The sequence below is a fragment of the Aedes aegypti genome, chromosome 3 (genome assembly GCF_002204515.2).
Source record: "Aedes aegypti strain LVP_AGWG chromosome 3, AaegL5.0 Primary Assembly, whole genome shotgun sequence".
In the NCBI taxonomy this organism is placed as follows: domain Eukaryota; kingdom Metazoa; phylum Arthropoda; class Insecta; order Diptera; family Culicidae; genus Aedes; species Aedes aegypti.
Window position 1 is genome coordinate 357,551,075 of NC_035109.1, and position 72,089 is coordinate 357,623,163.

Genomic DNA, 72,089 nt, shown 5'->3' on the forward strand with positions numbered 1-72,089 from the left:
AGCTAGTCCATATTGGTACAGCATACAACATGGCTGGCCTGAAAATTTGTTTGAATATCAAAAGCTTGTTCTTAAGACAAAGTTTTGATTTTCTATTAATAAGGGGATAGAGACATTTTACATATTTATTACATTTGGCTTGAATGCCCTCAATGTGATTTTTGAAAGTTAAATTCTTATCTAGCATGAGCCCTAGATACTTAACTTCATCTGACCAATTTATTGGAACCCCTCTCATCGTGACAACATGTCTACTTGAAGGTTTCAAATAAAGAGCTTTTGGTTTATGTGGGAATATTATTAGTTGAGTTTTGGAAGCATTAGGAGAAATCTTCCATTTTTGCAAGTATGAAGAAAAAATATCCAAACTTTTTTGCAATCGACTACAGATGACACGCAGGCTTCGTCCTTTGGCGGAGAGGCCTGTGTCATCCGCAAACAAACATTTTTGACATCCCTGAGGTAGCAAAGGTAAGTCAGATGTGAAAATATTGTATAATATTGGTCCCAAAATGCTGCCTTGAGGAACACCAGCTCTTACAGGAAGTCTTTCAGAGTTCTGATAATTATCCTGAAGTGTACGATTTGACAGATAACTTTGAATTATTCTAACAATGTATGTTGGAAAATTAAAGTTTTTTAATTTTACAATCAAACCTTCATGCCAAACACTGTCGAATGCTTTTTCTATGTCTAGAAGAGCAAGACCAGTAGAATAGCCTTCAGATTTGTTGGAACGGATCAAATTTGTTACACGTAAAAGTTGATGAGTGGTCGAATGTCCATGGCGGAATCCGAACTGTTCATTGGCAAAAATTGAATTTTCGTTGATGTGGGCCATCATTCTGTTCAAAATAACCTTTTCAAAAAGTTTACTGATGGAGGAAAGCAAACTGATTGGACGATAGCTAGAAGCTTCTGCAGGATTTTTGTCTGGTTTTAAAATTGGAACAACCTTAGCATTTTTCCATTTGTCAGGAAAATATGCTAATTGAAAACATTTGTTAAATATATCAACTAAAAATGATAAGCTACTTTCTGGAAGTTTCTTGATGAGGATGTAGAAAATTCCATCATCGCCAGGAGTTTTCATGTTTTTGAATTTTTTAATAATAGTTCTCACTTCTTCCAAATCAGTCTCCCAGGCATTTTCGAAAACGATCTCTTGATTGAGAATATTTTCGAACTCCTGAGTAACTTAATTTTCATTTGGACTAGTAAGTCCTAAATTAAAATTGTGCGCACTTTCAAACTGCATAGCAAGTTTTTGAGCTTTTTCGCAATTAGTTAGTAATAATTTGTTTTCCTCTTTCAATGCCGGTATTGGCTTCTGAGGTTTTTTCAAGATTTTAGATAATTTCCAAAAGGGCTTAGAGCCAGGGTCCAATTGAGAAATTTTATTTTCAAAATTTTTGTTTCTTAATTGAGCAAAACGTTTCTTGATTTCTTTCTGCAAATCCTGCCATATAATTTTCATAACAGGATCGCGAGTGCGTTGAAATTGCCTTCTCCTCACGTTTTTAAGACGGATCAAGAGTTTAAGATCATCGTCTATAATCACGGATTCAAATTTTACTTCACATTTTGGAATTGCAATGCTCCGGGCTTCAACAATGGAATTTGTTAAAGTTTCAAGAGCATTGTCAATATCAAGTTTAGTTTCTAAAGAAATGTTAACATCAAGATTGGAGTCAACATACGTTTTATATATATTCCAGTCGGCTCGTAAATAATTGAAAGTGGAGCTGATAGGATTGAGAATCGCTTCTTGGGATATTTGAAATGTAACAGGGACATGATCAGAATCAAAATCAGCATGAGTAATCAGTTGGCTACAAAGATGACTAGAGTCGGTTAAGACCAAATCAATCGTAGATGGATTTCTAGAAGAGGAAAAACATGTGGGGCTATCAGGGTATTGAATTGAGAAATATCCTGAAGAGCACTCATCAAATAAAATTCTGCCGTTGGAATTACTTTGAGAATTATTCCATGACCGATGTTTGGCATTAAAGTCACCAATGACAAAAAGTAAGAGGTTGTTTCTAAGATACGACCGCCAAGTTGACGTTGGATAACGTTAGCCTCTTCTATTTCCTGGCTTGGGACCGTCACGAACTTATGAAAGATTTCTACTGCTAAAAATCCAATTAATTTTCACACTATTTGTTGCATGTCGATTCTGATTTATTATAGACATTTGTGTTATTATTTTGTGTTTATACAAAATAATCACTTTCAGAAGCTTAGTCCGTTATATTGAAGAATTGATTTTTAAGTGTATACTTAATCATTGTTAATTTGGAGCAATTAATTCAAAATATTTGAATCATTCCTTAACAATAGAAAATATACTGCATTCCGACAGCACTGCAGCAGCGTCTTCGGAAACATTCTCAAATTGTCGTTTTGTCAATTATTCATAACTAATTAGAGATGAATTATAGCAAGAATGTGGTAAACACATTAGCAAATATAACACAAACAACTCTTTAGTACACATTTGTTAGCCCTGAAAAGGGCCGATTGAACTGTGAGAATCGAGTAACTATTATTTAGTTCACCGACAGTTCTGTTGCTGTGAGAATTGCCAATACTGTTGCGCTTCATGGTAGAAATATTTTCAAAACTCTTTCAAAATTGAATTATCGTCCTGAAAAGGACGGTTGGGTTTGGATATCGTCGATCGCCATTCCATGCACAGGTTTGATGGATTCAGTGCTAGTTTTGAATTCTGGTCTCGGTGATGGAGGTGATTTAACCTCAAAATCTGTACAGCGTATGGCCCTGCCACTTCAGAGCGTAGCCGACAGAATTCTGGATGACTTCAGCACACCGCGGGTTTTCTCGTAGATGAGACCGAAGGTACGCTTGACGTCACCACGGCGAGCCAGACGGCGGTGGTTTGGTGATGATGCAATTGATGTTGTCACGCAAAACCTTGCGATGACGCTTGGCGCTTCCTTTTCCGAGTCCGGTTTATCTTCGGCAACGATTGTAACAAAACTGATGCTTGGCCGCCGGCTCAGCTCCTTTTATGCGGTACGCAATGGATGAATTCTTCTTGCTCGCTCGCTGTTCACTGTTCGTCTCGCTCGCTCGCAAGAGAAGATCATAAAAGGGACCGGCAGCCGCGCACATTCAATCATTCATTTGTTTCAATCCGTCCAGAGAACACTACGACGATGGCTCTACCAAGCCGACTGCCCGTAAATCCACTGGTGGAAGCGGCCCCACGAAAGTCTCTCGCTAGAGCGCCTCAGCCACCGGAGGAGTCAAGAAGCCGTATCGCTATCAGCCAGGAACGGTCTCTCTGCGTGAGATCCGTCGCTACCAGAATTCGACGGAGCTGCTGATCCACAAATTGTTTTTCCAGCGCCTGGTCCGTGAAATCGCTCAGGACTTCAAGACCGATCTGCGATTACAGCGCTTGGCCGTCATGGCCCTGCAGGAAGCGAGCTAGGCCTATCTTTGAGGCTACCAACATGTGCGCGATCCACGCCAAGCGTGTGACCATCATGCCGAAAGCCTTCTAGCTGGTTCGTCGTATCCGTGACGAACGAGTTTAAATTTAAATTGAATGACACAAGCAAAACGGCCCTTTTCAGAGCCACAACAATGCATTCCACGTAAAAGAGTTACGGCTAGAGATATTTCACATATTATTATTAATTTATTTATTTAATTGCCAATTGAAATTTCGGATGATTAGTTTTACAACGGAGTGAAATGGCAAACAAAGTTTTACATAGGTTCCCGTCGGGCGGCGGTAGCATTTTTGCAGTCTACTCTGTGCGATTATTTGGTTTCGACCGACAATTTCTTACCAAATCAAATCATCAACGAAGCTGTTGCTGATAAGTTTTAGCTTTCAAATCGACAAGTTTATACTGATCGTTTTGTCATGCATGTGGTTAGCGACGACGACGACAACGGCATTATCCAATCATCGCATAATGCGAGGCAAACCGGGATCCTCATTCTAGTGCCGTCCCCAATTTATCTCTCATGCACACAATGTCGAAGATTGCCCTGCAAGAGTGCGATGGGAAATTGATTTCTTGGCCCTGTGATTCTCGTAAAGCACTAATGTTGACGCTTATGAAAGATTGCATGCAAATGACTGACCGAAATATGAATCCATCACATCCATTCACCAGTAATGTCGCTCTTCACGGTGTAAAATTCTCATAAATCTCTTTCAAAATGAAATTGTCGTCCTGAAAAGGACGGTTGAGGGTAGTCACAATCGATCGAACTGGGTTTTCATTCCATTCTTAGACAGAAACACACCAAAAGATTACCGAAGACGATTTAATTAAAATGCGGTCGTGCGCGTGCGCGTGAAGTGGAATTTGATTGGCTTCGACTGAACACGAGATAATGGAGAGAAGTAAGAAGAAGACCGTTTCCCTTTGAATGACGAAAGTGGCTAAGATATCGCGCAATGATGTCTGTGTCAGGAATACACAAGAAAAATGTGCTTTTCTATGAAAAATAAGACATGCTTCGATATTTCTCAATTTTTCAATAGTTTAGTCATGAGAATCAATAGTTTTCATTGTTGGAGTAGATTCGTAGAAAGATTTCCAATCGATTGGTGAAAGAATCTTGAAAATCTATCCGGGCATTAGAAAGTTATTAACAGTCAAAATCTAACCACTTCTCGTGACGCGAGCGATTTTTCGTTTTTCGAAATTGTACCCCAGTATGTTGCCGTAAGACGTTATCCAACGTCAAAAAGAAGATAACTTTTGCGTCTGCTAAGAAGAAATTGCATCTGGCGGTACTGAGGAAAATTTTATCTTGGCTTTGGCAATGACGGCGCATCACAACGGAGATTGGAAAACATGCGAACGCAGTGACGACATCAGGCCTTATCGTTCAAATATATCGTTCCGTCACAGGGGGAGGGAGAGGGTCTTCCATAGTGTTACAGCCCTTATACACAATTTAAATCTTCCATACAAAAGTTGTTACGTGGGGAAGGAGGGGGTCTAGAACTGGCACATTTTGGGTTATGTAATATTTGAATCATTCCTTAACAATAGAAAATATATTTATTGCATTCCGACAGCACGACTCGGAAACATTCTCGATTTGTCGTTTTGTCAATTATTCATAACTAATCAGATATTGTATGATGCTACGAGATGAATAAATGTAAGAATATGGTAAACACATTAGCAAATATTACACAAATAACTCTTTAGGACACATTTGTTGGCACTGAAAAGGGCCGATTGAACTGTGAGAATCGAGTAACGCGGACACATTTTGCCAGCGAACAGGTTGAAATCCTCCTCGCCCGATAAGATTTGCGGTGGCGATGATGATGGGCGCTTGAACAAGCGGCTTGAGCTGATTTTCTTCAGCCATCTCGTAGCCAGCGATTTCACAAACCGGACACTGGATTTGCAGCAGCTTAAGGTGAAGATGAATCGAAGCCAAACCTCAAATTTTCAAGAGCACGGATCTGGAGAACCAAACATACGTTTAAGCTGAAAACTTTTTCGATTGGTCACTCGCTGGTGGTGACCAATCGATTAAGTTTTCAGCTCAAACGGGTTTTCGGTTCTCCAGATCCGAGCTCTTGAAAATTTGAGGTTTGGCTTCGATTCTTCTTCACCTTAATGATTGTTAATTATTGATGCTGGTTTTCTTGTCCACACACTAAGGGTGAGTTACGAATTTTGATAATAACTCAGCAGCGGAACATTCGGTAAACAAAATTTGTAGATATTGTTGGAATTTTACTGATTTTGGTAAAATGTTACCGCAAATCACTAAAAATTTCACCAAAACTATTATTTTTGATTCACCGACAGTTCTGTTGCTGTGACTATTGCCAATAATGTTGCGTGAAATATTTTCGAAACTCTTTCAAAATTAAATTGTCGTCCTGAAAAGGACGGTTGGGTGAGGATATCGTCGATCGCCATTTCATGCTCAGGTTTTGTGAATTCAGTGGTAGTTTTGCTGTCGGTGATGGGGACGATTTAGCTTCCAAATCTGTACAGCGTATGGCCCTGCCACTTCAGAGCGTAGCCGACAGAATTCTGGATGACTTCAGCACACCGCGGGTTTCCTCGTAGATGAGACCGGAGGTACGATTGACGTCGCCACGGCGAGCCAGACGGCGGATGGCGGGCTTGGTGATGATGCAATGAATGTTGTCACGCTTGGCGCTTCCTTTTCCGAGGCCGGTCTAATTTCGGCAACGATTGTAACAAAACTGATGCTCGGCCGCCGGCTCGGCTGGTTTTATGCGGTACGCGATGGATGAATTCTTCTTGCTCGCTCGCTGTTCACTGTTCGTCTCGCTCGCTCGCAAGAGAAGGTCATAAAAGGGACCGGCAGCCGCGCAAATTCAATCATTCGTTTGTTTCAATCCGTCCAGAGAACACTACTACGACGATGGCTGGAGAGCAGCCCCTCGCAAGCAGCCGGTCACGAAAGTCGCTCGCAAGAGCGCCCCAGCCACCGGAGGAGTCAAGAAGCCGTATCGCTATCGGCCAGGAACGGTCGCTCTGCGTGAGATCCGTCGCTACCAGAATTCTACGGAGCTGCTGATCGACAAGTTGTATTTCCAGCGCCTGGTCCGTGAAATCGCTCAGGACTTCAAGACCGATTTGCGATTACACAGCTTGGCGTCATGGCCCAGCAGGAAGCGAGCGAGGCCTATCTTTGAGGGTACTAACATGTGCGCGATCCACGCCAAGCGTGTCACCATCATGCCGAAGGCCTTCTAGCTGGCTCGTCGTATCCGTGGCGAACGAGTTTAAATTGAATTAGGACGCAATTTCAAGCAAAACGGCCCTTTTCAGAGCCACAAAAATGTATTCCACGTAAAAGAGTTACGGCTTAAGATATATCACCTATTATTAATTAATTAATTTATTTAATTGCCAATTTAAATTTCGGATGATTAGTTTTTCAACGGCAAACAAAGTTTTAGCTAGGTTCCCGTCGGGCGGCGGTAGCATTTTTGCAGTTTTCTCTATGCGCTTATTTGGTTTCGATCGACAATTTCTTACCAAATCAAATCATCAACAAAGCTGTTGCTGATAAGTTTTAGCTTTCAATTCGACAAGTTTATACTGATCGCTTTGGCATGCATGTGGCAAATGACTGACCGAAATATGAATCCATCACATCCATTCACCAGTAATGTCGCTCTCCACGGTGCAAAATTCTCATAACTCTCTTTCAAAATTAAATTGTCGTCCTGATAAGGACGGTTGGTGGTAGTCACAATCCATCGAACTGGGTTTTCATTCCATTCTTAGACAGAAACACACCAAAAGATTACCGAAGACGATTGAATTAAAATGCGGTCGTGCGCGTGCGCGTGAAGTGGAATTTGATTGGCTTTGACTGAACACGAGATAATAAAGAGAAGTAAGAAGAAGACCGAAAGGGGCGTTTCCCTTCGAATGACGAAAGTGGCTAAGATATCTCTCAATGATGTCTGTGTCAGGAATACACAGGAAAAATGTGCTTTTCTTCGAAAAATAAGACATGCCTCGATATTTCTCAATTTTTCAATAGTTTAGCCATGAGAATCAATAGTTTTCATTGTTGGAGTAGATTCGTAGAAAGATTTCCAATCGATTGGTGCAAGAATCTAGAAAATCTATCCGGGCATTAGTAAGTTATTAACAGTCAAAATCTAACCACTTTTCGTGACGCGAGCGATTTTTCGTTTTTCGAAATTGTACCCCAGTATGTTGCCGTAAGACGTTATCCAACGTCAAAAATTTTGACTTATTGCGAGTCAATTTACGCAAGTCAGTTTGGAGCAAATTAACTTGCTGCCCAGAGCATTGAAAAGGCAAATAGGCAGCTATGAAAGTATATTTACCAAACTGTGTTTCAACAGAAACACCTAAAGTTTCAAAAACTTTAGTTTCAAATGATGAAAACAGTTGATGTTTTATACGCCTATGAATGATGATTGCAACTCCCCCACATGCCCCATCAAGTCGATCGTTACGATAAACAAAAAAGTTAGGATCTCTTTTGAGTTTAGATCCAGGTTTTAAATACGTTGCGGTAATAACTGCTATATGCACGTTATTAACCGTAAGAAAATTAAACAGCTCGTCCTCTTTACCATTCAGAGAACGAGCATTCCAATTTAAATTATTATTTGGATCCATTAGAAAAACGTAATCCAATAACAATTTGATTTGTAAATTTTACACCTACTTGGACTGCTTCAGTCATAGTGGTGGCTTTGAACATTGCATCAATCATTAGATTCAATTGTTCAGTTAGAAAATTAAAATCAGAGGCAGACATGTCATGTGATTTCCCATTGGAATTTCCGGTAGACGAAGAAGCGGAGTTACTTGTGGCGGTAGGGTTTTTGACGTTGGATAACGTCTTACGGCAACATATGGGGGTACAATTCAGAAAAACGAAAAATTGAGCATGTAACGAAAAATGGTCAGGTTTTGACCGCTAATAACTCAGTCATTTATCGATAGATTTTCAATATTTATCCATGAATCGATTGGAAATTTATCTACGCGTCGATCCAAATGGAGGACACTATTGATTATTAGCAACAAACTATTGAAATATCGTAAAACGTTGACCCCTTTCTTATCTAACCAATCACGTTCAAGCACATTTTTCGGTTCTGCTTCCCACTATAAAAGCGCACCGCACCCTGCTTCTTCCCTCATTCTTCTTTTTGCCGTCAGACTGTGAACACGGTCGGCGAGCAAATTTCGAGAGTCATTCGCGTCCTCAGTTCAGTTTTCAATAGGACGCGAATACAACACGCATTAGAACCGAAGAACCACGCATTTCGGAGCCGCAGCAACTGAAGCCGCTCATTTGAGTGCACCAGCCAGCATAATCGTTTTCGGCCAGAAATCGTCGCTACCAGCCAGTGCTGTCATTGCCATGCGGGAGGCTAGCGCGGTCATTCTGGTTCATTAGATCGAGCGGCACAGCCGTCACCGTCCGTGTAATATTCCCTAATTTGTACGAGATGGCTGAAGAAAATCGACCAAAGCCGCTTGTTGAAGCGCACATCGTCATCCGCACCGCAAATCTCATCGGGCGATGCAAATTGAAACCAGTGCGCCGTCAAAATGTGTCCGTGTTACGCAAATTCAACAACTCAATCGGCCCTTTTGAGAGCCAACAAATGTGTTTTAAAGAGTTATTTGTATAATATTCCCTAATGTGTTTACCGCATACTTGCTATAATCTCTTAATTCATCTCATTGCATCATACAATAATTGATTTATTACGAATAATTGACAATACGGCAAGTTGAAGCTGTTTCCGAGGATGCTGCTGCAGTGCCGTCGGGTTGCAATAACAGCATAATGCTAATCTGTACATCCCTTACCCAGACATCAGTTTCATATAGCCTATTTCCCAGATAAGAAAACGAAGAATATGAAAGGAGGAGCATCATCTGCTATTCTAAGGGTATAAAGCATCCCTCCTTCGTTGAATCTGGTTTCATTCTGTTTTCGCTTTCGAGCTGGTAAGAGCTTCTCCGAACCTGCTCAGCTCCTCGCCACCAGAGGCAAGCTGTTGTACGAGATGGCTGAAGAAAATCGACCAAAGCCGCTTGTTGAAGCGCACATCGTCATCCGCACCGCAAATCTCATCGGGCGAGGAGGATTGAAACCAGTGCGCCGTCAAAATGTGTCCGTGTTACGCAAATTCAACAACTCAATCAGCCCTTTTCAGAGCCAACAAATTTGTTTTAAAGAGTTGATTGTGTAATATTCCCTTATTTGTTCGAGATGGCTGAAGAAAATCGACCAAAGCCGCTTGTTGAAGCGCACATCGTCATCCGCACCGCTAATCTCATCGGTCGAGGAGGATTGAAACCAGTGCACCGTCAAAATGTGTCCGTGTTACGCAAATTCAACAACTCAATCGGCCCTTATGAGAGCCAACAAATGTGTTTTAAAGGGTTATTTGTATAATATTCCCTAATGTGTTTACCACATACTTGCTATAATCTCTTAATTTATCTCATAGCATCATACAATAATTGATTTATTACGAATAATTGACAATACGGCAAGTTGAAGCTGTTTCCGAGGATGCTGCTGCAGTGCCGTCGGGTTGCAATAACAGCATAATGCTAATCTGTACATCCCTTACCCAGACATCAGTTTCATATAGCCTATTTCCCAGATAAGAAAACGAAGAATATGAAAGGAGGAGCATCATCTGCTATTCTAAGGGTATAAAGCATCCCTCCTTCGTTGAATCTGGTTTCATTCTGTTTTCGCTTTCGAGCTGGTAAGAGCTTCTCCGAACCTGCTCAGCTCCTCGCCACCAGAGGCAAGCTGTTGTACGAGATGGCTGAAGAAAATCGACCAAAGCCGCTTGTTGAAGCGCACATCGTCATCCGCACCGCAAATCTCATCGGGCGAGGAGGATTGAAACCAGTGCGCCGTCAAAATGTGTCCGTGTTACGCAAATTCAACAACTCAATCAGCCCTTTTCAGAGCCAACAAATTTGTTTTAAAGAGTTGATTGTGTAATATTCCCTTATTTGTTCGAGATGGCTGAAGAAAATCGACCAAAGCCGCTTGTTGAAGCGCACATCGTCATCCGCACCGCTAATCTCATCGGTCGAGGAGGATTGAAACCAGTGCACCGTCAAAATGTGTCCGTGTTACGCAAATTCAACAACTCAATCGGCCCTTATGAGAGCCAACAAATGTGTTTTAAAGGGTTATTTGTATAATATTCCCTAATGTGTTTACCACATACTTGCTATAATCTCTTAATTTATCTCATAGCATCATACAATAATTGATTTATTACGAATAATTGACAATACGGCAAGTTGAAGCTGTTTCCGAGGATGCTGCTGCAGTGCCGTCGGGTTGCAATAACAGCATAATGCTAATCTGTACATCCCTTACCCAGACATCAGTTTCATATAGCCTATTTCCCAGATAAGAAAACGAAGAATATGAAAGGAGGAGCATCATCTGCTATTCTAAGGGTATAAAGCATCCCTCCTTCGTTGAATTCGGTTTCATTCTGTTTTCGCTTTCGAGCTGGTAAGAGCTCCTCCAAACCTGCTCAGCTCCTCGCTACCAGAGGCAAGCTGTTGTACGAGATGGCTGAAGAAAATCGACCAAAGCCGCTTGTTGAAGCGCACATCGTCATCCGCACCGCAAATCTCATCGGGCGAGGAGGATTGAAACCAGTGCGCCGTCAAAATGTGTCCGTGTTACGCAAATTCAACAACTCAATCGGCCCTTTTGAGAGCCAACAAATGTGTTTTAAAGAGTTGATTGTGTAATATTCCCTGATTTCCATTTTTCAGGGCCACAAAATCAATGAAAAAGAGTTATTTTGAATTAATACATTTGAAAAACAATTCTTCAATATAATCGCCTAAGCTTCTGAATACATGTAAAGTGATTGTATTAACACAAAATAATAACACACAATGTCTATAATAAATCAGAATTGACATGCAACAAATAGTGTGAAAATTAATTGGATTTTTAGCAAAAGAAATGTTTCATAAGTTTGTGACTGTCTCAAGCCAGCAAATAGAAGAAGCTAACGTTATCCAACGTCAACTTGGCGGTCGTATCTCGGAAACAACCTCTTACTTTTTCCATTTGATTTGAAACAAGTGGAATGGGTACCCATGGATCGAACAGGGGAGGAGTTCGAATTTCCTGCTACGATATCGGCAAAGGATTTACCGTGGGTAGATACATTCGAAATAGAAAGATTCGAACGGCTACCCGACGGATTAAAATTTGTTTGTGAATGAGCATGATTATGATCTTCCTGATGGGTATGATTCATGATCAAGCGATCGTTAACTGAAAAATGAGCATTGTTCGATACTCTACCAGGCAAATTCCGGAAACGACCGTTATCGTAACGGATATTATCTTTCATCTGCCTGGCACGAGCCTCAATGACCTTTTTGCGTGAAGGACAATTCCAAAAATTGGACTTATGGTTAGCCCCGCAATTACAACATATGAATTTGGTGGTATCTTCCTTCACTGGACAGACGTCTTTGGCGTGAGAAGAACCTCCGCAAATCATGCATTTAGCATCCATGCGACAATTTTTTGTACCATGACCCCACTTTTGGCACCGACGGCACTGAGTGGGGTTCTGGTAATTTCCTCCAGGTTTCTGGAAATGTTCCCATGTCACACGGACATCAAACAAAAGTTTTGCTTTTTCTAAAGCTTTAATATTATTTAGTTCTTTTTTGTTAAAGTGAACTAAATAAAATTCTTGAGAAAGCCCTTTTCGAACAATGCCAGATTGGGTTCTCTTTTTCATAATGATTACTTGGACTGGGGAAAATCCAAGTAAATCATTTATTCCATTTTTGATCTCTTCAGGTGATTTATAGTCACTTGAGAGACCTTTCAAGACAACTTTGAACAAACGTTCAGTTTTGTCGTCATAAGTAAAAAATTTGTGCTTCTTCTCTTCAAGATGTTTGAGAAGAAGCTCACGATCTTTAAGAGTTTCCGGCAAAACGCGACAGTCTCCTTTCTTTGCGATTTGGAAGGAGACCTTGATTCCCCTAATGGAGTTCAAGATCTCCTGCCTAAATCCCCCAAATTCGGAACAACTGACCACGATAGGCGGCACTCTTTGCTTCCTCACTTGAATCAAAGAGCCTGGGCTAGAGGTTGCTTCGATTTGGTGTTCGGAAAATTTGTCTAGAGCATCGAACTGATTGCTCATTTCGATACAATTATTCATTTCACCCTTGGAAGAAAGCTCGCATTCCGGGGAAACGTCCTTTCTTCCATTCTTGCCACGTGTAGTGACAGTTTTAAAACCCACTTTTTTGGAAGGAAGTAGTGAATTCAGAGATTCACCCTTCCTTTTGTTTGTTGTTGATACCATGTTTAATTAATAAACGAAAGAAGACGTGACCTTCGAAAGGTTTTTTCCCAAGACGGTGTCCAAGAAGGATTACCACCGCTAGCTTTCGCCAACGGGTCCAACGAAAAATCGAAGGCACGGGTCCAAACAAGGATCGTAAAGGGATCAATAGTAGAAAAATAGTACTGAAAAGTACTGTTTTAGTAGCACTGAAAAGTACCGTTTTTAATTTTAGCACTGAAAAGTACTGTTTTTGTAGCACTGAAAAGTACTGTTTTATTGCTTTAGGTAGTTTTTAAGAAAACTTCCAAGAGCAGAGAGAATTCGTGTACGCACAGCACGAAGGTACGATGCGCACTGTATACCAACGCATAACAAACATCACCGACTCGGGAACTGGCTAGGTGTGAGTAAGTCCGCACCCGTCTGCTCGGGAGAACATGTCAAAATAAGTAGCAACAAGCTCCGAGTAACCGAGCAAGGTGTGATTTATTATGGTTTTGACAGACAAATTAATTGTATAACCATCATATCGACAGTAAACTACTAGTTTGTGGTCAAATGCCCTTGAAAACCATAAATCTCGGAGGGGAAGAAGCTTTTTTCCCAAAAGCACAATATGACTCTGAACAGCTCCGAACACGTTCGTGAATCACTTTTAGCTTCAGTTACTCGGGAGCCGACAGATGCGAGTAAACCAGCGCTCTGACGCTCGGGAGCGTTTGGTTTTGTTTTTGTTCCAGTTCAGAAGAAGTGTTCGCCACTTTCCTTCACTGTTTACGAGCCTACTGAAATACATATGAAACATACAGCGATAGTAATCTTGATGTTAACATTTCTTTGTAAACAAAAAAGTGATATCGTGCTCTCGAAAATTTCGTCGAAATTCAGTTGTTGAAGCAAGGGGAAATGCAATTCCAAGATGTGGAGCAAAATTCAAAGATCCTCAATGCACTATGCACACCATTTTTTTTGTAACTCCATGAATAAGGTTACAGTTTCTTCAATGTGCCGATGGCCTGAAATATAGAAGAAATGTACGAGTATTTCCTGTCTTATCTTACTGAGATTGAGAACCTCTCGCTGCTGGAAAAAGGTGCCATAGGTAAGGTAATATCATCTCTTCGTAAGAAACTAATTTCTATGTTATATCTGCCCTCGGTGTGTCTCGTGAAACTCGAAGATCACCACTGTGGAGCTCGCGATCCCCGGTTTGTAAAAGGCAATGCCCCAGAGCTAGCGGACTTACCGTTCGTTCGTTTGAGAAAGAAACAACTCTCATTCGTAGAGGCCACAAACGACATTATAGAGCCCATCTACGCGATGATGACGATGACGACAGCGGCAGCAGCGCGAAGTGCAAGATGCAACGTTGGAAAGCTAACGATGATCATTTAAACGACCATTAGATCACGACTTGGATCGAAAATGTCCGGGGAACCAGCAACTGGACTGCTTCGGTCGAATCGAAAGCATATCTGATCTTTGCCAATCTAGCTACTCCACTGCACAGTGGTTCAAAGAATAATTCTCTGAACGAATCGTTCTATAGATGCTTTTTGCAAAAACGGATTTGTGAACAGACTGGAGTAATAAGAATAATTCTGATGCTGATAATGATGAAATGGGTGACATGTTCTTGTATTGAGGCAGATTATGAAGATCATTAAAAAATAGTTGTGTTTGTTTCTCCAACAATTGTTTATAAGTATAAAGCAGGAAATATACTGAATACATAAGTTAAACTGAAATAAAACTAAATACACTATTTAGTTGGGAGATCGAGGGTTTTGTACGACATTTCTCCTAGTCTGAAGCACTGTACACAGTGAGGTGCATTCTGCAGCAGTGCAGTGTGTCTCCTCTATGGGCTGCCCTGCACCGTAGAAGCTACTTTCAAATGTTGCATGCGGTGGACACGATTAACATGTTCTCCATCCTGATAACCTCTGCCCGTGTACCGTAAAATTGTTGGGAAAAAGCAGACCAACGTCATGCAAATTGTGTCCAGCCTGTGCCGACAGAGGCCTATAATGCATTAATTACTGACTTTTGCGATCGATAGCAGGATAGACATCTGAACATGCATGTGGGGTGCCTACAATTATGTTACACCGTGAATGATGGCCCTAATTAGATATCGCAGCGGGGAGTGTCGATCGAACCGAGAGATGAGACAGATCAATTTGTATATCAACAGGGGACTTGTTTGCTGATAATAGTAACAAATTTTCGAAGATAATAAATCTTAGAGATTGTTAGTGGAGTCCCAGACAACAAGAAATTGCATGCAGCTACGTCAAAAACGTTTATTTGTGTGACATCACACTTCCACACCACTATATATGAAATTCCTAAACAGAACGATATTTTCTGAGTCAATGTACTCAGAAAATATCGTTTTATACGAGGAATCTCGTAAATAAAACGATTTCATACATAGTAAGTCAAATAAATAGGTAGCAGCTGTCAAATGAACATTGTTATCATAAATTAAATCGTATTTGATTTAAGATAGCAATAAAATATATACATTCGTATTGAATGCCATTTTTCATCGGATATAATATTCTCGTATATCTTCTCCATTTGTGTACGCATAAATCCTTGCTACGATATCTTATATGAAATCTTTGCACTTATAAGCATCGCATAACGCAAAAATTGATTTCGTTATTCGTACAATTAAATTATGGGGCCTTCCTTAGCCGAGTGGTTAGAGTCTGCGGCTACAAAGCAAAACCATGCTAAAGATGTCTGGGTTCAATTTCAGATCGGTCCAGGATCTTTTTGTAATGAAAATTTCCATGACTTTCCTGAGCATAGAATATCATCGTACCTGCCTCACGATATACGAATGCGAAAATGGCAACACTGGCAAAATAAGCTCTCAGTCAATCACTGTGGAAGTGTTCATTGAACACAAAGCTGAGAAGCAAGCTTTGTCTCAGTGAGGACGTAATACCAAGAAGAAGAAGAAGAGTACAATTTAGTTATCTGGGATACCTTATACACTACTGAAGATTATTCTGGGCAATCAGAATATAGAAATTAAATTTTCATTTAGTAAAAAAGGTTATACAATATATGGAACAAGGATTACACTGCCAATAATTGGCTCTTTAGTAGGTACGATTGATTTTGTCCTTTGTTTTGTAATGGTACCGCCGTGCGGGGTGACATTGGGCCTAGGGGGTGACTTTGACCGCCTCTTTCGATGCTTCTCATGGCTAGAATGTACTCCAAAAAACGAATATATGACCATCTATTGGCTATTTGTAACGCATTCTTGAATCTTGACACATTGTTTTCATTATTCTGGCATTAGCTTGCTGTAAAAACATTGGCCCAAAGTCACCCTTATGGACCAATGTCACCCCGCACGACGGTACATCTTGTGAGATATGACAATAGTTTAAATTTTGGAATATTTTTCCATATTCCACACAAAACAAAAATCATTCAATGCATCCAATTTGTACACCGCATAATTTTACATCATGCAACGCTGTTTCACCGCATGATTCCAAAACTTTTCACAAGCGCTCTCGAAACTTTATGATTAATGATGATTACACAGATTCATCCTTCTTTCTGCACTCGAATCTCAATTTGCAACGCAAAAGAACATAACAAGAAATTGAATACTTCTTCGCCCGAAGCAGCAACATATCGAAGCGCAGCTCTTCGGATGAGCTCAGTTCCAAACCGACAATTTTGCATGTTGAATGGATCGAAGTGGATATGCAGCAATGAAGGAAGAAAAAAAAATAACCAGCCAACCAACAGAATAATCTCTCTTCGAACACGACGGTAATCCATCATCCCGAAGAAGACTCGACTGGTTCCCAATAACTGCTGCAATTGTAGCCTTGCATAATGGTCGAGTTTCATACAAAGAAGTGGCCAAACCTACCAAAAATGATTTTGAGATTTTTATATCCATCTGTCCCCATCAAAAACCATCTTTATGTTAGAGCTTTTTGTAAAAGTGTAATATTTTACATACCTTTTTAAGACAATTTTTGAACTTAAGTTATTTACTCGTCATACACATTTTGATTAAATTTATTCCAATGGAACTCTAATTTGTGTTATCATTCAAGTTTGAATGCACTTAAAATCAAATCAAGTATTTTTTCTCACTCTTTACGAAACCATAAAAATGCCAAATAGCATATTTCTTCAATTAAAGAGTAAAAATTAGTTTTGTCCAATTTTCACCTTTATCCGCCCATTGTATACCATGGCGAGAAATCAATGCAGTTTCCTTTGCGGATCGATCGCAAAGGAAAGTTTTGGCGAATTTACGACTTCGGCAAATTTACCAACAAAATAAGTTGGTGACTGCCAATAAAAAGCGCATAATAATGCTTTCCTAGAATGGGGCACACGGCGCATACATGTTTGCTTGTTTGTTTTCCCGTTTTTGGGATATTTGCTAGAGATATTGATGATTCTATTACATACTGCCGGGGCGTCATCCAATATCTTTTCGCCTGGGTTCTGTTTTCTTGACTTCAATTGGTTGCTCCATTTGTTACTGCGGGAGAAAAAGTGAAAGAACTGGACGAAGAAGGCAGCGTTGCCTGATTTCTAGTTTTGTGGTCTACTTTCTATGCATTGGCAGGCTAATATTGGATAGGAGCTATCCATAAACCACGTGGCTCTTTTTATTTGGTTTTTAAATGATCCTTTTACCCAAAACGAATTTCGAAAGAAAAATCTTTTATTGTCAAGTTTTGAGTTCAACAACAATATCTATAATCGTTACCAGTGATCTTTGACTGGTTACTTTAGTAAGATTCCGAACAAGTTTGATTTATATTTTACCTATATTATAGTACAGCGTTATCTAAGAGTTATTTGAAGTACAGATCATCAGATCTACAAACGTAATGAGTAGCCTTCCTTAGCCGAGTGGTTAGAGTCCGCGGCTACAAAGCAAAGCCATGCTGAAGGTGTCTGGGTTCGATTCCCGATCGGTCCAGGATCTTTTCGTAAAGGAAATTTCCTTGACTTCCCTGGGCCTTGAGTATCATCGTACCTGCCACACGATATACGAATGCGAAAATGGCAACTTTGGCAAGGAAAGCTCTCAGTTAATAACTCTGGAAGTGCTCATAAGAACACTAAGCTGAGTAGCCGGCTCGGTCCCAGTGGAGACGTTAATGCCAAGAAGAAGAAGAAGAAGAAGAAGAACATACTAAACGAATATACCAAAGCCTCAAATGGACACAAATTTCATTCACGTAATTTTACGCAAATATCGTTACGTACATAGAATGTACGTTATTGGCGGCCTCTATGTATCTATGAGATCACCAAAATTCTTCTTTAGCCAAATATTTGGCATCACTGCAAAAGTGTTGCAAGAACTGCTTTGTTTTCTTCAAATGTGATATTCTTCAGAAAATTGCCAACACTTCCTTCTGCGCTGACAAATTCGGAAGCAGACAATTTATTATCGGTTCTTATCCTCCAGTTTTGATTCTTGGCCAAAAGAGAAAAAGAAAGCAAAAAAAAACAGAGCATCGCTTTCTTCCCGGCTGCTCCTTTCAATGGCCCAGCATGGCAAGTAATCTTACTGCAATTTATTATCCTGCCGTTTATAGTTTCCTTACGGTGCGTATTTGTTTTTGCTGTCTCGCCAGAACATGGTCACAATGAGCCTCGATAGCAGCATAATAGCATCGTCGTCGTCGTCGTCTTCGTTATATACCACAACAGCAAACCCAAGTTTGGTATCATAAATCAAAAATCCATACGGTGTGTTTGCTGTTTGCTTTTTTCCGTTCTTGTCCCGAGCTCTCGTTGCCTCCTTCCGTATTGCGAAGCGATGCACATAGGAGAGATTTGGATCAAACGTGGCCAACATAATTTTCTGGCGTAAATGTTTTTCTTATTGCATAATATTGACTGAAATACAGTTTAGCTTAATTAGAATAATTGAAGGACAACTATCAGTGCAAAATTGTGCCGCAGAGTTAATTTTTGATATCCAATAGTTTGAGTATTCTTGCACCAGATGAGAATTAGTTATGTTCGGTAAAATTAGTAAGCTTTAAGAACATGCATTTTAATTGATTAGAGGTTTATGGTTATTAAAAGTGACACTAAAAATATGCGAAAAATAGTTAAAAAAATATAAAATTTTATGAAATTTCAAGGGTAGATATAGTGTCGTAGCGTGCGGTTGGCCAGGTTGGCACCCGCCAAGGGCGCCAGCCTTCAGGGGGCGCCAAAATGCGTGACGAACTTGGCAAAATATTGAAAGATACATTTTTAAAGAAGGCACTCTCCTAGTCACTACTGTTTCAACAAAAATCGTCGAATAAAAATTAAAAGTTGAAACAGTTCCTGTACCACTTTTAACAATATATGTTGGAAGTATCAATAAAAAAACGTTGTAATAAATAAAAGTTAAGTCAATTAAAAATTCATGAAAGACATTTTTGTACTAATAAAATTATTTGAAAACTTCAAAATCTTAGCAATGATGTGTAGATTACTTTACACATGGTCTTTGTGGTTCAAATTAGAAAAAAATAACTTAATCATTAATTAAATGAATGTTTAGACTACTTAGGGCTACCCCCGAGGATAACTTAAAAAAGCTTACAAGGGAAGGTCACGATGGTGTTACACGGGGTTTTCAACCGGACTATTTTTGTTAGATTCTACATGTCGAAATATGAAAAACCCCAAAGCCTTTCGGGTGATGGACCAGTGGTGTAGCCAGGAGGGGCTCAGAAAGGGTCGATTTTGTACGAATATAAAATTATTGAGTCAATTGAAAATTTGTCAAAACAGATTTTTCTCAGTATTTATTATGATTGTAATGAACAAAATTGACATTAATGTATGTTTGTAATGTATTTTTATGCCATTGGCGTAACTCGAGTTGCCACGAGTACCCTGGCTCCATCCCGTACTAATTTTGGTACTAAAAAGTGAAAAAATAGTAAATAGTACAAAAAATTAGTTTCGGCTCCGTAGAGGGTTAAACGCGATTGAGCCTCAAATAAATCACATTGCGTAAGGAGTAACTCATCAATATTCAATTCTTTTCCCTATAAGCCTGCATAGCTTTGTAGTATTTGATGCGATTGTTTCAACTGGCAATGAATAACACTCTGGACGGTGTATTATGTGCTTTTTAGCCTTTAATCTAGTGAAAATTTCAATACTTACTCTCGTAAACATTTTTCTACGAATCTTTCAGAAAGATTTTCCGGAATATTTCAGAAAATTGATCATTTTTCAAAAATACTTCAGAATTTTGTTACAGAATGTTTTTCCCCGGGATATTAGTTAGAATCCAAATTAAAGATTGTATTAACCTATGAAGGCACAAATCTTACGAAGGAGCAACGAACAGCAATGCAAATTTTATATCAGCTTTGTGTACCAACAGAAAGCTAACGTTAAGAAAATTGGGAGATTAACATATCTATTACTATTTCAGTTTAGTATTTTTTAAAACGTGAGTATGGGTAGGAATTCAGCTTTGTGACGCTAGATTTTGTTTCACTTTAAAACAATAGGATCCCAAAGAATTATTAGAGAATATCTAAGGTATAATTTTTACAAAATATATCAACCATGTCTTTTCCGCGGCTTTGATCGACTATATCTATATGAAAAAAAAAACGTTTTTTATATAAAGTGGCTAAATTTTTCGAAACCAGTATAAAAAATGGAATGTTTTTCATTAGTCAATTAATTGTTTATCAATAGTTTTACTCTGGGAGGGAGGCACCGATACTACACACGAAATTGGATACAATTGTTTTCCAAATTGCAAGATAACTCCAGTTTGCCGTCGAGAATCAAGGCAGGCTTAGTGAAAATCGCTAGTTTTCATTTGTTGTGTACCTTCGATCTTTCTGGACAAACATTGAAAAAGGGCCACAGTTTTCTATGCGTTTAATTTTCAGTTTTAATGAAAACAGTAAAAAGAGCCTCATTCCAATACGTTACATTCAATTAAAATAAACGTGACGTTACTTTTGAATGTGCATGAATTGATTCTAATTCGATTTTTGCTACTTTTGATGGAATGCAAAAATATGCTTAGGCTAATTACGCGCTTTTATCATGTTTGTCCATTGTTTGTGTGACAGTTCGTGACAGCAAAATCTCGGCTCACTGTGACGTAGAGAAATTTTGTATTGGTTTCTCCCTCCCAGGCTTTACCATTGGAACAGTTACTTGGCTGTTGAATTGATCTGATGAGTTTGGAATCATATTCTAATTACTACTTCATGCATGAACTACCATGGTATTCATCTTATACAACATTATCGTTCTGACAATATTTCAGGCGGTTTTTAGACAGAATTTTTAACAGCTGGACAGCGTTATCACGAGACTTTGGGCCAAATTTCCATAGAATTGAGTTCAAAATTCGGATAAAGAGTTTAGTTCAATTCTCACACAATCCAGAACTGATTCATCAGGAAGTTGATTAACATTCAAATGAAAACATGGGTGCAAAGTCATAATATTGAGTATTATTCTGGGCAAGATAATTAGGGAAAGTGTACCAGTTATGGCCATAGTGGTTCCCTATTTGGCCATATGCAAAATTTGGATAACTTTTACATTTTTAATCTTTCTGAATGTTTAAACATCAAGATTTATCCTTTATTTTATTGCTAAAACACAAAAGATTTTTCAAAATGTGAAGGCATTCAAGATATCACGTATGGCGAAATAGGGAACCACTATGGCCATAACTGGTACACTTACCCTATTTTCATTTCTGCAAAAAAAAAAGGTTCATATTTGGTTTACGAAAAAAAGAAAAATTACTTATCTCTAGTAACATTTCCAGAAAGTATGCGTTAAATATTGACAGAAAGTGCCTTTACATTTGATGGTGCCTTTCTTAAAATAAAGCTTCTATTTCTATTATATGAGGACTTCCTTAGTCTAGCGGTGACGTCCGCAGGTACTAAGCAAAACCATGCTGAGGTTATCTCAGTTCTGTTCTCGAACGGTTCTAGTACACAATACTGAACAAGGTCTTACCTCAACTGTTGAGGTCGAAATACGCGTAAAAGGTATAAAACTCTAGTGGAATTAAATGATACAGCAAAACTTGGGTTTTACTTTTTTCGAGGTATTCAACTTAACAGATCAAAGATTATTTATAACAAAAAAAAAATCCCGTCGATTTTTTTTATTTTTGTGAAAATTTTCTTAAAAATAAAACTTAAGTCACTGACAACTATTGTTGAAATTATTGGACGTTTGCCATTACACTGCCATTAAAAATGTTTCGATTTTTATAAAATTATTAGGAAGAAAGTTTATGAAACCATCGCTAAATAAATGGTTCAGCAATGTCTTCAAACATTTCTTAGAAGTATGCACTTCACTAAAAAGGTATTGTTCAATACATCCGTTCAATCTTGCAGCTATATGAACAGGAAACATAACATCCGGGCTATCGATCAGTTCTCCTGAAAATAAAATTCGAAACATTTTGTATGCCTTTTTTTTCAGAATATAACCCAATTATTATACATCGCAGGCAGTCGAATTTGTAATATATTGCTTGAGGATTTTGACAAACAAATTTTAAAGAAATCGCGCTAGAATTTTAGTAAGAATGTTCAAAACATCTTTTGTAAAATGAAAGAAAAAAACTAGATCGTTGAATAAGGGGCGCTCAACTGGCAGTTCGCCAAGGGCGCCATGAAGCCACGCTACGGCTCTGGGTAGATAACATCCTCGAATTTCACACTGTGTTGGAAACTTTGCCAGATCTTGCCGTATAAGGTAACTTTTTCAATATTAAAGTTGATTAAGGATGGCATGTAAGTTCACATTTATGGATAATATAAGATTGGACTTTATCCATTAACAAAAACAGTGCTGAAAAGCGCAACTTTTCAGCACTGTTTCATTATAGTAATGCAAAGAAGTGGTTTTCAATTATGTTTCAAAAGTTGGCAAATCAATATTTGAGTGCATCCGTCGAATTTCTCTGGATTTCTCAAAGACGCATATAACTAGCTTATGATTCTGTATCGCCCAGGATCAAAATTGTTTTTATTAAAATTGTAAGTTCTGGCTACGAAATTGTTCAAGTCACTCTTCTGCGCGGTGGGTCGTCGAAGCCATGGGAGATGATGTGCTTTCACAACATTTGGGACATGGTTTTGGCAATTGGACCTACTGATGAATACGGGCGATATGTGTTATGATGACGACGGATTGAATGCCGTTTCTGCGTCGCATCTTGAAGGTAAATCAGCAGAAGATTTTTCGGATTATGGGTTTGTTTACCGTTGCATACACATCCTCTTGAGATTTACTCACCGTAGCAGCCCGATTTGAGATTCGAGGAGTAGCAGAGCCCTGAAATAGGCTCTATTCATCAATCGCCCCACGGGGTCTTTCGCTGCAATGTTTGCGTATTTTTTCTTCTCTCGTCATCTCTTATCGAAAAATCAACATCTTCCGGTATTCGGCAGTCAAGGGTCCAACAACGAGGTTTGTGCTGGGGGGATGTAATAAATAAAACTGTTTTATTTGGATTACACTCGTGACTTTCGCTTGTCAACCAACAAAACAAGAATTTAGTATCGATTGTGTTGTTTTACGTAAAAGACGATTGGATGTATCAGATAAAAGCATCTGCATGCTTCTAATATACCTCATGATTTAATTACCTTTAAGTTTTGATTCAAAACACAAATTGCAACTTAAATCAAAATACACGCAATTAAATAAGTAATATCAGGATATGCAAAATACTTGCAGGAGTTTTTTTTTAATCAGTCAACGAAACGATCGAAAGTGTCGATTCACTTTTGTGAGTGAGTCGCCTATGATTCGCTCACAAAATTTGATGATTTCATCCATCTCTAGTTTACCCTTTCATCTTTCACTTTACATTCAAAACAAAAAAAAATCCACATGAAATCTTTCAATCCGGAAGACATCATCTGCCCGGGAAAGGGAAAAAACAAACGGAATCGAGCAGGAAAAACATTTAAACCACTTCGTGTTGGGCGCCACCAGTGTGGATTCCTGGGCAGCGTTCTTTTGGTCCGGGAAAAGTATTTCAAATTAAAAAACATAAATTTCAATAAATTTACAATAATCTTATGTGAGTGTGTTCTGTTGCGTGGCGAGCGTGTGGCATTTGGTTGGTATTTCCTTGTTGGCTCGTTGTCGTTCCATTTGGCCACCACCAAGCTGCTGTTTTCTCCGTAGTCGTCGTCGTCGTCGTCGTCGCCGGTGCTCATATTTATATTCTGTTTACATAAATTTTCATTCACCGCCAGCATTTGCCATACATTCGGGGTTTTCCATGTGGTGGCCATGGCGCATCCTCTCGCCCAAGTAGAGACAGGCCCCGGGTCCCAGAGTCCGGACCAACCACACTGGCATTTTCCTCGTTTCGGCAGCGAAAAGTAGATTTTCCGCTTTACAGAACTTGTCATTTCGGATGATATTTTAATTTTATGTGCGACTCCTCCCTTTGAGTCCCTATCTTCCATTTTCTCTGCATTTATTGCCTTCGTCCAATTTATACGCTTTATAGTTTTCCAATGTTACAAGATACGGGATGAAAGCGACAGTCAGTGCCGGGCCCTTCCAACCGAGAAAATGTCAACCATTTGGAGTGATTTATTCGCCTTCTTCGTCGGCAAAGACGTTTCCTCTGTAGCCTCAGAACGAATTAGAATAACTTTAATTAGATGATAAATGTCCTGTAGCAAGTATGCTTTATTATTTATTAAAAATTCTTTGTTAAATTTAAGACTGTAAATATTACATGTTATTTTGTTATTTGTTAATTTATTAAACTTTGCATGTCCATTCGTTTTTATAAATTTAATCTCCAATGCAATCACCGCCAATTGCTCTCATAGAGAATATACGACATAGTTACTCACGCCTAAAACGAGTGTCTTGAGTTCCCTATGGTCAGCTACCAGGAAAGCGCATGGTTTTGCAAGCCTGTTGAGCGTCATGATGCCACCCAAAATCCGCTTGGGTCGCGGGCACTGACCCATATGCCTATGCTATTCAGGATGCGTTGACCTTTTCCTTGTTCGGCATTCCACGCTTGTCACGAAGCTTAGCGAGCAAGCTGACTAGATGGTTTGAATAGTCAGTTGGAATGAGATGCACGACTTCGGGAAATATTGCAGATAAATTCCTTTGATGCTCGGTTTCGCGAAATTTAACTTCGTTGAATTTCGCGAAGTCTGGGGACAATGTTCAAAAATTGCGGCATCTGAGGATTACTCCAGCCTCGAATCGTTCACTTTGTTCCGTTTCGTGGAAGAGGCAAGAACGGTCTAGTCTTGTTACCGTGCCGTAGTGTGATTGTGAAGGTAAAAGTGACATGTTTCCTTAATTAGTTGTTAGCTAATGTACATTGTTTCCCTTTAGTTAAGCGCAAAGTCAATTACGCGCAAGCAGATTAGTTTGGTAGATAGTGTAGTGCGTTGATCAGTGTTGACCAAGGTAAATGTGCGAGAAAAGTAATTAAATGAAAGGATATATTTGTAATATCGACACGTGTGCGTTGAAATTGTTGTTGGAATAGGTTCGTGGCAGCATAAGGCGAAGCCGTCACACTACATATATCCACTTCGACCGTTTTTGACCCCACGCAACGGCTTCAAAGGATCCCGGGGTACACGTGGCCGGAGAAGGACGCGATCGCCAATTTCGCGCCTTTGGCAGGCAAGCCTACCCATTGGGTAACCAGCAAGAGTCGAGAGGAGACCAACCCCCCCTGCAGCGAGCATCAAAGCAGCGAAGAAATCAGCACGCCACCGGAGCAAATTGCCGACGGCGCCTCAACGTTTGTTTGCGCGCCACTGCAGGATCGAGCGTTTGTACCGCGTTTACGCGTAAGCCCGCGCACCGGTGAGGGAGACACCACCAACCGCATCGCCCGTTCGATTGCCATCCCGGCGAGAGTACCAGGCTGGAGGTAGTGCGCTAAACTGCCCCAGTCACCGTAAGCGTCTCCCCACCCACATCAAAACCCTAGGTAACGAGTGAGTACTATTGCATGCATGTTTGTTAGTGTCGTCCATGGCCATGTGACCCAATAGAGGCACAACATTCATTTTTTTTGCTAGTCCGTCATAGCCCATAATTCGGCGGCGCTAGCATAGAACTCACCCGAGAGTGAGAGGTGGAGGTGTGAGCTCCCTGGAGCGAATGTCGGAGTTCGAAGCTTGAAGAGAAGAAGAGCAGCAGAAGAGATCGCGCATCGAGTGCGCGCCGCAAGGAGAAGTTGATCCGCACACACAGGTAGAACTAGAGGGAAGTCAGTGGGAATGAGAACAGACTAGGCCTAGGCAATGTAGAGAGCGATAGTGGAAATAAAGCATGTATAACTAGTTTTGGAGCAATCCATGTATTTTTGTTCCCCCAATAAAATTTAGTTTGCTCCATGCACGGAGGAAAAAGCTCTATGTATTTTGAATGTATTTAGTTAGCGTCTTTTAAGGTTTCTATGTTGCTTCGCGTCCGTATGTAGTTTTTTGTAGTAATTTTGGGTTATTTACTGGGTGGTCAGCCCGAAACTGACTTTATGTTATTTTGGGACTGTTCTTTAGTTTTCTGCGGAGTGGGACGGGTGAACGTTTTGGACTGGACCTGTGAGGAAAAACCCCGCCTTCGAAACTTGTCCTCGGCCGTTTATTGGAGGAATTTATTTGTGAACTTTTCTGAAGTTGCTGTGTCCGCTCGGAAACGTGAAGTACGACGGACTATTTGAGTCAGCCAGTCAGCTTACCCACTAATGAAGTGACCCTTCCCCAAGAAGGTCTCAAGCCGGGCAACGTAATCTCTGTTGGGTGGTCTCCTTTCGGAGTGGCGCATAAGCTACCCAATTTCAAAAGTAAGCTCGACAGGCTGGCCCGTTATAGTCCTGAATTTGGTTTCACTCGGTTCGCACCCGAAACTGATCCCGCTGTCGGGGCCATGTCAATCAATGGCGTCTGTAAGGGTATGCGTTCCAGCACGTCACAATTTCATGCTACAAGTCGCCAAAGTTGTATAAAATACTGGTTTCATTGATGTTTACATGGAATTAAAGCTTTGATTTATCAAACTTTTCAGTGAACTTATCCTTACATGCTTGGTGTAAAATAAGACCTCATTTTTCATTTAAGATATTTTTTTTTATCTAGTTCATTTATTTGGGGCTCAATCGCGTTTAACGCTCTACGGAGCCGAAACTCATTTTTTGTACTATTTACAATTTATTTACTTTTTACTACCTAAAGTAGTACGGGATGGAGCCAGGATACTCGTGGCAACTCGAGGTTAGTGGTCACAAATTTTTGAAGGAAGGACATGGTAGGGATTGGGATCAGGGTTCTCTGCTGCTCATCCGGGAGGTATATTGTGGTAGCTCGATTAACGTATCATGGCGTTGGTATCAAATTCTTGCCGGTCTTCGTCTGCCGGATGGCCAGGATCCTCAATCCAACACAAAGGGGACAACACACAAAAAAAAAATCTGGAGAAGAGAACACAAGAGAATTAAACTTTTATACAAGACAGGCGAAGGAAATCGTAAATTGTGACCATATAAATAAAATCGCGGGTGCCCAACACATCTCTAACTGAAACATAGGGTTGTCTACCTCGGGCCACAAGGGTATCCAAAAGTTGCGCTCTGGAGGCGTCCATATCCGGGCATTGCCAAACTACGTGATCAATGTCATCATAACCGGAACCACACCTATTACAAACATTGCTCAGCGCGAGGTTAATTCTGTGTAGATGTGCATCTAGCGAGTAATGGTTGGACATAAGCCTTGACATCACGCGAATGAAATCTCGACTTGCGTTCAAACCTTTCCACCAGGCTCGCAAGGAAACTCTAGGAATTATGGAATGTAACCACCATCCCAGTTGGCCATTTAGCCAATCGCTTTGCCAACCGTGAAGAGAACTTTGACGTACTAAATGAAAAAATTCATCGTGTGAAATTCGTCTATCATAAATCTCACCTTCCTCAGCGCCCACCTTTGCGAGAGAGTCCGCCTTCTCATTGCCATAAATTAGGCAATGTGAGGGGACCCATACAAAGGTAATCTTATATGATCTTTCGACCAGTGCACACATCTGCTCTCTTATTTTTGTAAGAAAGTAAGATGCATGCTTAACAGGTTTCATCGATCGGAGTGCCTCAATAGAACTGAGACTATCTGAGAAGATGAAGAAGTGGTCTGCGGGCATGTTTGAGATCATCCCCAAAGCGAAGTTGATTGCTGCCAGCTCAGCAACATAAACCGTGCAAGGTTTCCGAAGTTTTCGGAAGGCGGAAGAGTTTTCATTGAAGACACCGAAGCCAGTGGATCCATTGATACGTAGGAATCCTCCTGTAGGAATCGACATTCTGGTACTTTGCATTAAAAATACGTGGGATAGTTATACATCGAAGTTGATCTGGAATTCCATGAATAGCTTGTTTCATGGTCAGATCGTATTCAACAGAGGAACTGTCATTGGTGAAGCGTACACGTGGAGGGTTATAACACGGAAGGCTAATGTCAGATGACATAAAGTAGAGATAAACTCTCATGAATTTCGACTGAGTATTCACTCCACACTTAACAAGTATTCTTAGCGAGAGCTCCCAGAATCGGTTCTGTAGTGGTAAAACCCCTGCCAGAATCTCTAAGCTCGCATTATGTGTCGAGTGCATACACCCTAAGGCGATACGCAAACAACGATATTGAACTCGTTCCAATTCAATCAGGTGACAGTTTGCTGCTGAGAGAAAACAGAAAGAGCCATACTCTAGAACAGAGAGAATGGTTGTTTTATAGAGTTTTATGAGGTCATCCCGGTGAGCACCCCACCATGTTCCGGTAATTGTTCGTAGAAATTTGATCCTTTGTTGGCATTTTTCCGTTACATACCCAATATGGGTTCGCCAAGTGCCTTTTGAATCAAACCAGACCCCAAGGTATTTTGTAGTCAAAGACTGGTCGATGTCTGTTACCAAAAGCTTAAGCTTTAGTTGGGCTGGATTCCACTTCCTAGAAAATACAACCAGTTGAGTTTTTTGCGGCGCGAACTCGATCCCTAAATTTCTAGCCCAAATGGATAGATTATCAAGGGAATTTTGCAGTGGTCTTTGCAGGATTTCAATGTTCCAGGAAGTCCACTATTGTGCAAGTTTTCTGACAATATTTCTATGGAAACTGAAGATCATTTAAGATATAATTGTATTGCAATTGAACGATTGAATTCAGATCTGTTAATCCTATATAAACAGAACTGTATATATCTACCACGTTGGTAATATCATGAAGATTGATTCATTATTGAACCCAAATTGAATCCTAAGTTCAATTTGGGTTCAACAAGGTTGGTGAAGAACTGGACAATGCAAACCATTGGTACTTCGCGTACCTGCAGGTATAAAACATACCCCATTTGTGGTCCTTAGTCTCTTGCCCAGTAACTCCTATCCCTACCTCCACGCGGTGCCACCTGTGGTACGAGTAACCATAGGGAAGATCGGGTAACCAACCCTGGTGGGACCTTGGTCGTATGCTGACAGGGAAGGGGGCTCCTCTCTTCTGAGGGTGTAGCTTATCAGAGCGTCTGTTCTCCATGTTAGGGGCGGCTCAAAACAGCGTCTGTTCTCCATGTTAGGAGCGGCTGATCATCGTCCTAGTGCTAGCGTGGGACTCTAAACAGTGCTGTGCACGATGATCCTCCGGCGAGACAGGGGGTTGGTGCAGGCCTTACAAGCCAGCCATAAAAATCATCAGTACAGGAAGCATACAATGTAAATTCGTACCGGAACAATCACCCATAGGCATCGAACACGGACTAACGATTGGAAACTCGGATCATAGAACTGTAAGTCTCTCAGTTTCTTGGGAAGTACCCGCATTCTTTCCAAATTATTGAGGGTCCGCAAGTTCGACATCATAGCGCTGCAGGAGGTTTGCTGGAAAGGGTCGACGGTACATACGTATAGGGATGGTTATACCATCAACCAGAGCTGCGGCAACAGACATGAGCTGGGCACAGCTTTTATCGTGGTGGGCGAAATGCAGAGGCACGTGATTGGGTGGTGGCCAATCGACAACAGAATGTGCAAGTTGAGGATCAAAGGCCGTTTCTTCAATATCAGCATAATCAACGTGCACAGCCCTCACCTAGCAAGTGACGATGACGATAAGAACGCTTTCTACGCGCAGCTGGAACGTGAATACAACGGCTGCCCAAGCCATGATGTCAAAATCGTTATCGGAGATCTCAACGCTCAGGTTGGCCAGGAGGAGGGATTTAGACCGATTATAGGAAAGTTCAGCGCTCACCAGCTTACGGCCTTAGACTGATTGATTGTGCCGCCTCCAAAAACATGGCCATATGTAGTACCTACTTCCAGCACAGCATCCCGTATCGGTACACCTGAAGATCACCCCAACAGACTGAATCGCAATAAGTGAATGCTGCAGCAAGGCACCCGTCAAAACGTGGAACTATACAAACAGAAGCAAAGACAGCAAACCCATCTATTCTGGGATAAAAAGCACCGCCTGGAAGAGTTGGAGTACGAAGAGATGGAGCAGCTGCATCGTTTTCAAGAAACACGCAAGTTCTACAAGAAACTTAATGCATCCCTCAAAGGTTTTGTGCCGCGAGTCGAAATGTGCCGGGATAAGGAAGGAGGTATCTTGACCGACGAACGTGAGGTGATTGAAAGGTTGAAGCAGCACTACGATGAACACCTAAACGGCGCAGAAGATGAAGATCAAGACAGCAGGAGGAATGGCTTCATCAGTACGGCGGATGAGGGAGACCTGCCAACTCCCACAATAGGTGAAGTTAAGGATGCTATCAAACAGCTCAAGAACAACAAAGCCGCTGGAAAGGATGGTATTGGAGCGGAAATTTTTAAAATGGGCCTGGATAGGTTGGCCACTTGTCTGCACCGATTGATAGCCAGGATCTGATATACAGAACAGCTACCGGAGGAGTAGAAGGAGGGTATAATGCTGACGACGTGGACATAGTCGGAAGAAGTTCCAGGTGGTTTCTGAACAGTATACCAGGCTGAAACGTGAAGCAGATCCGGTTGGATTGAAGGTAAATACATCGAAGACGAAATATCTGCTAGCTGGAGGAACCGAGCGCGATAGAGCTCACATTGGCAGACGCGTGATGATCAACGGGGATGAGTTCGAGGTGGTGGACGAATTTGTCTACCTCGGATCATTGATAACGTCGGATAATAAATGCAGCAGAGAAATTCGAAGTCGTATAATTGCCGGAAGTCGTGCTTACTACGGACTCCACAAGACCTTGCGGTTTGGTAAGCTTCATTTCCGAACTAAGTGTACCATGTACAAGACGCTGATAAGACCGGTAGTCCTCTACGGGCATGAGACGTGGACAATGCTCTAAGAGGACCTACAAGCACTAGGAGTTTTCAAACGACGTGTGCTTAGGACCATCTTTGGAGGAGTATGTGAGAACGGCGTATGGAGGAGAAGAAACAACCACGAGCTTGCGCAACTCTACGGTGAACCCAGTTTCTAGAAAGTCGCCAAAGCTGGAAGAGTACGATGAGCGGGACGTTGTGAGAATGCCGGACAACAATCTCGCAAAAATGGTGTTCACCTCAAATCCAGCCGGTACAAGACGAAGGGGAGCGCAACGAGCTAGGTGTTTTCACCAAGTGGAGCAGGATCTTGTAAGTGTGGGGCAATCGAAAAATTGGAGATAAGCAGCCATGGAGCGAGTTAGTTGTGGCGTAATATTGTAGCGCAGGTCATGTCCTGTAGGACGTAGCGTCAAAAAAAAAAAAAATGGAGTGCGAACCTTGACACTGCCGAATGGAGTCGAGATCGTCGGGTCGCAGATGACGTCTTTCTTGCGATGGTGAGACTGCGAAGGAGGTGGAGATGCTGATGGCGGAATCGCTAGAATCATTAAAGTGTGGATTACTCGAGTCAAGTTGCAGTAGGTTCATAATGAAACGGAGGTGATGCTGGTCAGCAACTGCAAGGCGGTTCAGCAGTTCGAGATCAACGTAGGAGGACACGCAATCTCATCGAAGCACTCTCTAAAGTACCTTGGAGTAATGGTCGACGACAGGCTAAACTTCAACAGCCACGTAGACTATGCCTGCGAAAAGGAAGCGAAAGCAGCTAACATTGTAGCATTACCAACATTGGAGGACCAAGAAGCAGTACGAGATGTCTTCTGGCGGCCTGTCGTCGTCATCGGCCATATTGAGATACGGAGTCTCGGCTTGGGCTGCAGCTACCGCACTTTATCGTCGAATGATCCCCATCTGCATCACGCTGGCTGAGGACATGGCATGCTACCAGCAAAGGGACACAAGGAATGTTAGGAATACCATCAGATTGGATACAATGGGAAAGTGGCAGCAGGAGTAGAATAACTCGGAGAAAGGAAGGTGGACCCACAGTCTCATTCCTTACGTATCGGTGTGGACGACCAGGAAACATGGAAAAGTTAACTTCTTCTTGACCCAGTTTTTGTCAGTCCATGGATGCTTCCAGAAGAATCTGCACAGATTCGGACACGCAGGGTCTCCACATTGTGAAGCCAGTCCAAGTATAGAGGAGACCCTGGAGCATGTTATATTCGATTGCCCTCGATTCAGGGATATACGAAGCGAGATAATTACAGAAACCGCAAGGGTTCTAAATCTAGACAACATCGTGCAGAACATGTGCCAGCATGAAAGCACTTGGAATGCGGTTTACAGGGGAATAACGGCAACTATGTCGTTGCTGCAAAGGAAATGCCGTGACGACCAAACATCTCCGAGCCGCGATCGGAGTAGGCAAGATCATCCGTCGGGGACTAGACTGAGTAGAGCGGGCGTAGCGTAGTATCGGTAATATGTCGTCGAGGCGCCTGCAAACCAGAAGTCATACTCCAACTGGAATTACAGAACCCTGGCACTTGGCCGGCCAACTTCGAGTCGGAGTAGGCTGAATCCACCGCCAGGGTCTAGCTGATTCATTCGCCAAACAGCACCGACAAATGGTCGTCGCGGCGCTTGCAAGCCGGAAGTTTCCTTCCCCGGAATCGCAGGACCAACCTCGAAATCTGCCCGACTAGCTTCGGAGTAGATACGTCCACCGTCTGGAACTAGTTAAGTAAACCGCGTAGTAGCAACGGTAAAAGGTCGTCAGGCGCCTGTGAACCGGAAGTTTCTTTCCCCGGGAATCTCTGGACTGGCATCGATATCTGCCCGACCAGCTTCGAACCAGACTAAGTACACCGTCAGGGACTAGTTAATTCGATCGCGTTGTTGCACCGGTAAATGATCGTCGGGCGCCTGTGAACCGGAGTACCGGAAGCTTTCCACCACCCGAATCGCAGGAACGAGCCTGGCATCAGCTCCAATAGCATCGATTCGAGAGATCATCCACCGCTTAGCAAATCTTCGTCGAAGTAGGATAGATCCACCGCCCGTGACTACTTTGAGCAGTACGTAACGTATCATTGGCTTGAATCGTCGGAGCGCCAGTGAACCGGTGTCATTCTCCATTCGGAATCACTGAACCGATCTAGGCATCCAACTGGTCAACCAGGACAACTCGAACAGCAGCACTGAAAACGAGTCGTCGTAGAGTAGCGAAGTGCACATGAGCATCCAGTAGAAGTTCAGCAGGGCTGTGACGTGAGGCCAGCCCAAGAGTAAAATACGTCGTCGCACAGATAGCTGTGCAAAGGCCCTGCGAGATTTTCAACCGTCAATCGGGCAAAACGAGTAGTCGCATAGACACCGTAGAAATGTCGTAGTGAGCAGCAATTTTGACGACATTAAGCTCCAACAGCGAACTAGCAGAACAGCTACAGACTGAGAATGAACGAAATGCATGAGCACAGCCCTTTCCCCTATGAAGTTGCGTCCGGGGAACATCGAGGCACAGGAGCAGTACGGAAAGTTTTTTAGTAGTTAAGCACGCCTAACGTGACTCCCACATTGTTCCAACACACATCAGGCCAGGCTTCGGAGCATTTCTGTATCCTTCTATAGACAAAAAAAAGATATTAACCGAGACCACTGTTTGCCAAAGTTTCTGTTTTCGCATTCTTATCGTGTGGCAGCTACGATGGTGCTCTATGCCCTGGAAAATCAAGGAAATTTTCGTTCCAAAACGATTCTAAACCTACCAGGGATCGAACCCAGACACCTTCAGCATGGATTTGCTTTATATTTTACAGGAAAGCTTTTGAAAGTCACTTTGAATCGCTGAAAACCTGTTTGATCTTCTTAAGAACATCTGGAAACGCATAGCTGGAACCACTGGGATAGTTCCACATAGTTCCTAAACACGAATTTGGACTTCGGGGAAACTTGAAAATATCGTTTGGAAGTCCATAAAACATCTAGGAACCTCTTTATATTCCCTAGGAATTGCTCCGACATCCCATGGAAACCTCTAGAAACCGTTGAAAATTCCCACAAGCAGCTCTAAGAACCTCTTGTATTTGTTGAAGCCCCTGAGAACTCATGTGACTACTTCACGAACCCCAGAGGCTACTATTGATACGCTCTGAACACTTATCAGGTTTTCCTTGAAACCTGCGAAAACCCTTTGAGAACCTCTTAAAAATTATCGGAATTCCTTTGAAATCGATATGTTCATCCTTGTCTTCAAAAGCTTTACAAAAAGTTTACATAATAACTCAATTTTGGTTTTTGTTCTTGCTCGACTACATGCGACTCAAAGTCTGTAGAAGTGTTTTACAACTATGAAATATATAGATGGATAGGTGTCGCAAGAGAGCCACAGGTTTGAAATCAATTAGAATTTAGAATCAGTTAAGAACTAAAGAATGGGTCCTCTAGGGCATCCAATAGGAGCCAAAAATATTACGAAAATATAAATGAACCACTATGTAGCACATTTCCCTGTTACTACTAAAATATAGTACATGAAGAGTCCAAGCATTTGCCTCGCTGGATATTGTCGAATTCCGCGGTATTCCATTTCGAACGCTTTGAGGGCTTCATTTGAAATATCGCACACCCTCAGTCGTCAGACCTAAGGAATTTGTAAATATTTTCCTCGCCAATCCATCTCGGCTAGTCTGAGCTGAGTACATATGCAAAGTAAACTCAAGGCTCCACTTGTAAACACTGGCAATTAATTTTCCGCTGGATTCCAGATCTTGCACCACACAATAAACACTATGTATTACATTTCAGCACCAGAGAGCGTTACGTTGCGAGTCAGCTTGGCTGCCTTTGGAAAAAAAACGGTCGGTCAGAATGATAACAACAACCTTCAAGGTGCATATAGTGGTCACGGAACATTCGGACGAACGCAATTTGACCGAACACTATTCTGCCAAACGCTAACACTGCGGAACACGTTTTTGTCTCCAGCATCAAAAAACCTCTATTTACTTAATTAAGGGTTGCTGAATCCAATGCCGTATACAGAAATATCATAGCACGTCTAGTTTTTGAGATATTGGTAGTTGAAAATGCAAAAATTGACTATTTCAGCCAACTTGCATGCAAGTTTGCCAGCTTGTAAGACAATTTATTTGCTTAATTTGCCACAGAATTCAAACCTTATGTGTATAACAATACTTATCATCAAAGTTTATAATATTTTTGATGCGGAAAAGTTATTTTTTGATGGTTTAGAAAAGTATTGTATTTTTCCATATAGGAGAAACGAAGAATTTTGTATGGAGATTGCAAGCATGTTGAAAAAGATCGGTTTAATCTAAATTTAATCGTAAAATTTCAACCAAAATATATCTAAAACGAAAGATTAAGTCCTTTTTTGCATGCTTGGTGGATAAGATCACAAAAAAGTTTGATAAAATATACTTCAAATTTTAGGTAAACATCAATAAAACCAATGGCGACCTGTAGCTAAAAATTGTGACGTGCTAGGAAATTTCTGAGAACGGCATCGGATTCAGCAACCCCAAATCTACTAGAGACACATCATTTGATCCTTGAGACACGCAAAAATGTCATTTTTGTTGCGCTGTGTAATTGGTCAAAAGGATCATTTTGACGGGCAATGACGGTAAATTATAACAATAAAAAGCATGTCAGAAGCAAGATGTGAATCTCATATCACGTCTACGATGATAAGTTGATAGTGCCTACCATTTTTAAAACAAGGTAAAATCTCTTATGAAAAAATAGAATCCATAATGTCAATAATGACAATCAAAGTTCTACTTGTAAGATATACTTTTGATTAAGGTGAAGATAAATCGAAGCCAAACTTCAAATTTTCAAGAGCACAAATCTGGAGAACCAAACACCCGCTTGAGCTTAAAACTTTATCGATTGGTCACTACCAGCTAGCGACCAATTGATAAAGTTTTCAGTCTTATCGGGTATTCGGTTCTCCAGATTCGTGCTTCGTGAGGCTTAGCTTCGATTCATCTTCACCTTAAAAGAAGAAAAATATGTAATTGTGATGAAAAAAGGTCGTATCTTTGATTTTTGGGTCGCACTTCTGAACCCTTCTCTTCAGCATTGTGGGCAACTACAGTAATGTTAAGTTCATAATTCGGCCAAATCACCCTTTCGGCCAAACGGCATTCAACAGAGCGCTGTCGAGAATAAACAACGCACATATTTGCAGATTTTCCATCAGCTGCCGTGGGAGGATTTTCCACGTTGATATGAGGTCACGTTGCCGGGCGTTGTTATCGTTTCAGCCGGGGCAGAGCGATGAATCAAATCGGTTGGAATGCGGTTGGAAACTGTTCCCGAGGGATTACTGCTGCTGTGTAAACTCCGTACAACAATGGCAATGGGTTAGGTCAGTTACGACGGCGAAGAAAATGTTGTTTGTCGACACAATTGCGCCTTATCAGATGCATGTAGCATTACATCATTGTTTAACCTGCATCGAATGATCGAGCCTCTGCCAAGGCAGTAAAGAAAGATGATTTATAGTTAAAAATAAAGATTAGATGCCGGTATCCATAGCAGTTTAAATAAATCTTGTATCGTTGCATTCAAAAATTGAGATAACACAGTAAGAAAGTTCAAGTGAAATTGTTCACGTACCTTCTAAATAATGGTTACGCTTGTAGATCTGGAGGCTTCTTAAAAAAAGGTCTTGGGTTACAGTCGTTGAATTTGAATTTTAAGAAACATATTTCCAAGATTGTATATGATTAAAAATAAATTTCATAAATTTCTGAACTTAGGACTGAAGGGTCTACAAATGTTGTCCATAAACTTTTTAGATTTATTTTTACATTTAAGTTACTTTATAAATCTGTTGAAATCCAAAGAGTCTGATTGTTCCCTAATATTAGCTAACAATAAACGGTCATATATTTTCTTTTCCATTTAAGGATTTTTGGCCGTAGGCAGGTTCATTCCACATTCAATCCACGATCAATTTTAACAATCTTCAGCAAGAGAAGTACTGGAATATGGTGTATTAGAATATCTATTCAATTGTTGATAAAACGGGTTGATTAACTGAGATCTACAAAACGAGCTTAGTATAAACTCTTGGCCCTTCCTAGGGGCCTTCCTTAGCCGAGTGGTTAGAGTCCGCGGCTTCAAAGCAAAGCCATGCTGAAGGTGTGTGGGTTCGAATCCCGGTCGGTCCAGGATCATTTCGTAATGGAAATTTCTTTGACTTCCCTGAGCATAGAGTATTATCGTACCTGCCACACGATATACGAATGCGAAAATGGCAACTTAGGCAAAGAAAGCTCTCGGTTAATAACTGTGGAAGTGCTCATAAGAACACTAAGCTGAGAAGCGAGCTCTGTCCCAGTGAGGACGTAATGACAAGAAGAATGAACTCTTATTAAATTGAAATTCCGTACTCCAAGAGCTGGATAACTTCAAACGATCGTTGCAAACGAACATTGGCAGAACATATTCGCATGAGACTATGTATGTGTCTATAGATGTTGTTCATAAATCATTGACAGGTAACTTGTAAAGATTGTAGATCCGAATAATGTAAAGTTTTTTTTGAGGAAATTCTAAGAAATTGAATAATACATAGACTCTGATGCCGAAAATTCTACTTGTGTACTACCAATTTTATAAGCATAAGCATAAGCATAAGCATAGGCATAGATGACCGTACAATTCGTAGTTGCTACTCCGTGATTGACCAGAACAATCGAAGTTGCACAGGGAATTGATGAATGGGGCTTGGGATTAGCTTACCATTCTTCAATGTGCACAAATCGAGAGCTCAAATTTAAAAGTCAATAACGGCGCCGGCCACGTCCTTACGGTCATCGGGGAAGGGAAGGAATGTTAGTGTGACTACCGTTGTTACTAGAGACCGAGATCACCTCTGCATCTCCACGGTTGTCATGGAGAGGATATTGGGTTAGTGGGATAAGGTAAAGATCTGGGAGTCACCAATGTTTGGTGATGCGATCCATGATATAATCACGCCTAACCGGATTCGCGAAATAATTCGATAATCGCATTAAACGCCGAACAAGTGTTCGTCACTCGCCCACGCAAGAGCAAGCGACGCGATCAATAGATCAAACACTACTACCCGACTAAAGGTACATAACAAAATTATATCAGCCTATGATATTATATTATAAAGTTTTTATCGAACATATTTTGTTACAAATATGATGCAGGATGTTGTTAAAATAACTAAAATCGTAACAAAAATACATATGAAGTGTAACATAATTATAACTGAATGTGATACATTCCTAACAAAAATATATCAAATCCTGTTCTATGTGTTTGATACAAAGTATCAAAATTATAATACTGTTTAATATACCCTTTCTAACAAAAATATATCAAACCCTGTTATATGTGTTTAATACAAAGTATCAAAATTATAATACTGTTAAATATACGTTGTAACTTATCCAGTTACATGCTTTTTGATCAATAATATGAAAAATATATCAAAATATGATACGTTTTGATATACTGCTTCACGTCGAAAAATGGGTTAACCAACGTGCGAAGTTCGATTTTTGACCAACTTCGCCGTTCGCGACTCGCTTAGCTATATAATGCGCATCTATTCCGTCCGCAGTGTGCATTATGCACACTATTGAGAGCTGAATTGCGACGCGGCGAAGTTGGTCAAAAATCAAACTTCGCCCGTTGGTTAACCCAGTTTTCAATGCAAAGCAGTATATAAAAAAGTAGTTTAAAAATAGGCTTATGTGGCAACAAGTCAATTTTTAATCGCTTTCAATTATTCAATAATAGAATGATCATAACATATTGTGAACGCTGAAGTTTATTGACCAATTCCAAAGATTTTTCCTTCATTTTCCTAAAATACAAACAAAGTAACTCATTTTTATCTTCAGTTTTTTATATTTGTGAGGGTTTTCATAAATGATCTTATGAACAGCAATATAGATTTTAAATTGTGCTAGTACAAAAAGCAAACAAAAACTTCGTCAAAAATTAATCTTAAATTTCTTTGAAATTCAACTTCTGAATTGTATTAAAACATTGAATCGGTGACAAATTATTTCTTACCATAGTAAATCAGAACGCGTGCGATCAGCTCGCGACATTGTTTAACCTTAACTCCAGCGACGGCCGGGGTTTCCCCTTGATAAACTCGGTGCTCAACAAATCGCTCTGTAGAAGAAAATTAAACAATGAAATTTATGTTAACTAGAATATATCTAATTTTAACCTTCGATGTATTTAACTTTCTCAGGATCGAGGCGAACTTTTTCCGGCAACTCGTTTTGAATCCGCTCACCTCCTTTCCGACCATTTGGATTGTTTGTTACACGACCCGTGAGTGTCATGTTTTTCAGACCATCCGTGAAGATTTCCATCAGCAATAGCTTGACAAAAATGTAGTCGCGGCTCCCAGCAGTTTCAGAAAATTTCTTCAACTTATTTTTGTCGGGGAATCCGGGCAATTCGGTGAACTTTTCGTCATGTGTCTTTCCCAACACTTTTGCATTTAGGGCGTCCGTCAATGTGAGACAGCGGAGTGAGCTTTTCTCATTAGCAAGTTTCAATTTCTTATTTTGCGCAATTAGGGCATTGTTCAGGTGGATAAGCTGATCGATCTTAGCCTGCTGTCCGCAAACACAGCCTATCAAAGTGAAAAAAGAAATGTCCACATAAAAATAAAACGTTTACTAAATGGTTACAACTCGACGTTATCATCAGGAGAGTAACATGAGCCAATAATTAGCAACCCAACATTGATGGTTAATAAAAAACAAACAATTAAGTTGAAAAATATTAAAACTCATCAGACTTGTTGAGTCTCACTCTAACAATTTCCATCAACACTTTGCAGAAGCAAATTTCGAGTTTTAGTGAACCGATAAAGCTTTAACGGGCAACATATATAGAATTATATGATAAATTTTTCACATCGATACATGGAGTGGTACTTGAGATTTGCTTTTTTAAAGCTGGAAATGTTCCAATTTTCATAGAAAGAATATATTTCAATGTATATTTTTCAGGGTTGTTATTTTTTAGGGTACTTATACTCGTCGAAAAAAAAATTTGAGTTACCGTAAAATGGGGCGAAGTTGATCACTTTTGAGTGTTTCTATCAAATAAATACTTTTTGAACAACAAAAATAATTTTTTGAAATTTAAGAACGAAGGTTTTGATTCTGGGCTGAAGATAATTAATTACTGAGTCTAGTAAACGACATTGAAGACACCCTTACTGTTGAGGTTGAAATACACGTATCTGTCAAAGGATACAAACTCTAGTGGAACTAAATGGTACAGAACTAAATTCGAATTTTCATTTATTTACTGAGATAGGTTTTCAAAAATACTCACTAAACATGAAGTTACTGAATTTGCATCAAGTCTCTAAAATCTCAAAAATTAATAAGTAGAAAACTTGTCGATAAATCAATATATTTTAAAATTAAATTATGTGAATTATAGAATAAATTACATTGAACACCTAAATGTAGGTATTTTTTTTCGCAATTTTCAACTGGTGATTGTTTTAAGGAGAATCTTTCAACAAATACCTGTTTTTCTATCTTCAATATTATACCAGATTTAGGAAAATCTGTTAGATAATGCGGCGTCACACAAAAGTTAATAATAGAAATCGAATTATAGCTCTTATTACAAACATATGAGTACGGGAATTATCTACTTCTCGCCGCTGATCAACTACATCCTGAATTACGGTACACGCAACTTCGATAATAATCGATTTTTTTACCTTCCATCAATGACACCTCGCTTAAAATTCTTATTTAAAGAGCACTTATGGTGTTTTTTTTTTGCATCAGCTATTTAAGAACTACATTTACTTACGGAAATCGGTGTCTGCCTCGACTAGTGGATTTGGCTGAATATATCCGATAGCTGTGGGTGATGGTGGATGCATTACATCATTTAACGGCAGCTTTTCGATTGTTGGCAAATCAATCAACGGCTCTCGAACGGCACATCGTATTGTAGATGGAGCTTGTTGACGGAGCATACTTTCCTTGATCTGAACAAAGGAACCAGACTGATGGCGGATTGATTTTGCTGCCTGTTGTTTTGCGGCGAACTGTTGCTGCGGAACTGCTGTTACTCCTACCTGTTTTCCGGATGTTTGCTTCTGGCCCGACTTTTGTTGTTTTACCTTAACCGCACCAGTCTTTGATAGATTCTTAGGACGGTCTTCAAGGTCGTCGTCTGTTTCACACGCATTTTGTGTTTCCGATTCACAGCTCTCACTTTCGTCTTCTTCTTCTGACAGCCAATCTTGGAGAAACTGTAGATTTCCATCTGTTGGAAAATCAATCAAGGGTGCTCGGAATGCCAACCGTTTTGCAGGAAGAGCGAATGATGGCGTTTTGTGTACGTCTTGTTGTTGGTGAAAATCGTCCTCGGTCTGGTCAATGGAACTGGTGACTGATATTGCTGCCGGTCTCTTTTCACGGCCCTCTACCTGCGATGCTGTTGTTGATTTCACCTGATTAGTGGATGTCAACTCCTGGCTAAACTTTTTAACAGCTTCTGAGGGATCCTTTGAACGGCCCACGCACGGCATTTTGTGGTAGTTTTCATCCGCATTCGACTCGAAGTGCTCTTCATCGTTCTCTCCATCCGACAGGCTGCCACGGAGCAGTGTTGATCTCTTATTTCCGCGCTGCAGATTTTGTTTTTCGAGATAAATGACCGGTACACGGATGGCACATCGTTTAGCAGATGGAGGTGATACTCCATCATCCTGTTGACAGTGCGTGTTCTCCTTGTTGCGGACCAAATAACCGGAATGACTGCGGACAGACAATTCCACCGGTCGCTTGCCACTGCGATGTTGCTGCGGAACTGCTGTGGAAGTTGAAGGCTTTTCGGGGCTTATCTCTTGAATTCCTGTGTCGACATTTTTGTTCTGTAAGAAAACAACCAGGTTTGAGGTTAGAGCAAACATGTTAGTATTCGATCTACATTACCTGATGAGGAGCGAGCAAAAAATCAAGATTTTTCGATTTAGCTTCTTTCCGAACACTTCGATGTACTTTTTTCGATGCGGTCTGCTTAACCGCTGCTGAAATCACAACCTTTTTCTTCGATTTCGCCATTTGCACAAAAAACTTCCGTGTCAGGCAATTTGTTAACACGTGTGAAGATAAATGTAGTATTAAATCGACGACGGTGACAAGTTGACAACAATGTCGGTGGTGCAGGGCTCCCGTTTTTCAAGAGGAATTTACGACTAGGGCTTAGCTGACATATCAATAACAATGAAAATAAATATACTGATTCAGGTTGAAAAATGGGCTAAACAGTTTGATTTTTAATTAACTTCGCGGAGTCGCAACTCGATTCTCAATAGTGCGCATAATGAATATGGCGGAGGGTATAGATTGCGCACTATAGCGAAGCGAGTCGCGACGCGGCGAAGTTGGTCAAAAATCGTTGGTTAACCCATTTTTCGACGCGAAGTAGTATATTATGAATGAATTTGGCAAATATAATTTCAAATCCTTATTGGATTTCATATCCTCAAATAAAAATCTATTTTAATGAAATACACATTATTATGTCAGTGTTCAGCAACAATATAATTATTTTATGTGCAACCAGGCACGGTTCACACAAATTTGGAGAAATAGTAAAAGTTTCGTTAAAAAACAACTTTATTTTTAAGCGTGAGTATTGATAAGTATTAGCGCATTTGCTCAAAAAGACACGCGCGTGAAGAAAAAGAACAACCGCGGTTTGATTCTTTTTACATTATTATTGTTGGAGATATAAAAAATTGCGGTGTTTCGTCCAACACGCAGCGAACTGGACTATCGAATTTCATACATTTTGCCTTATGAAAGGTGGAACGATTATTGCAATACGAACGCTTTATGTATCGTTTTAGCATCACTCCACATCAAGGCGTCGATGGGCGCGTGGTGTACGCTCGGGCCTATCGATCGCAAGGTTCTTGGTTCGATTCCAGGTTGCCGCGAAAATGTTTTTTGTTTTCAAATTCTGGTTTCATAAGGCAAATTTATGAATTTCAATCCGATTTCTTGTGGCGAATTTCCATAAGGGGTTCCTATGTTTATCGATAATCCATTTGCCTGAGTGAACCAGTTGTTCCTTTCTTTCCTAAAACATTTTCCGTGTGGAAGTGGGGGACAATGCGCTTTTTTGGAAACTTTACTACACTCGCGCGGTGTATTATATTCAGCGAACCAGACAATACTTAAGCATTTATTCAGTTGCCGTAAAAATTATTGATAGTCGTTGTGGTAAACGCACAGCTTTTCAGCGGGATAGAGTTTAGGGTTGTGGGTTCGAATCCCATCGGTCAAGGATGTTTTCATAAGGAATATTTTCTCGACTTACACATGCAAAACCCGAAAAATTGGCAAAGAAAGCTACTTATGGACGTGTTAATAACAACAATAAGCTGAGAAGCAGGCTCTAGTTCGAATGCATCGCCAGAAAGAAAAGAAAAATGATTGAAAACCTAAAAGAGCCCTTATCGCAAATTGGTCCGGATATGGCAACACTTCAAATGAAAATGTGTATTCGTCGAATAATTTTCTGAAACAGCGAATGTTTCATTCCTGTTCGTTTCATTTCATTTCATGAAAATTTGCAAATTCATATCAAAGAAAAATATAAAGCCGTTGATCATTATTTTCTTTGCCTTATTGTCTTGGTCTTTTTTAAAATCTACATCAGATGTAGAGTATAAATATACAAGACAATGTGATTTAACTTAATCAAAACAAAACATTACTTGAATCAATCTTACACTGGTACAAAAGAAGTCGTAAATAATTGAACAAAACTGTGTATCATTGCCATGTGTCATTATGATTTTATGACAATGACTGCTTACATGTGAAGTTTTAAGGATTCACGTGAAAAATGTTAATCCATTTTGAAATACCACAAAGTGCACAAATTTAGCACATCACCTTATTCCGCACATTTGGTCCAAAATTTGTCGAAATTCAAGAAAGTTTTTTTGCCCATATTGCTATCTGTATATGATGGTTATACATCACAATTGCACTTGATATTATCATTAACAATCATTTCCAATTAATTAGATATATTGCAAAATGCGCGGAATTAGGGTCTAAATTACGGCACTTTGCGGAAGATTCACAAATAAGGATTTAATTCTTTCAATGTTTTCTGGGAATCGTGTGAAAATTATGTACGTTCACTTGAAAAAGTAATCGAGAATTGTTCCAGACTGTGTTGCCGATTGTCCCTTTGTTTACTAGTAGTCCATTTTACGAAACGACAACAATTATTGTTGTTGCAACCGCCTCCTGTCAAAATTTTATTTTTCAAATAGACAATAGGCAATTCCAAAACATCTAGTAGAATGGACTTTGACAAATTGATTGCATTTTAAGGAAGTATTATTATTTTGGAAGTATTAGCGTTATAAAAGCCTTAAGTCGGTATCTAAGATGAGTGAAAAGCGAAGACCCAATCATTATTGGTTAATGGATCCATGGTACAATCAACAATACGTTAAAAAGGTATGTAGGTAATTTCCAAACAAATGAAAATTATATTAATCAAACTTTTTAATAGCGCAAGAAAGCAGAACAGCCCCAGAGAACTACTACCGATAATCTTATCAACGATGGCGTCAATGAGGTTTTCATAGAATCAGGAGAAAGTTTGCAAACAGGTATACACAAGTTAAACGTTCTTGATCCTCACTTACAACATATGTTATTTCAGATACTTCTTCGGATATCTCCGATGACAACAACACAATCAATCCAACAGAAGTAAACAGTTCATTTTCAGTAGCATCAGAAAGTGAATTACCGGACCTTCACTATAATGAATTACACGTTTCCAATGAAGCCACAGATCAGGAAGATTCTCAATCCGATTTTAGCAGGCAAACGAGTTCGTGTAATGCATCGGAAGTGCCAAGTGATTTCGATAATCAGAACAGGGAAGGAATAGAGGAATCGGTGAGATGTTTTCTTATGGGATCCAACCACAATGTTGCATTAGAACTTTCACAAAAATCTATGAAGATCTGACGAAAGAAACATCAAACATTGTCACTGTTCTAATTAGCTGTTTGCAGTGGTGCAAAATATAAAATTAGAAGATCAGGATCGATGGATTGCTATTTCAGCGTTTGTGAAATGTGAATAAAGGCAGAAATCGGAAGTTTTTGAACTCAGAGATGTTTACCGGGTAGAAGCGAATTGCAAAGGAATAACAATATTCACCATTAAAATGGAAAATTTGAATGTCAAAATTTGTTATTGGTTTGTTTGAAATAAGAGTTAAAATAACTAAAATAACAACTACCTTTGTATGAAACAAAAAAAAACAAACTAATAACTAAATTTTGCCATTATAATAGCAACATAATAACAAAAGGATAAGCAATAGTAAACAACAAAATATGTTATTATTTAGGTATTGATTACAAAATAACAACTAAATAAGCTATTCACGAGTAGATCAAAATAATGCTAAAGTCAGTTCTTTGACTTAAAAAACTAAATTTGGTATGATTGAAAAATAAGCTTTTTGAATTCCTATAAAAAGTTTTTGCTTTCCTGCAAAAATCTTAGACTCTTTAAATCTTCAATGGATATCATACGAATAGTAAAATGAACCATTATGGCAAAATGTGACATTGGTTTGTTCTCATAAATTATTTAAATACAGTTTTCAAATATCAAAATAATGACATATTTTACTGTGATGACGATGTTTGTTATTCCTTAGATATTTTTGCACAAATAACAAATTTTACCATGATAGCATATTAAGTTATTGATTAGTTATAACATGACTTTCATGGATAAAAGACCAATGACAAATTTGGCTATGATTGTATAATTTGCTATTGAGATATTCAATGTCATATAGTATAAACATAATAATGGTTAAACTAGGTATAATTGCATAATTTGTTACTATTTTATCATTATTTTGTTATTTACCTCTACCCGGATTCACCTTAAGCACAAATCTAAAGAACCAAACAGTTATTTCAACTTCAAAATTTATCGATTGGTTATATGTAAGTGGTGAACAATCGATCAAGTTTTTGGCATAAATTATAGTATGGTTCTTTAGATTTTCGCTGTTGAGGAACACGGTTTCGATTTATCTGCACCTTAAGTAAAAGGGCTGTGATGATCGTATTCCGGGTTCTCCAATAAATCGCATGGGATTTAAAACTTATAAATTTGGACATTTTTAAACTGTACAGTAGTTTTTAATTCAAAGATAAAAATAAAGTAAAATATTACAAACTCATGCATTTCCTATGTATACTAAATGTATTGTATCTTTTTTATTCTAGGAGCTGATTGATTCAAATGATCAGTTCATCAAATTCAAGACGAACGTTCGTGTTAATGATGTGCTGTTTATGATACTTAATATTTACATTAAATATAACCTACCGCAGCAAGGCGTAGAGCATCTTTTGCGAATGTTTAATGTGATTTCGATGGGTAATATTTTTCCAGAGTCTTTCGAATCGTTTAAAAATATGTTCCGAAATGATTACGAAATGGAGCGCATTTATTTCTGTCAAAATTGTCAGTACGGGTAAGGATTTTTTTTTATTTGATCTATACGATATTTGATATTAATGTTTGATACATATTTTCCAAATAATTATTTTTCAGATACACTGGTACACCCAGTGCAGAAACCAGGTGCCCGGTAACAAATTGTAATGCAAAAGAGAAAGATTTCTTCATTGCTTTCTCATTGGAGCAACAAATTCGGGAAACCGTTTTGAAATATTCTGAACAAATCAACAATTATGAAAAAAACATTATTGAAAATGATATTTGCGACATCAATAGAGGAACTCTGGCGCAGGCAACAATATCACGTGAAGACGGCCAATTCATAACGCTATCAGCAAACGAGGACAGCGCGGCACCGTACAAAAGTACAACTAAAAAACCACTGTATCCACTTTTTCTCACAGTCAACAATCTGCCTCCTCAATTGAGATTTGACAAAAATAACCTCATGCTTGCTGCTTTGTGGTTTAACACGGGAAAACCTGATATGGTATTATTCCATAAACATTTCATTCAACAAACACGACGTCTCCGTAAGGGAATCAAAATTGGATCCGAACACTACAAGATTCTAGTTCTGCAAGATTGTTTGGACTCGGTAGGCAGATGCGAAGTGTTTTGTTCGAAGCAGTTTAATGGGACATTCGGCTGCACCATGTGCCTTCACTCTGGAAAATCCATCAATAATCAAATCAGGTATCCTTACCAACGATCCAGGCTAAGAGATGATAGTTCAACAAGAAAGCTAATGCTAGAGGTTCATAATTCGGAAACGCAGAAGCCCATGCTTGGCATAAAAGGCTTGAGCGTTCTCACTGGTGTTCCTGATTTCGACATCATTAGAGGATTGCCTCCAGACTACATGCATTTAGTAAATTTGGGCCTAATGAAGCTGATATGGGAGCTACTTCTTGAAGGCGACGCTGAGAACAAATCAAAACCTTATCACATTGGGAAACACAAAGTGTTGATAGAACAGAGATTGCAAAGTATTCGGTTACCAAGTTGTTTTCCAAGACGGATAAGGAGTATATCTGAACATGCCAAATTCAAGGCCAGTGAATGGGAAACTCTTCTGTTTCACTGTATTTATCCTTGTTTTAACGACCTCCTGCCGAACAAGTATATGCATCATTTAATGCTTCTGAGTTCCAGTATATTTCAGCTTCTCGAGTTCAAAATTTCCAGAATCACTATCTCATCTTGTGAAAAAAAATTGGATTTATTCGTAAAGGATTTTGAAAAGCATTACGGTACAAAGAACATGGTGTACAATGTACATTTAACCTCTCACCTGGCTCAAACCGTAAGAAATCTTGGTGCTCTTTGGAATTCTTCACTATATCCTTATGAAAACGGAAACAGCATGCTAATAGGTTTTCAGACTTCGAAGAATCATCCTGTTCTTCAGGTTTCTCAAAAGTTCCTATTGAATAGGATATGTCGTTTTGGTGAGGTGAAGAATTCACTTGCGAAGGATTGGATTTCGAAAGTCTGGAGTCCCATACACCAAAAGATAGAGTTTAGTCAACATAATTTATCAATATTACCCGATCATGTAGATGTAAGTACTGAGCTAAAAAGAGTTGAGTTCTGCGATATCGGAAAGTATCATTACAAAGGCATTAGAATTTGTTCAAAAGATGTGTGCAAAAACTTCAAATATGATGATTCATTTATTCATGTTAACGGTGATTTCTTAAACATTGATCGCCTGCTAATAGATAAAAACAAAAATGCATATGTACTTGGCACAATTTTGAAAACCACAAAAATATTTGAGAACATGTTTATGTATGAGTTATCAAATACTCAAAAACTAAGTAGCATAAACGATACGCTTCGACTATGTGTAAATGTAGAAATTGTGATGGATGGTGAACCAAAAGATACATTAAAATACGTTTCGCTCTGCAAATCAAAAACGCAGATAGATTAAGTAAATTATATGAATAAAAAAAATAAACCAAATATGTATGGGTCTAGAAGAAAAGGAAAATTTTCAAATAATGTAAATTATTTAAACTTGTATCAAATTTTATTATAAAATTGTTAAAATAAAGCAAAAAAAAATATTCAAAAGAAATGTAACACAATATGTTATATTTTTGTTTTAATATTTTCTGTGAATAAAGGTCCCTAACAAAATTATATCATAATAAGATATACATATCATATTATGATATAATTTTATTATTTTTTTGTTATGCTCCTCTAGTCGGGTAGCGATCCGCGGCGCTTTTTCATTTCTCTGAGCGAACGACGCGCGACAAGTTTGATCCTGCCCCCATCGCCCGCTCCCGCAGGAGCAAGCGTCAAGGTCGAAGGATCAAACACTACTAACGAACCGATCACTTTTTCACCGCTCCACTACCGACGCTCGACATGTTTGATCCTGCCCTCATCACCCGCACCCGCAGGAGCAAGTGTCAAGGTCGAAGGATCAAACACTACTCTACTTGTGTACTACCAATTTTATGATGAAAAATTAAGGTTTCAGTTTTTGAGTTCCTGCGATGATGTACAGGTGACCACAAAAGTAGATTTCTGTCATCAAACCTCCATGTTGATTTAGAAAGCAAAACCCACAAAATATCTCCATCCCCAGTTTTTGGATTTATCCTGCGTTAGTTTCCACATTTAGTACTTTCCTTTTAGAGTCACACTCATCAGTAAAAAGCTTTGGCTTAAATATAGAACCATAGACTCCATCCGCACTTGCATTCCACCGGGCCAATTAGAATAAAATATATTCCGGAGAGAAGCAATCTTCGGCTGTCGCACTCCGTGACATTTAGTCCTTCTCCCGCAGATACCGAACCGCAACATGGGGAAGGACAATACCGACCAAGCTGCAGTCACTGGGTTACCCGGTGTCAATTACAACATCATCCGGGATCGACCACACGGTTCGGCAGCCGCAAAAGAAGCCATTCCAATCGCACAGAGGAGATTTACTCGCTCGGAAGCAGCACTGCAATGGCAGTCCCATAACGAATCCGAAATGTGCTGAACAAGTGACACGGATCATGTATCGTTGGTGTTTGTTTCGGATTTTTTCTTGGTCTCTAATTTCAGTGCACGGTGTGTTTGAAACTGGTTTTAACAAAAACAAAAAAAAACATAAGGTCTTAATCCACCATTCGTAAGAATTGGTTACTTAGCATCAAAATTCAACAAATCTTCTTCTTTCTTGGCCTTGCGTCCTCACTGGAACAAAGCCTGCTTTTCAGCTTAGTGTTTTTCTGAGCACTTCCACAGTTATTAACTGAGAGCTTTCTATGCCAAAGTTGCCATTTTCGCATTCGTTTATCGTGTGACAGGTACGACGATACTCAATGCCCAGGGAAGTCAAGGAAATCTCCATTACAAAAAGATCCTGGCCCAACCGGAAATCGTACTCAGACACCTTCAGCATGGCTTTGCTTTGTAGCCGCGGATTGTAACCACTCGGATAAGGAAAACCCCTAAAATTCAACAGATGTTTTATTTAAGTATCTTCACTGTGAATTTAATGATATTTTTTATGGGAATAAAAGTTATAGTATTTTGTGTGTTTAACACATATTCTAGAACTCACAGAGATTACCCAGCAGCACACGCGATTCTTTATAAGTTTCTTTAATTTATTTTAATTTTATCTCATTTGAACCAATTGTTTCCTTCCCAAATTATTTTGAACGAAAATAGCGTACAAAGGTGAGTCAAAATATAAAAATATCATAGTTTTAACTGTACTCAATATGCAACTAAGTTATACCTTAGATAAACAAACAACTTGATGAAACAAACAACTCTCTCGAGGACGTCAACATTTCAAGGCCCACTATTTTCGAGTTACATTTAGTATTTGCAAAACAAACTTATCAATATAGTGAAAAACATTTTTTCATTTTGACAAACGAACGAGGGGGTCCTTCGCTATCGATGTCTGTGCCTGAGAAGCACGCCCGATTAGAGCTAGCCTGCTGATATGCGATCCAAGCTGAGAGTGAAAAGCAAATGACTTTAACTTTTCTCTAGCATCTCTATTTATAGATTTGTTTCAAATCAACGTTCTCTTTTATAATAGTTATTAAACTGTTTGGACAGGTATGTGGGATTCAGTAAGTAAATAAACGACATGAACCTTTGAGGTGCTAATCATGGAATTTCGTTAAGCCAGCAAAAAGATATAAACGTTTAAAATATTTCATGTCAACGTAACGTTTGAAATTCTAATTCCATTCCTGTATAGAGAAGAGAAACGTAGTCCTACGTCAATAACTTTGCCGAACTTCGAGAGTGTCTTATTTCTCATGTATACCTGAATGAGCTAGTGTGCCATGCGATATTTCATATCGCAGCTCACAGATTATGTGAGACACGAGATGCAGATACGTACAAAATATATCCTAGTGAGCGAGTCTCATGAGACATCTCGTGAGGCTCGTCACATGCACTTACTAGAAGTACTTTCATGCAGTTATGTTTGCCTATTACAATGACCCCACGGAAGCATACGAATTCGGTCAATGCCTATGCTTCTTTGGTGGCCAGCCCAAGTTTTTCAATTCAGATTCTAGAATCTTAACCGCGTTGAATCACGTCAGTCCTTTGAAACTGCCTACGGGCAGTTTGATCCATAGTTTAATCCCTTTTCCTTGCTTCTGAAACCTTCTCCTGCGAGGCTCAAATGTACTGTCACATTGAGATTTTCTCATGAGACGGCGCATGAGCCAGTGCAGATGTGATCGTTTGAGCTAGTACATTAATACATGAGATCTAGAAAAATGTGTCTCACCATAGCACGTGCTCAAGCGCGCGGTTATTTTTGTGCGCTCATGGCAAGCTGATCTCAAGCTTTTGATGTGAGGCGCGTATACATGATGTCTGTGCCGAAGTCACCAAATGCCGGACATGCTTTGTTACAGTGTAATTAGTTTTGTCCCGCCAGATTGCGTCCCTGGACAATAGTGCAACGTTAAATAGTAATTCGACACCTGATCTTTCACCTGATGAAGTGGTTGTTGAAATGGTTGCAGTCAGAGACTATTCGCGTATGTTTTGTTGCATGTGGTAAAGGCTGATATGGCAAGAATAACAAAATTTTACGTTGAATATGCACATTAGATTGTAAATTATATCCTTGTTTATCGATACCGATTCCTTCTGAGTCCATATTTTTTAATATTGTAGATAAATATCCAGTAATTATGATGTTTATTTCGCTTGAAAATATTTTGTTTTATAAATGAATTTTATTTTAGTCTAACAACAACAAAAAAACGTTTAATCAAAAATTTACAAGAAATAATCACCTCATGACTTCATCATTATAAGAATTTATTGGCTTTTTGGGACGAGGTCGTCTTGTTGAAAATATATAAAAGCTTCCATTGCCGGCCACGAAGCGCGCATTTTGGTGAAACTTCCTTCATTCCATTTTATCACGTTTAGTGATAGTTTTAAAACCCACTATTCTGGAAGGAAGTTGTGAATTCAGAGATTCACCTTTCCTTTTTGTTCGTGGTTGCAACCATGTTCAGCGAATGAACGAAAGAAGAAGTGACCTTCTAAGAGGTTTTTTCCAAGACGGAGCCCAAGATGGATTACCACCGCATTGTGTTTTATTTTCTCGTTTTCATGCCCAAACCGTTGATTTTAGCGGTATAGTTTGTTCGGAGAAGTTTCTTGGTATATTGAAGCGCAACTTTTGACGAAAAAAGTTTTGTGATCAGTCCACCTCCACATCAGCGCCATTTTGCGCCGAAGCCAGTCATAGAGGCCTAAACTACCCCTTGAAAAATGGTAATTCATGAATAACTATGTTACTTCAAAACATAGGGGTATGATATGTTCAGCAAAAACACGGGTTTTTCTATGACAAACAACTTTGTAGAGAACACAAAAATATTAAAAATCTTGAAAAAAAGTTATGATAAAAAATATGATATTTAGGGGTCATTCACATACAACGGCATATATCTCAAAAAGTATAAGAGATAGAAAAAGTGTGTCTTCGACAAAGTTGTTTCAAATTGCCAATTCTACAACTTTGCAGAAGACACCATATGTCTATAAAATGTTTTGAAAAAAAAAAAATGTTTTTCTATCTCACTGCTAGGTGGATTGATCACAAAATTATTTTCGTCAAAAGTTGCGCTTTAATATACCAAGAAACTTCTCCGAACAAACTATATCGCTAAAATCAACGGATAGGGCGCTATTCAAAAAGCGCATGAAAACCAGAATATAAAATACAGTGCACCGCTGTTTTCGCTAACGGGTCCAATGAAAAATCGAAGGCACGGGTTCAAAAAGGATCGAATGTAGAAAAAGTATTTATTTTTGTACCACTGAAAAGTACCAATTTTTTAGCATTGTAAAGTACTGTTTTTTAGCACTGAGAAATACTGTTTTATTGCTTCGGAGAGCAGAAAAAAATTGTGTACCTACGCACAGCACAAGGGTATGATGCGCACTTGGATGGGTATCTTGTTCTTCCGAAAGAGGTGCGCTTTGCAAAAGAGGACAATATGATTATTGAATTGAAATAGTATTCAGATTAACTTTGGCGATTTTTGCAAGATATATGCTGTGTTTAATTGGGCATAATTTTTGGGTTTTCTGCAAATATATTCTTTATATGTGAAGAAATTTCATTTTCTAATGGAGACTGGGTATGTTTTTCCTGTTTCTTTATTATTCTACTCTTTTCACATCCTATTTTCCTTTCCCTCATGACAATAACTTTCTAATATTCGTCAGTTCAATAAAGGAGTGAGGCACAAGTCTTCCAATTGTTGAAGAACCTGATTCACTAAACAGATAATTACTAGCTGTATTAGCTTCTTCGTCTTTCTGGCATTACGTCCCACTGGGATAGAGCCTGCTTCTCAGCTTAGTGTTCTTATGAGCACTTCCACAGTTATTAACTGAGAGCTTACTGTGCCAATGACCATTTTTGCATGCGTACATCGTGTGCAGGTACGAAGATACTTCTATGCCCTGGGAAGTCGAGAAAATTTCCAACCCGAAAAGATCCTCGACCGGTGGGATTCGAACCCACGACCCTCAGCTTGGTCTTGCTGAATAGCTGCGCGTTTACCGCAACGGCTATCTGGGCCCCCGGCCACACCGATATACGAATGCTAAAATGGTCAATCGGCAAATTAATAGCTGTGGAGGTTTCCATGAGTTTCCAGTTAATATCTGTGGAAGTGCCCCCAAGAACACTAAGTTGAAAAGCAGATTTTGTTCCATTCTGGACGAATCAGCAGAAGAAAGAGAATGTATGCTAGGATACCATATCTGTAAAAAGGTGGATGCAAGATTATTCGTCATTTATTGCCAAGAATGGTTATAGACACACCGTGAACGGGACTCTGTGACTTTGTACAATTTAACGAAGGTCGACTTTTATGATCGACATGCGACCGTGGCTTCAGCCATGCAACTGCATTGCCATTGCAAGAGCTATCTTCGTTGTGTTCCGTTGCATTTTACAGTGGGATTGAATGCCTGGATATCTTTCCTTAGGTGGGAATATTTATGGGACTAGTGTCATTCGAATCCGAACCAGTGTTCCGATGACGTGATTTGAAATTGCTGTAGAGATTCATGATGCTCTAATGAGCTGTCAGGGCAGCCGGCGTAGTTGCAGCATCATCAAGAATATTGTCATTCTACCAAGGTTCTTTCTCATTTCAGGGGTTACGTAAATAGCGACAATCACGCACATCTTTTGTGATTTTCGCTGCCATGGTCTCCGAGCCCAGCGTTCCTTGAAGGTCTCGGCTCCCAGGGACACGTAACCATCAGGCGTGGTAGCGTAAAACAAGCAGCAGCGCAATCTTAATCTTCCAAGGAAGAACAAAAGTAACCATCGCCAATGCACCACCATCGCCGCACTAAGGGATATTTCGCGATGTTAGCAGGTCAACTAAGTTAACAGCCGACTCTCCCTTATTCAAAATTCTATAAATTGGTATTACCCTTAACTCGATGGAATGTGTGGAGCTTTAGCATACTTTGATCCCCCTGTAAGTCGGCACCTCTTCAACTCGATGTTTCTGTGTCCCATACAAGTTTACCTCCTTCACTCGATATTTTCATGAACACCTTCAAATATTTTTCAAGTGTTATTAAGATTCAAAAATATAAATGTACTTTTTATGCTTATCTACAAAAATATAAAAATGAACGCCTAGTGTTTGGTCGCACACAACTTCATTGATTATTAACTTAATAGATATAAAAGATACAATATCTGGAAATGATATATGAAAATTCCTTTTAGAAATCAATTAATACATGATACATATTTTCATTTGTAAAATCTAACCAATTGGGTCCTAAAATTTTTAATGAAATCTTGTTTTTATTTAATAACACGAAAAAGCATGTTACTGTAACTACTTTAGAAATTTTTCCCTCTCAAATAATGGCTATATCATGTTTAAACTTTAATTTAAAAATTTGGTCCATAAATGAACCTTGACACTTAAGATCATGTTTGACGTTCGCTTAGTCGACAAAAACACCACAGGGGTTTGGTCACAAGAGTATTTCGTAAGGGACACGGAAAACAAAATACACCCAAAATTTGAGTTCAAGCCAAAGGATGTGACAAAATCTAAAAAAAAAATGTTTTTGGGCTTAAACCAACGGAAAACATTATAAAATTGAGTAAACATGTGTTTTTGACCTAAACTTAAGCGTTTGGCACTAAAATTGGGACAGGGCTTTAGGACCCTATTGCAGCCATCAATTCATAAGAACTCCAAACATTAAATTTGGCTACGGTTCAATACTTCCGAGAATGAAATTTTGTTTTTATGTCTAGATATTTTATCCTCTATGTCAATCAAGCCAATACCACATTTTGAGGTTCGGTAGAATCTGCTCTTTAAACGGAATATAAAGACCGCGAAAAACATCTCAAAATACTTTTGACCGGCTAAATTCTCCAAATACCCCTTAGTGCGTCGCCAAGCCAAACCAGAAGAGATGTCACAAAAGGCAAGTTATTTAAATTTTACGACTCTTTCTTCTGGATGAGTGGCATGGCTGGGCTGCCGATGATGGCGATGGTGATGTGCGTCCAAGCAACAACCGAAACAAGGCAACAACCAACAAAAAAAAGACCGAATTTATATTTTCTGTGCGCTTCTGCCAGTCTTCACTTGGTTCAATCTCTGTCTTCATTAACATTTCATCGTTTGTGGTCATAAATTGTTCTTCCAGCTTTGGATGCCTTTTGCTTAGGTTTTTTTCTCGGTGCTCGTGTCGGGATTTTGTGATGTGTGTAGAATATTTTGACGACTTTGGTTTCGGTTGTAAATTTAGATGAGCTCACGTTGATGTACTTGGGCGCTTTGTTATGGTCGACTTTTTGGATTTTATATAGTTTTGTTATCATGTTGTAAGATGCTACGTCGATCAAGAGGAAATTGAAACGTGTTCCAATTCAACATGAATTCGTTCATAGGTATTGAAAGCTTTGTCTGACTGCTTTTATAGCATTATACCTTGATTTCAGTCAAATAGCATGCTCCATTTTGTACCAGATTGTGAAGGCCTCACAAAATAATAATACAATGTTTTATGGTTATGGTGAATGAAAGTTATTTTTTTTAGTAAAATTAAGAAAAATATGGAGAAGAATCCCTTTTTAGCTGAAACAACTTTAAATTTTAGTCAAATTGAATTTTATAAACACATTTCATTAATTTGCAAGGTATGCCATTTATAGAAAGACTGCAAATTGATTGTAAAATTCCAAATTAAATAACTTAAAAAAACTTAACATCACATCACTTTTTTCTAGCGTTACGTTTTGACTGGAACATAGCTTGCTTCTCAGCTTCTTATGAGCACTTCTACGGTTTTTAGCTGGGAGCTTTTTGCCAATTGCCCATTTTTTAACATGTTTATCGTGTAGGATGTGCGAAGATATTCCATGTCCTGGGAAGTCCAGACAATTTACATTCCGAAAAGATCAGACTGGTGGAGTTCGAACCCACGACCCTCAGCACACGGGGTTTTGATTTAAAGAATTTTCAAAATATAAACCGCACTCTATTGACAGGTCATAATACCAAAATCCTGCTCAAGATGGCAACACTTTTCAATTGTCTTCTAAAATGCTCAACAAATGTTTAATGTTTAGGAGAAAATTTCGCTTCTAAACTTGATGTTTCACCCTCATATTTTGCGATTATTATAACGTATTTTAAAACCTTCCGTGACAATTGAAAAGTTAGCTGAGTGTTTACGGCTTATGCTTAATTTAGCCGTTTATTACATTAAAATGTTCAAAAATTATAGGGAATTTTGAGCCATGTTAGAATGGATGTTAACTTTTTTTAAATTTTGATGATCATGTCCTGATAGAGACAAGAAAATGTTTCTCGTGAAACGATCCAGAACCAACCGGAAATCGAACCCTGACACATCCAGCATGGCTTTGCTTCATGGTCATGGATATTATCACACAGCCAAGGAATCTCTGACCCACTAAATCAAACACTATAATCTTATACGATGGTTGAGTGACAAAACATTTTTTTGTTTCTAACGTATTGTATTGTAAACGATAAAAGATCAGCAGTGTGGCTTACTTTGTTGTTGGAATGATCGCCATTTAGGGTAGGTGTACCAGTTATGGCCATAGTGGTTCCCTATTTTGCCATACGGGATTACTTGAATGTTTTCACATTTTGAAAGATTTTGTGTGTTGTAGTAGTAAGATTTAAGATATATCTTGATGTTTAAACATTCAAAAATATTTAAAATGTGAAAGTCATCGAAATATCCCGTATGGCCAAATAGGGAACCACTATGGCCATAACTGGTACACTTTCCCTAGTACACTTTTTAGTGCACATCAAAAGCAATACTCTAATGAATACCAACAGATCCAATCAATCGGTAGATGCAATTGAAGTAAAAACCATTCAACAAGTTAACCAATAAAAATCAGTTTTTACGATAGCTTTGCGATTATTTCGTATGCGATCTCCCGTTCAGTTGCTTCTCCCATCACCGCACTCCATCCCGACTTACTACTTGGTGGAACATACAAACAGCAGTAATTCGGCTCGTTTGGTAAATAAGAAACAAAAAGATCCGTTTACAAATCGAGGTCGTAAACAAGCGGATAAGTACCCATTCGAATTTCTTAACCAAAACCATCCGCAGCGAGTGCTCGCTCAGCGTATATCCGAGACCTCGAGCTCGCGCGATCAGCAAGGTCGTTAACTATCGGATTTGTGTACCTAGTGAGGCGTTGAGCAAAAGAAAGCGTATACACCACCCCTATTCACGCATAGATCGGATAAACAGAAATTATTACCACAAATATCACGGTGGTGCGCGCTCTCGTATCTGTAGGAAAACTACTGGCCGCAAGGTTTCTGAATTCTGATGTGTTTTTCACTGGAAATGAGCCGAACCGGAGCACAGTATTCATATAGGTACAGTCATACCTCGATATAACGTAACATTTTTTTGGCTCTGACTATACTGCCAAATAGTCAGAGCCAAAAAAATGTCTTAATATTTTATCATTATCTAATACCGATTGAGCACTTACTATTACTGAATGCAGTCATAAATTAAATCGATTTCGATTTAATTCTTCTTTATATTTTTTTCCCTATGGAACCGAACCCCACATCAGTATTCTGGCTCCATCCCATTACCCCGAACGCCACTACCCCGAACGCCACTACCCCGAATGCCACTACCCCGAATGGATCACTACCCCGAAAGCCATTACCCCGAATGGGTCATTACCCCGAACGCCACTACCCCGAATGAGCCATTACCCCGAATAGTAAGAGATACAGTGAAATATATGGTTTTGCGGGCAAAAATGCGTCTCTAATGAAAACTGGTAATTAATGGCGCGTAAAATTCGTCGGTAAAATGTTCATCATATATTTTCCCTTCTTTTTTATGTCAGCTCTTCTTCCGAAATATATTGTTGGTAACTCTTCTCATTCTTTCGGAGGTACCTTTTTATCAGCCCAGTGGGCACTTTCGCAGTTCAAGGGTTCATTTACAAATTTCATAACGCCAAAAATTTCTATTTTTGACATCTACCCACCCGTTCGTACCACTTTTTGTATGGACAACATTTTTTGTCCTCTTCAGCGTTACGAAATTTGTGAATGGGCTTTTGATAAAATAAGCCGTTTATTGACTGAGACCTCTCCTTGTCAACTTACCATTATTGTACATGTTCTATCGTTCCTGCACATAGAACGTCAAGGAAATGCTTAATGCATAAGATCCACCACTGGAGGAATTTGAACCCATAACCTAACATGGCCTTGCTGAACAGCAGCGTGAATACAAATATTTGAACTTCTTGGTGGTGTCCATATTTCAATTTTGTTTCAAAGCAAATATTTTCCTTTCTTGTGTATATATGTTGTGTTATAGCATGATATGACATATCATATTGTTACAGTGATCATTCACGTCATAGCTGCAAACATTTCACCAGAAATTTCCCCTTCTTTCTTAAATAGGCTGTTCTTTCAAGTTTTCGTTTGATAGGCTAGTCATTAATATTTCCATATAGAACAGCTTTTTTTTGAAGGAATATATCCTGAAGGCATTCACTCAAGTGAATCCTCCAATAATTCTAATCAGTAATTTTACCTTTCTTTCATCTTCTTGTATTGAAACAGACAGGTCTCTTATGAATTTGCTCACCGCTTTGCTGTCATCATCATTTCATCAATGTGCTGAATCGGAAAAAAATTGTGATTATCTCATCGAAATTCAAATTATTGATCCCACAAACCAACGAAAGTTTTTAGTGTAGCGGCAATCAAAGGCCGCCGTTTTTCTAACATGTACAAGTGTATTAACGTTTTCTTGCTTTAGTGGAACGGTTGTCTATCAGGTTGGTTTTTAAGCGGGTTCCATAGACGAACACTTTCAGCGATTATCTCAGGGTGATCTTCCATTACCACCGTTTACGAAACAAATTCTTTAAGGAGATCTTAATGCTAATAGCCCGACACCTACAATGAGTAAAGAAAGTGGGTTCCGACGTCCAATAAGAAACTTTACTACATCCTAATTTTGTGCATATTATAGCTATCCTTTGCATAATAAATTTACCCTTCTTTATGAATTAGGTTGTTCTTCAGAGCATTGCAATGTGGCTGTGTGAATCTCACTAAAATTAGTGAACAAATCGAAATAAAACTTAGTGTTCAAAAATTATTAGCTAAAATACTAACTGCTTTTATATCTTCTAATGTTTGAAATATAAATTGTTGAGCCACTCGTTAAATACTCATAAGGAATCATACAATTATCTCCCCACTCTCTCACTAGAATAAGTTCCAAATTTTATGCATTCGGGGTAATGGCGTTCGGGGTAGTGACCCATTCGGGGTAGTGGCGTTCGGGGTAATGACCCATTCGGGGTAATGGCTTTCGGGGTAATGGCGTTCGGGGTAGTGGCATTCGGGGTAGTGGCGTTCGGGGTAGTGTCATAGAATCCAGTATTCTATGAGAACATGAATAAATATTTTTTTTCTTTTAGCATTCGTATATTATATGAGAAAATATATGTAACATACACAGAAACATCTCAATATTTTCAAAATTAAATAAAATACTATATCGAATCTAGATTAGACCTCTGTTCATTCTGTTTCTGTTCGGGATGAACCACTGCGACCAGTTTTCTTTGATCTTTTGTGGTATACCCGTGTCCTTTGTTTAGTGCATGTCGTTCTACTCCATTACTATTGAGAAATAATGTAGTAGTCGTTTTTTATACAAATATCATTCTTTACCATTTTGCATAGAGTCTCTTTAGAAAAAGATACCGCTATTTATACCTTTTGGAGAAAACAGTTTGTCACCATTAAACTCTCAAAAGCGCGCCCCTTAATCAGGTTCGGCGACTAAGCTGATTGAATGATACTGATTTTGACCATGCATCGGTACTCTAGCGTATCAAATTATTGCTTCTACTTATAAGGTTCAAAGTCGTTTTTTGAAACTGTGAACAGGTTTCATCCCATGAAACATTTAGATTCCTTGAAACAAAAAGCTTATTTTAGAAGTTAAGAGGTCTGCTACTCCACTGATTTGGAATCGTTTCCCTTCTAGATATCGAAAGATAAATTCTTGAACTCGGAAAGAAATTGTCTCATGAGTGGAAACCAACCTCAGATGCTGATTGAGCCATTTTTTCACTTCGACCTCCTCATTATCTAGGACAAATAGGTGGGTCTTAGTGTCTTGTTACTCTCTTATACTCTTCCGACCCTACTAATAAGTATTCACAAGAACATATACAACAAGAGTACAATATGGTAGATCTTACCCCGTAACGCACCTCAAAAAGGTGATCTACCCGCGTTACGGGCAAGAGAGACCTCAGGGTCGTCGTACCAACCGTTTTCGATATTTTTTACACCAATAAATAATAAAATTGAAAAATTCAATGATTTTTTTTTTCTGAAAAAATGCGTTAGGGCATTTTAAGGAAATTCGTTAAACTGCCGACAAGAAAAACCTCTCAGCTTTGCTGCTATGGGTTATTGCAGGACTATCTTTTTATGTTCGAACAAGTATTCGTAAAATAATTAGGATTCCCCCTCTGTACTCCACATGGTCTTATAACTTAAGAAATAAAAAGTGTTGGAAAATTTGTTTACTTCTAATATGTAATCCGCCACAGTCCTTGCACAAACAAGTATGAGATGATCTTGTAATATATTTTTGTTTTGAGTTGTTTAACGTTGGTGTTGTTTACTTTTTTATTTCCAATTTGAAACCGTCTGAAATTTTAAGACATGTGTATAAAAATGTTAAAATTCCACAGAGATCTAAATCTAAATTCACGTTATTTTTAATTCGCAGCTGGGGACGGACCTGGTGTAGTGGTTAGAACACTCGCCTCTCACGCCGAGGACCTGGGATCGAATCCCATCCCTGACATAGTCACTAAAAATCTTCGGAGACGACTTCCTTCGGAAGGGAAGTAAAGCCGTTGGTCCCGGGATGAACTAGCCCAGGGCTAAAAATCTCGTTAATAAAGATAAAAAAAAAAATCGCAGCCGAAATTTCATGATATTTGAATCATTACACACAGAACTACAAGCCTCCTAACAAAACCTTTTTGTATGGAAAACGGCATTTGTTTAATTTTTTATTTCCGATTATGTAGAATGCAATTAGAAGACTGATTTACGGCCTATTCAAATGCTTATTGATTATTTGGGTATTTTTTTGGAATATGCGTTCCTAAAGGGATTTTTCCAGAAAAGTACTCCACCAATTTCAACAAGCAATATGCTGAGCTACGCACTAAAGACTATTATCTAGACTCCTACATTAAATATTGCTCACAAGAGACTTTCTTGGATTTCTTCTTAAATTTTCCAAGGGATTTCTCTAAGCATAACAAAACGAAATATGAAAATGTTTCGTAAAACTCGAAATAAAATCCATATCGCTGTGTTCTTTGAATGAAATTATGACTCATTTCACTGAATATACTTTGAAATCATTGTTAATTTTTTTTTGATTTTTGTGGAAGGTTTGAGAGTTTTTTTCCATGCTAAACGAACACAGCGATATTCAATACTCAAGAAGCAATAGATGGCTCTTTTTCAGTGGTGCGTCACGCCATTGCCGGGCGTATTGCAGAGCTCTCTTTGTCGGTCTTAGTCAATACTTCTCCAGTTTCCCTGACCGTTTGGGAACGCCACATGCATACCTGGAATCACGATATTATCAAACTTGAATGAAATTTAAATTTTCCTTCGCAGGGTTTTATTTTATAGTCTGACATTTCAGAAAATACCACGAAATATTCTAACGGTGGAAATTTGAAATATTCGAGTTTTTATATTTTGTATGTAAAAGTCCTAGGTGAACGACTCATCAGACAGAGTATGAAAATACCTTTCATGATTCTTAGAGTTTACATTGCTTTAAAGCCCAGAACATTGTTGCATTTGCAGTGGAATGAAAAAAATTAAAATTGATCATTTTATATCTTTCAACTGAGGGCTCATGCAGAGCCAAACAAATTTCGAAATTATTTCTAATTTAATCCTCGCAACCTAGCTATCTTTGTTAATTTGAAGACCTACTCGTATTTGAACCAGTTAGCTTTAGAAAAGCTTAATTTAATATGCTTTTACCACTCAGTTATATTCTGGTAGTTAAATATTTCAAAAAAGTTGTTGTAGCAAGAAAGGTGGACATAATTGCAAACTGTAACAATCGAACATGGTTACACTACATACAATGAATACTGTTCGTTTATTGGGGAGCATATGCTATGTCAAAGAGAAAGTTAAGTGTATTCAAGTACATTTGAAAGTTAGGTATGACAGAAAAAAAAGCATTTAATTGCTGTTTTTTCAATTGCAATATGTGAAAGATTTGCGATTAAACAACCCTCCAACGCCTACATGTCCCATGTTCTATGTAAACCTTATGGACCGCGTGACAAATATGCGTAGAATGGCAGAATAATTATGTACGAATGTTTACTATACAACTAAACCAATTATCAAATCAAAAGTTCCTACTTATATATTTGATAAGCGTAATCTGCAAACTAAAGAATCAAATACTCATTTAATATTGACTTAAGACTGACAAACTCGAATAATAAATTCAGTATCCTGGGCAGTCTCATATAACGTGATTAATCGTGATATCAAAGATTTTAAAAGTATTTAGCAGAATTTTTATCATCATCCTCACAGATTGAAAAACAGGATTGTTACTTAATAGAATACTTCCAAAAATAATTCCAAAACCAAAATCCTTGGATTTTTTCAACTTCAATTTTTAGTACTACTCAAAACTCAATAAATCAATCATGCAAGATGCATAAATCATAGCAGAATTGTTGATCAGAAAAAACGCATGTAGAGTAAGGTGGGGCAAAAGTTCGACCATAGTGGTATAATCAAAGTTTCCAGGAAAATAAAAGCAGTTGAAACGAAACAAATTACATACAGTGAACCTTTACCTTTTTTTGGCTATAATTTAGCTGAACAAACTTATGTCAAAATATTTACCCATTTTAGGTTATAACAGTTTCAAAATTGATTGTCTTAAGCGAACTTTTGCCCCACCGGTGATACAAGAGTTCGAATCTAATATGGGGCAAAAGTTCGCTGGCTAAACACAAAATATCGATACTTTTAGGTCAGGCATACTTTATACCAGCCGTAAACTTATGTTTACCGAAAAATACACACTAAATTTCCATCAAAAAAATTGCCCAAAACAGAATTATTTGTAATATACTCAAAATAGCAGTTTTTCGCAAAACTAAGTGAAAATGTAAAATTTTGGTGCCATTTTTCGCACGATCGGGCAAATTTTGCGAAATTTTAAGATAAAATGTGGATTTTCGGCAATTTGCAAATTTTTCCGCGAATTTATACATTGGTCGAATTTTTGCCCCACTGATTCGAACTTTTGCCCCACTATGGGCCAAAAATTGTTCCAAGCATTTACGCAAAAACTAATACACCTCAAAGCATTCTTATGATAGGCCTAGAAACTCCCCTACGTAAAAGATTGAAAAAGATTTTTTATTCATTTGGTTCCATGCAACGAAAGTTTGACCAAAAATTACAATATTCACGACGAAAAACAACAAATAGCCATAACTTTTCCAAATCTCAATCGATTTTTATGATATTTGGAGTGAAAGTCTCTTACTTAAATTGCATTCGAACCACCATGACATTTACAGGTTTTGTTTTGAGCTAGAAATCTTTAAAAGAATCGAGAGTTTATCTAAGTAATTGACATATGTCTCTAGCTTCGTTCATATTTCATTGCATAGGACATTCGTATTGTTATATATTTGTTAAGTTATTATTTCTATTTTTTTTATTTCATAAGACTAACGAACAGCATTTACAACTTTTCTAACAGAATGTTGATGAATAGCTAAATCCTAAACAAAAGGTTTAATAACTGTTATCTTTCTTATTTAGTATTTTACCTGGACAAAATACCAAGAACATGTATTCCCAAAACCATCATAGATACAGTATTGGACATAACATTTGCAACCTTTTCGGTTTTCATATAAAACGGTCAACTTTGGAGGCCTAGATCTCAGTCTATAAAAGATTTGAATGAAATTTTCAAAGCACGTCAGACACATTTTGATTTTGAACATTTTTGAACGATTTTTTTATTTACGTTATCAACATTATAAGCGGTTTGACTAGAGTGAATCGTTTTTCAAAAATATATAAACGATTTACCTGAAAATAGGAAAGCCCTACACGAAAACTGTCTTCAGCAAACTTGTTCATATTAACTTAATTAACTCATTGCACGTGGCAAAGATGGATAAATTATGGGTGAAATTAAAAAGAAACACGTGCTTGGCTGGGATTCAAACCCAGGACTCTTGTATGCCAGACAGGCGCTTTACCATCTAAGCTACCGAACCGCTTGGTGACCTAATAACTCAGTGGGTTACAAGTTTAAGAATTCAAATCTCCACAGACCACGGGTCACCAAGTGGCTCGGTGGACAATGTGAATAGATAACTTTTTATGTTTAGTTTATCTTCCGAGGTGCTTTCTTTGCTTCAAGATTTAGTTTTAGCTACCACTGAAAAAGAGCCAACTATTGCCTTTTCAGTTTCCAATATCGCCCTATTCGTAAATTTGGAAGTTGAGTTCAATAACCAAGATTTGGAGTAATGTACCGAATAAGTTTCGAAAATTAACCAATGGAGAATCATTGATTCTCAAAGCGTTTGAAATCGGTTTGCTTCGCAAAAGTTTTCTCTGAGCTCTTGAAGTAGATTTATGGTGGTGGCTTAAAAAACGCAACATATTAGCAAAAAATCCAAAAGTACCAAACCATTTCTGAGGTTTTAGAGGCTTTCAAAGGGATCCCAAAAGCTCCTAATGAGGTTCCAGAGCTTTCCAATAGGGTGATATTCAAAACTACGAAGGCAATAGATGACTCTTACTCAGTGATAGTAAAAACGAAATCCTGAAGCAAAAATCCTGCAGATAAGCTAAACACAAAAAGTTATACATCCAAATTACGATAATTTGAATTCTAATCACTTTTTTTTGACGTAGGACTACGTCTTTGTTTTCTATATTGGGGTGCACTTTAAAAGTACGGAAAATGAGACATGTAACGAAATTAGGGGAGATTTTGAACGTTAATAACTCAGTTGTTTATGAACCAATTATTACGATTTTAGTATCATTCGATCAGAAATGTATCTACGCATCGTTAGTATTATATCCGATAAGTGAATTTTGTTGTTTAACTATTGAAAATTTGATAAATGTTGACCCCTTTCTTATCCAACCAATCACGTTCGAGCAATTTTCGACGGTGTCGCTTCCCACTATAAAAGCAAATGGATCCCTGCTTCTTCCCTCAGTCTTCTTTTTGCGGTCGGACTGTGAACACGGTCGAGCGAGTCATTCTCGCTTTGCTTTTGCACCCGCGTCACAGTCCAATTTGTGTCGTCGGAAGAGGAAGACGCAAGATTGATTTGCGGCGGCGATGACGATGGCTTGGGCGCTTCTCCGAGCGGCAAACTACTGCTGCTCGGAGAAGCGTCCAAGCCATCGTCGTCGCCGCCGCAAATTTATCCGCGCTCCCAGATTTCGACCCGTGATTAATTCAGCATCGGCGGTCAAGAAGCAAGCCCGATAGGAACCAGATACCAGAAGCCCCCAGAATTGCTGATCCGAGGAGCTGCTGCTAATCGAGCGTCGGAAGCGCTCGAGTTTCCAGATTTCGACACGTGCCCGTGGATCCACTACCCGTTGCTGTTTGCGTTGAGGATTTCCCGTTTGACCATGGCGATCAAGTGATAACTTCCCGCAGTGCTATTCATCTGCAATCGGACCTTGTCAGGACCATCAAATTTGTGGTAAAGAGTTGAAGGAATAATATTTCCGACCTTATTAGATCTTATATTTCTCAATCAATCTCGCAGCTTCATACAAAATTTAATTTGTTATGAATAATTGACTAGTCGTGGACGCTGCTGCAGTGCCGTCGGGGTGAGTGCTCAAAATTTCACTTTAAAAGTACGGAGAATGAGACATGTAACGAAATTAGGGGAGATTTTGAACGTTGTTTATGAACCAATTATTACGATTTTAGTATCATTCGATCAGAAATATATGTACGCATCGTAAGTAATATATCCGATAAGTGAATTTTGTTGTTTAACTATTGAAAATTTGATAAATGTTGACCTCTTTCTTATCCAACCAATCACGTTCGAGCACTTTTCGACGGTGTCGCTTCCCACTATAAAAGCAAATGGGTCCCTGCTTCTTCCCTCAGTCTTCTTCTTGCGGTCGGACTGTGAACACGGTCGGGCGAGTCATTCTCGCTTTGCTTTTGCACCCGCGTCACAGTCCAATTTGTGTCGTCAGAAGAGGAAGACGCAAGATTGATTTGCGGCGGCGATGACGATGGCTTGGGCGCTTCTCCGAGCGGCAAACTACTGCTGCTCAGAGAAGCGTCCAAGCCATCGTCATCGCCGCTGCAAATTTATCCGCGCTCCCAGATTTCGACTCGTGATCGGTGGTCCAGAAGCAAGCCCGTTAGGAACCAGAAACCAGAAGCCCCCAGAGTTGCTGATCCGAGGAGATGCTGCTAATCGAGCGTCGGACTGGTGAAATCGCTCAAGCTTTCAAGAGTGAGCATCCTTTCCTGATTTCGACTTGTGCCCGGGGATCCAATACCCGTTGCTATTGTGCGCCATCCACGTCACGAACCATTCAGCTGGTTCGTCGTATAAGCAAATTCCCCGTTTGACCATGGCAATCAACTGATAACATCCCGTAGTGCTATTTATCTGTAACCGAATCGAGGCTAAGAAAGCCATCGGCCCTTGTCAGGGCCATAACATTTGTGGAAAAGAGTTGAAGGAATAATATTTCCAACCTTATTACATCTTATATTCCTCAATCAATCTCGCAGCTTCGTACAAAATTTAATTTGTTATGAATAATTGATGGCACGTCAATTTGAGACTATTCGTGGACGCTGCTGCAGTGCCGTCGGGGTGAGTGCTCAAAATTTCATAACGATTGTAAACTAGAGTGGAATTTCCGACAGTGTCTTTGATTTGCCATATTTTATGAGAACACTTCGATTACGAAAATGATCACATGTAACAAAATTGCGACATGTTTAGAATGCTTTTGAAAAGAAATTCCCATTGAACAATTTTCATAATTTTGGCACCATGGATCAGAAATTTACCTTCATATTAAAGAAAACTATTGATTATCAGTAGCGATCTATTGAATATTTAGTAATTGTCAACCCTTTCATTCATGTTCGACCAATTTCTCACGCATTATCATTTTTCGCAATTATCAAGTAATTCTAAGTCCAACTCATTATTGGCACAAATGCATTTCCCAGATTGGTCGATTAGAAAGAGAAGAGCACGAAGGGGAGGAGCATAATCTGCTAATCTAAGGGTATATAGCATGCTCCCTTCGTTGGATTCGGTTTCATTCCGTTTCGACTTCCAAGCTGGCAAGAGCTACTCCAAACCGGCTCAGCTCCTCGCTACCAGAGGCAAGCTACGAGATGGCTGAAGAACATCGACCAAAGCCGCTTGTTGAAGCGCACATCGTCATCCGCAACGCAAATCTCATCGGGCGAGGAGGATTGCAACAAGCGCGCCGTCAAAATGTGTCCGTGTTACGCAAATTCAACAGTTCAATCGGCCCTTTTCAGAGCCAACAAATGTGTTTCAAAGAGTTGATTGTGTAATATTCCCTAATTTGTTCGAGATGATCATCATCCGCACCGCAAATCTCATCGGGCGAGGAGGGTGCAACAAGTGCGCCGTCAAAATGTGTCCGTGTTACGCAAATTCAACAATTCAATCGGCCCTTTCCAGAGCCAACAAATGTGTTTTAAAGAGTTAATTGTGTAATATTCCCTAATGTGTTTACCACATACTTGCTATAATTTCTTAATTCATCTCATAGCAGCATACAATAATTGATTTATTGCGAATAATTGACTTTACGGCAATTAGAGGATGTTTCCGAGGACGCTGCTGCAGTGCCGTCGGGATGCAATAACAGCATAATGCTAATCTTGTACATCCCTTACCCAGACATCAGGTTCATACAGCCTATTTCCCAGATAAGAAAACGAAGAATTTGAAAGGAGGAGCATCACCTGCTATTCTAAGGGTATAAAGCATCCCTCCTTCGCTGAATTCGGTTTCATTCTGTTTTCGCTTTCGAGCTGGTAAGAGCTCCTCCAAACCGGCTCAGCTCCTCGCTACCAGAGGCAAGCTACGAGATGGCTGAAGAACATCGACCAAAGCCGCTTGTTGAAGCGCACATCGTCATCCGCAACGCAAATCTCATCGGGCGAGGAGGATTGCAACAAGTGCGCCGTCAAAATGTGTCCGTGTTACGCAAATTCAACAGTTCAATCGGCCCTTTTCAGAGCCAACAAATGTGTTTCAAAGAGTTGATTGTGTAATATTCCCAAATTTGTTCGAGATGGCTGAAGAAAATCGACCAGAGCCGCTTGTTGAAGCGCACCGAAAATCTCATCGGGCGAGGAGGATTGCAACCAGTGCGCCGTCAAAGTGTGTCCGATCAGCAAGCGGCGGCAAGTTTGTACGAGATGGCTGAAGAAAATCGACCAAAGCCGCTTGTTGAAGCGCACATCGTCATCCGCAACGCAAATCTCATCGGGCGAGGAGGATTGCAACAAGTGCGCCGTCAAAATGTGTCCGTGTTACGCAAATTCAACAATTCAATCGGCCCTTTCCAGAGCCAACAAATGTGTCTAAGAGTTAATTGTGTAATATTCCCTAATGTGTTTACCACATACTTGCTATAATATCTTAATTCATCTCATAGCAGCATACAATAATTGATTTATTACGATTTATTGACAATACTGCAATTTGAGGATGTTTCCGAGGACGCTGCTGCTGTGCCGTTGGGATGTAATATATTTTCAATTGTTACGTGGTCCTACGTCACCAGTTCGTACAACCCCATGGGGATGCACCCTTATAGTTTTTAATTAAGTTTCCTAATTGCAAGTGATTTGCGTTTTTAGTTATTTGCCATACGTTTTAACAGTTCTCGACTACCATTTTTCCATGCGCTTCTGTTGGAAGTTTGAAAAATTTGACAATGGAGCGTAGCGTGATCAGTGAACAGAATACTATCATCAGTATCGCCGCTCGGCGGTCAGTGAGAGAAAATTAATGTTCGAAAGGTTGTTGTCTGTTTTTTTGTTGCCTTCTTCTTCTTTCTGGCATTACGTCCCAACTGGGACAGAGCCTGCTTCTCAGATTAGTGTTCTTATGAGCACTTCCACAGTTATTAACTGAGAGCTTTCTTTGCCGATTGACCATTTTTGCATGTATCGTGTGGCAGGTACGAAGATACTCTATGCCCTGGTAATCGAGAAAATTTCCTTTGCGAAAAGATCCTCGACCAGCGGGATTCGAACCCACGACCTTCAGCATGGCCATGCTGAATAGCTGCGCGTTTACCGCTACGGCTATCTGGGCCCCCTCTTTTTTTGTTGCCGTTGCGGCACCAAATCTTAGTATTTTATAACGATGTTAACAGTCGTTACTCTATTGATTCCCAAAAGATCATCACGATATTGTCAAATATTACTAAAGAATCAAAAACTGTTCCCAAGAACTCTCATGAGGTCTTGGTTTTTCTTAGGACTTACCTGAGACTTCTTAGGATCGAATCAACTTCGAAATAATAACCTCAGATAACTTGTTTCTTAAAGGATATCTTAAGGTGAAGATGAATCGAAGCCAAACCTCAAATTTTCAAGAGCACAAATCTGAATAACCAAACATCCGTTTAAGCTGAAAACATAATCGATTGGTCACTAGCTGGTGGTGACCAATCGATTAAGTTTTCAACTCAAAAAGTGTTCGGTTCTCCAGATTTGTGCTCTTGAAAATTTGAAATTTGGCTTCGATTTATATTCACCTTAAACGCCAAGAACTATTGGAGGCCTACAAAAAAAAAACATACCATCGACGAACACCTAAATGGCGCTGAGTGCACTAGTAATGAAGGATGGGACAACGGAGGATATGCCTTCGTCAGTACTGCGGGCGATGGAAACTAACCAGCCCCCATTTTGAGGGAGGTTATAGATGCCATTCCCCAGCTCTAGAACAATAAAGCTGCTGGTAAGGATGGTATCGGAGCTGAACTCATAAAGCTGGGCCCGGCGAGGCTGGCCATTTGTCTGCACCGGCTGATAGGCACAATCTGGGAAACAAAACAGCTACCGGAGGAGTGAAAAGAAAGGGTCATTTGCCTCATCTACAAGAAAGGCGACAAGTTAGATTGTGAGAACTTTCGAGCGATCGCCATTCTAAATGCGGCCTACAAAGTATTATCCCAGATCATCTTCCGTCGTCTGTCAGCTGTAGTAAGCGAGTTCGTGGGCTTTGTTGACGGCCGATCGACTACGGACCAGATCTTTACTGAACGGCACATCCTCCAAAAATGTCGTGAAAACCAGGTCCCAAGGCGGCATAAGATAGTATCGCCGCTTCAAGCTATGACAAGGTGATACGCCTAGGACTATGACAAGGTAATGAACTTTCGTGCCTGTTATTCAACATTGCGATTGAAGGTGTTATGCGGAGAGCCTGGGGTACGATTTTTACGAGATCCAGTCAATTCATTTGCTTCGCGGATGATATGGACACTGTCGGCCGAACGTTTGAAAAGGTGGCAGATCTGTACACCCGCCTGAAACGCGAGGCAACAAAAGTTGGACTGGCGGCGAATGCTTCCAAGACAAAGTACAAGGTAGCTGTTGGGGCCGAGCGCGACAGGGCTCGCCTAGGTAGCAGTGTTACGATAGACGGGGATACGTTCGAGGTGGTCGATGTCTATCTTGGATCCTTGCTGACGGCTGACAATGACGTTAACCGTGAAATACGGAGGTGCATCATCAGTGAAAGTCAGGCCTACTATGGCTTCCACAAAAAGCCTCTACGGGCATGAAACGTTGACGATGCTCGAGGTTTTGGACGATCTTTGGCGGTGTGCAGGAAAACGGTGAACCCAGTATCCAGAAGCTGGAAGGATACGATGGGCAGGGCATGTTGCAAGAATGCGGGACAGCAACCCTGCAAAGATGG

The 72,089-nt window shown here is 39.4% G+C and overlaps 2 protein-coding genes and 2 long non-coding RNA genes across 4 annotated transcripts; 3 read left to right on the top strand and 1 right to left on the bottom strand.

Moving 5' to 3' along the window:
• Window positions 1–13,743: 13,743 nt before the first annotated feature.
• LOC110678791 lies at window positions 13,744–14,633 on the top strand. The gene is made up of 2 exons (XR_002501944.1): window positions 13,744–13,982; window positions 14,061–14,633. It is a non-coding gene; the product is annotated as an uncharacterized LOC110678791 (long non-coding RNA).
• A 24,588-nt stretch (window positions 14,634–39,221) lies between these two features.
• LOC110679311 lies at window positions 39,222–43,116 on the bottom strand. Its single transcript, XM_021853663.1, has 4 exons — window positions 42,302–43,116; window positions 41,169–42,240; window positions 39,547–39,960; window positions 39,222–39,488 (listed from the first exon to the last, which is right to left on the bottom strand). The coding sequence occupies exons 1-4, from the start codon at window positions 42,428–42,430 to the stop codon at window positions 39,373–39,375; spliced, it is 1,731 nt and encodes a 576-aa protein (XP_021709355.1). The 5' UTR covers window positions 42,431–43,116; the 3' UTR covers window positions 39,222–39,372.
• A 1,509-nt stretch (window positions 43,117–44,625) lies between these two features.
• On the top strand, window positions 44,626–45,509 carry LOC110678414. The gene is made up of 3 exons (XR_002501581.1): window positions 44,626–44,854; window positions 44,910–45,009; window positions 45,063–45,509. It is a non-coding gene; the product is annotated as an uncharacterized LOC110678414 (long non-coding RNA).
• Window positions 45,510–46,399: 890 nt separating this feature from the next.
• Window positions 46,400–48,911, top strand: LOC110679266. The gene is made up of 2 exons (XM_021853547.1): window positions 46,400–46,913; window positions 46,994–48,911. Exons 1-2 carry the CDS (start codon window positions 46,732–46,734, stop codon window positions 48,837–48,839), a joined length of 2,028 nt encoding a protein of 675 aa, XP_021709239.1. The 5' UTR covers window positions 46,400–46,731; the 3' UTR covers window positions 48,840–48,911.
• The last annotated feature ends 23,178 nt before the right edge of the window (window positions 48,912–72,089 follow it).

Coding starts and splice junctions, on each gene's coding strand:
- LOC110679266 (XM_021853547.1), top strand. CDS start 46,732: ATGATACTTAATATTTACATTAAATATAACCTACCGCAGCAAGGCGTA. Junction 46,914..46,993: donor TGTCAAAATTGTCAGTACGG/GTAAGGATTTTT, acceptor ATTATTTTTCAG/ATACACTGGTACACCCAGTG.
- LOC110679311 (XM_021853663.1), bottom strand. CDS start 42,430: ATGGCGAAATCGAAGAAAAAGGTTGTGATTTCAGCAGCGGTTAAGCAG. Junction 42,241..42,301: donor TTTTGCTCGCTCCTCATCAG/GTAATGTAGATC, acceptor GTTTTCTTACAG/AACAAAAATGTCGACACAGG. Junction 39,489..39,546: donor GAAAGTTAAATACATCGAAG/GTTAAAATTAGA, acceptor TTTCTTCTACAG/AGCGATTTGTTGAGCACCGA.